This window comes from Triturus cristatus, chromosome 7 (assembly GCF_964204655.1).
Source record: "Triturus cristatus chromosome 7, aTriCri1.1, whole genome shotgun sequence".
Taxonomy (NCBI): domain Eukaryota; kingdom Metazoa; phylum Chordata; class Amphibia; order Caudata; family Salamandridae; genus Triturus; species Triturus cristatus.
The window spans coordinates 33,690,404-33,762,492 of NC_140590.1; positions in this window are offsets into that span (position 1 = coordinate 33,690,404).

Below are 72,089 nucleotides of genomic sequence, written 5' to 3' on the forward strand. Positions count from 1 at the left end.
TATAAACAACATAGCACGCAAAACATACCTTTTAAAACAGTACTGTTCTGTGCAGGAGCTCACCGTGCCCTGAGCCTCTCTAGAGTGCAGCATGTACAGCCACGCGTGCACAGACTCTAAAGCGGCACGAGAACAACACATGGGCTAATGATGATGCGAGCCAACAGGTACGACAGAGTGAAAACCAGCTTTGACCCTATCAGGTAGGGGAGTGGCCAAGAAGCTGAAGACAGGCCTGCCTGGTGGCAGCAGGGGGCTGCCATGTTGAAACAGGGCTTCTTGGGTAATTTTACAGTAAGGCGGAGAGGAAGTAGTGCATAAAGAGGTGGGAGGACTGCAATAGAATTGCTCGGATTGGATGATAAACTTTCTCTGATCATTGGCTGGTGCAACGGATACATCTGGTACCTCAACCACCACCTCCTCAGACCACTCCTCGACTTGGGAAGATGTTATCTGAAGAAGAAGGTCCAGCTGGAAGAAGAGTCCTGACTTCTGACTCCTGACACCTACTGGAGCAAGATGACTCACACAAGGACACAAGGACCCCTAAATCATACTGGCATCCAGGGACTGGACCTACCCTCCAAGGGCCAAGTGTTTGGCCATCTGTTTACCTGCCTTGGGGACATAAAATGCAGAAGGACGTCGGACTTCAAGATGGCCCAGCTGACTAGAGAAGACTTGTCCCTGCTGGAGACCTGGCTGGAGTGACAGAGAGAGAGAGAGAGAACATACTAGCACACAAACTGACATGGGGAGGGGTGATACTAGGGAGGAGAGATACACACACAGAGTGACAGAGAGAGAGAGGAGTTTGAGCACATGTAATGACACAGAGAGAGGAAACACGAGTACACAAAATGACACACCGGTATCTGAAGTGGTTCAGAGAACACATGAGTACATGGATCGACAGTGACAAGAGACAAGAGACACAAGAACACTAAGTAACCTACAGAGGGAAAACATGAGTTTGCGCACTTTGCATGTTCTCCACCCAGGTTTCAATACAGCCTGAGTGGAGAACTTGCCCAGGGTTCCATTCCCTGGCTGAGCGCCCAACCACGGCGCTCAGACCAATCACAATGCTGCATTAGCTCAGGGGAGCCTAGGTGCATTCTGCTTCCACAGAGGCCAGGAAGAGGACGGCGAGGGCGGAGGAGAGTGTAGTGTAGTTCCTATTTCCCTTATAGGCTCTGAGCATTGGAATAATATACACAATAGTTCTGTGCATAGGACTGAGGTCAGTATGCTCCTATAGAGTATATTAAACTTAATTACTTGTGTGCCAGCTAACTCAGAGGTCACTAGAAACTTCTCGAATGAACAATAAGGGATTAGTTTCTGACAACCGCATAAACATGACAACTTTGTTTCCATTCAGAATCGGAGCGTGTCTCAGAATCGTGGAAACAATAGATAACAGTTTCACTGAGTCAATCGTGCATTTTTAGTTTCTTCGCAGTTACACAGAAAATAGGAAGACGGGCGTTTTCAATAAAAAAGGATTTATTGAACAGTCTTAGTTCCTGTGTAAGAGATATGAGCTGTCACGATCATTAGACAGAAAGCAAGATATAATATGCACAGGGTCAGCAGTAAGAAGAAGTAAAACTGCAACAGCATTGTCTTTTAGCTGTGACGTATATCTATATACATACACATAAATACACAGGCTAAAAGTGGATACTCATCTGGTGCTTCTAAATAATTCTACCCCAGTGTACCTAACTTGAATGTAGTGCGAGGTAGGAAGTAGGTGCTGATTTAAGCTATAGTTGGTATGAACTTAAGTTAGTATATTATATGAGATACCAAAAATGTCCTTAGGTTTTAGTCAGCTCCATACCTTAGAATGAGAGAGGTGGGAATCTCTTTCCAGATCTCGAACTCCAACACACCGCTAGGGGAGTTGGAACACTGGAAGCTGGAAGCTCTGCGTGCAGGGAGGACAGCGTCTGTTCAGTGCGTCAGGCGGGGACTCAAACTCCTTCAGGACTTGCCGTGGCGAGCCGTATAGCCGAGCTGTGCCGTGCCGCGATTTGCCAGGGCAAGTGAAGGTATATTTATACCTGGAAGGTGTCTAGGAATGCTAGCATTGACGGAAAGTCGGGCAGAGGAAGACGTCATGAATGAACCCCTAAGGAATAGTAGCTCATGCATAATAGATGAGTTCTTGGAGAAATCAATAATCCAAGAAGGGAAAATCCCAACGGCTTGAGGGTCTGGTTTCTAAGAACTCGTTGTGACGTGGGATGGACGGATGTAGGTGACCATGCCTGTATTTGGATCCGCATGGCCAATGCCTAAATAAGGACTGGAATATTATGCCTAAATAAGGACAAGTCGAATTGTGCCTATATAAGGACATGATTCAATAGACCTATATATGGGTATCTAAAGCGACACACAACACCCACTCAACTTTCGATAAAATGACATTACTAAATGATAAATAAATAAATATGTAAAATAGAGTATCACATGATTTACTAAAAACATATCTAAAAGCATAAAAACCATCTCTAAAAACAGTGGCTATGCATTAAAATGCAATAGTGTTGTACATAATTAAAGCAAGTCTCATTCTAAGCAAAACATATTACATCGATCGCTAAATGAATGAGCACAAATATATACAAATATACATACAATGAAATGGTTCAATGGTACAGAAAGGAAAAACAAACCATTTCATGTCATGATTACATTGGTGTTAAAGAAATATAGGATGACAACGTGTCCCTGGAAGTGTTCAAGGAAATCTACTCTCTATAATTAGTTCTACTATTAGCAGAATCCATGAGCCAAAAAAGAACAACAATAAAGCGAAAAAATGAAAAGTTCCAAGCTTTGTCTTTTGTTTTTTGAAAAATGAAGGCCAAATTCAGTGATTGTCTGGTACAATGTGAGCCAAATCAAAAGTCAGTGGAAGGTGTCGGAGAGGACATGTAATCCTCCAATCATGTAGACAAGAAGACGTCCACCAATATTGGTGGCAGGTGAAATACCTCGTTTAGAAGATTAACTGCATATAGATGTGAAATATCGTCAGTAGCAGTATTTGATGTTACCTGTGCGCCTGTTGATCCGTCTTGTACCTCAGCAAAAGCATGTCGCATCTGTGAGTTCACAATGAATGCTGTCATCAGGATTGGTAGCCGCTGGGGACAACACAGAGCATGGGCCGTTATAGGGTCCAGCAGAGTATCGATATCCGTAGGCATGACTGATGGAAGTGTCAGACATATGTCTAGCACGCATTCTTTTTTCTTTTTTTTTGAAAACTGTTTTTATTATTTTCATGTTCAAGGCATAGACGTTTCTAATACATTTAAGCAGCAGAGTATCGATATCCGTAGGCATGACTGATGGAAGTGTCAGACATATGTCTAGCACGCATTCTTTTTTTTTTTTTTTTTTGAAAACTGTTTTTATTATTTTCATGTTCAAGGCATAGACATTTCTAATACATTTAAGCAAATACATATAATCATTACCTTTGCATTGTTGAACATTATGGCACTTGGTGTTATAAAATCATAAACATTTCCGTAAATTGAGAACTGTCTTCACATTACATTTCCATCACCCCTCCGTTTTCAGTATCTGAGTTCTCCTCTACTCTGATGTCGGGGGGTTCACAAATGTATCCCCTGTACTTATTCCAGGCCCCCCATATCTTGTTCCATTTCCCCGGGCAGCCACGATTTACAAACACTGCTTTCTCTGCCACCATGGCCAAATCGAGATCCCCACACCAGTCGACAAGTGACGGTGTCTCTTTCGCACCCCGCTTTTGTGCGATGTTGCGTTTTGCCACCGTTGTTACCCATTCCTGTGCTGGGCGCATAAGATCATTCGGTTCCCATACATCTAAAATGCATCTTCTGGGCTCGGGCGCCAGCGATATCTCCAACACTTGTGATATGGTCCTCATCACTTTTACCCAGTATTCCATTATCTTGGGACATTCCCACAAGGTATGAAGGAAAGTACCCTCCTCCCCGCAGCGTCTCAGGCAGTACGGATGTGGTGCTGACCCTATTGTGTGCAGGATATATCTAGTGTAATAAGTTCTATGTAGGATTTTTAGTTGCACAAGTTTAAGTCTAGACGGTATCCCCACCTCCCGTGGTGAGGCTAGCGCCTCTCGCCATTCATAGTCGTCGAAATCGCCCACATCTCGTGACCATTTTCCCCTGAGTGCCCCGTGAGGGTCCGAGAGATTGTTCACTAGCTTTCTATATGTGAAAGAGATGGCCTCAGGGACCTCTGTGCCGGGTGGTAGGGCCGCCTGTAGCGCATGTCTGATCTGCAGGTATCTAAAGCGTTCAGAGGGCGCCAGATCGTATTGCGCCCGGAGATGCTCGAACGTGGCTATTCCTCCCTTATGCCACATATCACCCACTGTTGATATTCCAATTGCATCCCATTTGTCAAAGCCCTTGCATTGTCTCATGACGCCCAGCCGCTGTGTCATCCATAGAGGGGTGAGTTGTGTTATCTTTCCTGCCCATCCCATTTTAGCATGGGCTACATGCCAGATGTCAATCGTCTGCCTAGTGGGTCCGAGTAGAATCGGCGTGCGCTTTCTGTTGTAAAGTGCAAACATCATGCCTTCAGCTCCAAGCCCATATCTATCTGCCTTATAGGCAGGATTCGCCTGTGGAGCATGCACCCATTAATTAATGACTTTCAAATGCGCTGCCCAATAATATAGCTGGACGTCCGGCAGTGCAATGCTCCCATCATACCACCCTTTGTTGAGCTTGCGTTGTGCGATGCGTGCAGGTTTGTTCCCCCACATTAGCTAGCACGCATTCTTCACCGCAAAGCAGGCAGCGCAGAACAGGTAAGATGTAATCCTGCCATATTGGTCTGAATGACAGAAACCATGTGGCGTTCAGTTCTCGTAGACGAGGTAAATCCGGTAGTTGTACTATGCGCTCACGACACCTCCTCTATAGGAGCACTTTCTCCAAATTGCTGGGAGTGACACTGGTGGATTGGCTTGTGATAGCGTAGCAGGAGGAACAAAAATAGGATTTCCTGCAATGAGTGCTAAAAGAAGCGGCAGACCAACAAACACCGTGTGCATAAAGTTTGGAATGATTCCGAGGACTGCTTGAAAAGGTGTTAACAGTCATGAACATATGGTCTTAAATACATGCACAATACCGCTCGTATCAGACATGTTTAAGATACGTCCCAACATTTCCGTGAAATGTGTAGGGCAGTTGGTACGTAAAAGAGCCTGTATCTCAGCCAAAGTCCTTGCAATTTGTACATCATAGGTTTCTTTAGCAGAGGTCAAAGGCACAGTTTTCTGCAAAGAATGGCTTTCATTCTGCTTAGAGGATCAAGAGATGTTCAGTGAAGGCCATAAAGGCGACTCCCTGACTGTGTCTATTTGGGGAAACAAGACTTGCATACAGTAAGTGACCCTGGAAGTAACTGTTACTAGATATGGGATACCTGGCAACATGCCACAACAGCTCTGATCATTCAACATGAGGTAACTCCCATTTGAAAGTTGTCCAAACGTTGGATTAATCACAGCGGCTGGTGAACCTTGAAGGTGGCAGGATAAATTTGAAATGAAACCGCTACAGGCCACGTGTAAACTAATTTTCCGACATATGAGTGAACCGCTCAGTGCATTTTCACAGTGTGTACCGCTAATAAACACTTCACGCCCCCCACTCCAACATCTGTGTGTGTAAGGTAAATCCCAGGATGTCTTGATGTATTCGTTACCCTACCTTTCATATTTGCCCGCTGGTATGTATTTGAGGCAATACTGAAAATGGAAAGTTGTAACAGGCAGAGTTATTTTGCCATGTATGATTCATTCAGTGGCTGTTTTTTCTGCTGCCGTGAATGGCATTTTTTCCAGTTTTTCAATGCTCAGCATTGTATACTTAGCTCCCCTTTGTGCCAGTTTGATCTGTTTATCAGTGAGATTGTATTCTGAGAACAGAGAAGACGTGTTGATGAAACACTAAGGCACATAGCCTGCATGCAAGTTTTGTAGCATACAGCCAAATGACAGGATAGAACGTAAGTGAGACTGGCCTTGTCGCAACTGGACCAAATCTTGTTCCACAATGTCTATTGCTGAGGATACAATGTTGCCCAATGAATATATCCTGGATGACAGAGTCGTTAACCCATTGTCGAGTACCGCAAGAGTTTTCTCTTGGGATCCAGACAGGCCTTGCTGGGACGGCTTTTTTTTCCCCAGTGGTGGTTGGCGTCAGGGAGACGTTGTTTTGTTTTGTTCTTAATTCATTTAAGTCCTGTAAAACAGCCAAACGATCTTTGATATCAAAAGGTTTACTTTCCACAACTGTGCCTGCACATTCTGGATCTGAGACCCACATTCTTGTCCCAAATAGGACCTCATATGGAGTGATTCCCCCTAGAGAACTTCTTGGCAAATTGTTTAAAGAGCATTGGACCCCATAAAGATGTTTGACCCACCCGTCACCCGTACCTAATACTCTGGCTGTTATAGACCGCTTTATGTCCCGGTTTTTTCTTTCCACAACAGAATTTCCCTCAGGATGGAATGGAGAAGAGTACCGCAATGCAACGCCCAAACTGGCCATGGCTTCTTTGTAAGCTCGAGAGCTAAACGCAGGGCCCTGGTCAGAGTGTAGCGTGCCAATTGCGTATGTGCCTATAAAGACTCACAAATCTTTTATAACAGTTCGAGCGTCAGCCGAGCACTGAGGCCACATCCATAGGAACCTTGAGCACGAATCCACTGCAACCATGATATATTTATAGTTACCATCCCTTTGCAAGGCACTGCAGTGATCCAGGTAAACACAAACTCATGGTTTCTCTAAAATTAACAGGGGCGTCTGCGCAGGACTTTTCACTGTAGAGACTTTCATCTTCTGGCATATTTCACATTCCAAAAACATAGTTTTTGGTCTATTTCCTAATGCCAGGCCACCAGTATCTCTGTTTTAATAACAATGCTGTGGCAGAAACACCTGCATGGACAGAGGCTATCCCTTCATGTGCTGCTAGGATTAGTCCTAATCTACGTTGCATGTTTGGAATTACCCTATCCCCCACTCCAGGGATTCGAGCAAATGGAACATTGTTCGCATCAATTATGTATGAGTATTTGAGTGGATACTTTTTAGGTATGGCTGCGCCACTGCCTTTGCTTAAAGCATTGACAGGCAACAATATCTCACTGTCTATTTTCGTTTTTGAACGAGTGATCGCAGCTCCGGAAGCCGTCTGCACAGCCCCCTTCGCGGCTTCGTCAGCCAATTAATTCCCTGCAATGTGAACGCCATCACGTTAATGACTCAGCGTGTGTATCACGTGAGTGTTTTGTAGTCCGTCTCTCAACTGAACTACTACTAATGCTTGATTGTGCCACCTTTTGCATCTTTGAAACCATTTTGAAGCCAATTCTGTAAATATTCATTATATGTTTGTACACAGTAAAAGGAATTGCACACTATTAGGGTGGGGAATTCGCGATCCGTATTTTCAAGTGCCAATTTGAAAGCTTGTAGTTCAACTCGCTGAGCTGTACAGTCTCCTAGAGACTGTGTTTTTGTAACCATTGGTCGGAATTTATCATAGCGCATATGACCTTTAACAATCGCGCATGCTGCACTGTAAGCTTGCTTACTCCCAGTAGCGGGTTGAGCTGAACCGTCAGTAGAAATTATAAATTCGTACTGGTCTAGAGGGAGAATCTCAATAGGCAGAGGGCATTCATGTTCATATTGCAGGAATACTTGAGTTTTCAAATAAGGATCAAAAACATATTCAACATCTGTTGCAGCAAGAGAATTAACCCATTGTATCAATCTTGGATGTAAAGCTTTTGCATTCGGAATGCTCGCTTTTGTAACCGCCTCTAAGGCTGGTACCGGAGTCACGACAATAATGCGTTTCCCCTGGGCTAGAGCTCTTTCTTTTGCTACAGCGGTTTGAACTGCTGTCAGAATTTTTTCTGTTAAAGTGAAGCGCATTTCCGCTTGTGTGTACAAATGGACTTTGTATGCAATCGGTACTTTTTCACCTTGATTAAACGTTAAGTAGGTGAATCCGCATTGACCCGGTATTATTCGGATCACTAAGTTACGTGTATTCACACGTGTTTGTAAGTGGTTTGTTGCTAACATGTCAGCTTGTATTGAACGCAGGATGTTTGTGTGTTCCTGTGTCCAATCTTTTTGTTTGAAATCTTGTTTGAGTAATTCTTAGAGAGGTTTAACCCTTTCTGCGTAATTTAGAATGTTAGGGAAGATTCACAGAACTAACTTAAGACAAAATCCTAAACTTACTACTTTTGGTATTCACAGAAGTTAGGGGCCCGATTCACAGAACTAACTTAAGACAAAATCCTAAACTTACTACCATTTTGGTATTCACAGAAGGCACTTACTCATTTCGGTATTCACAGAAGTTAGGAGTCTTAACTTTAGGACTCCTAAATGCCTTCTGTGAATACCGAAAGTCTTAAAATTAGGATTTTTCTCAGTTTAGTAGTAGTATAGTTAGGACTCCTAACTTTAGGACTCCTAAATGCCTTCTGTGAATACCGAATGTCTTAAAATTAGGATTTTTCTCAATTTAGTAGTAGTAAAGTTAGGACTCCTAACTTTAGGACTCCTAAATGCCTTCTGTGAATACCGAAAGCCGTAAAATTAGGATTTTTCTCAGTTTAGTAGTAGTAAAGTTAGGAGTCCTAATTGTAAGACTTTCGGTATTCACAGAAGGCTTTTAGGAGTCCTAAAGTTAGGACTCCTAACTTCTGTGAATACCGAAGTGAGTAAGTGTCTTCTGTGAATACCAAAATGAGTAAGTGCCTTCTGTGAATACGAAAATGGTAGTAAGTTTAGGATTTTGTCTCAAGCTAGTTCTGTGAATCAGGCCCTAGGATTTTGTCTTAAGTTTGTCTTAAGACAAACTTAAGACAGACTTAAAACAGACTTAAGACAGACTTAAGACAAACTTAAGACAGACTTAAGACAGACTTAAGACAGACTTAAGTTAGGATTTTGTCTTAAGTTTGTCTTAAGTCTGTCTTAAGTCTGTCTTAAGTCCATCTTAAGTCTGTCTTAAGTTTGTCTTAAGTCTGTCTTAAGTCTGTCTTAAGTCTGTCTTAAGTTTGTCTTAAGACAAAATCCTAACTTCCGTGAATACCAAAAGTAGTAAGTGTAGGATTTTGTCTTAAGTTAGTTCTGTGAATCGGCCCCTAAGTTCTTCCAAAATTCAGGAAACCTAGAACCGACTGTAAGTTTTTCTGCATTTTTGGAGGTTGGAGTAGCACACATTTCTCTAAAAAGTTTGCTGCCACGCTTTTGCCTTCACTTGAAAGTTCATATCCTAGAAAAAGGACATTGAGATGGGTAATTCTTGATTTTTTAAATTGAATTTGTAGCCCTCAGAGGCAAATCCTAATATTATGGTGTTTACCCTATTCAAGTGACTATCCATGTCATCGTCTGTTGAGTATATGTCATCGACATATGACAATGCCTCATCATCATAAATTTGTAGTAGCTCTGTTACTCTTGCTGAGAATAACCCCGGGCTGTTCTTGAACCCTTGTGGGAGTCGACAAAAGGGATGATGGGTCCCCTTTATTGAGAAAGCTGTCAAGTATCTACTTTCAGGTGCTATATTTTGACAAAAGAAACCATTTGAAATATCCAATGTGGTTTTATATTTTTTACGCACAATATTATTCATTAATGCTGTACTGTGTGCATTTTGCACTGCAAATGTTTTAGAACAAGTGTTCAGGTGTCTGTAATCCAAAACTATATGATATGTGTTGTCTGGTTTTAAACAGGAAACAAAGGATTGTTTATTGATGAGGTGCATGATTCAATCACCCCTTGCTTTTCAAGTTGATCTAAGATCTCCCTGACCTGTTTTTTAGCTTCTTGCTTAATAGGGTACTGCCTTTGTGCATTTGGTTGAGTTTTTAATTGGATTTTATGGTGAGGTGAGTCCTCATCCCATCCAACAGGATTTTTATATAATGCTGGAGCTTGGGCAACTGCCCATTTCCTGGCATAAGCATTTTTTAGATGTACTGGAACATGGTTGGAGAAGGCTGGCGTAATGATGTCTTTGCCATGTGGGCACTCCATGACAAATTGTGGTGGCCAGCTATCTTGGCTGAAGAGGGGTGAAACCCCGAAACCGGTCCTAGGATACTTGTTTCCGGTCCAGGAGGGTCCCGGCTTGGCAGTTCGGGCTGGACTGTTCCCATGAGGCACAGGGTAAAGACTGATTTGCATTTAGCCAGATCTAAACTGGGGTGGCATGGTGAGCAAAAGAATGATGGATGTAACCCAGATCTCTTGACTGGGGGTGAATGTTTTGATTTGTTCTGCTTTCCGTTCATCAATTGTGTGTCTTTTGCTTTCTCGCCCTAAGTGCGCCAGGTATGCTCAGACGTGAGTCCTGGGCTCACTGTGCCACTGGAATCAAGTTATCCTGGCTGAACAGGGGTGAAACCCCGAAACCGGTCCTAGGATGCTTGTTTCTGGTCCAGGAAGGACCTGGCTTGGCAGTTCGGGCTGGACTGTTCCCATGAGGCACAGGGTCAAGACTGATTTGCATATAGCCAGGTATAAACTGGGGTGGCATGGTGAGCAAAAGAATAATGGATTTAACCCAGATCTCTTAACTGGGGGTGAATGTTTTGATTTGTTCTGCATTCCGTCCATCAATTGTGTGTCTTGTGTATAGATGGCAGCAAAGACAGTGCCCCAAGTGGTGCAGTCTTTCAGATGTGGTGTGATACCCAATGGTAAACAGATTGTTAGAATTCTGTGTTTTTCATGAGGACTAGTATTAGGAAATACTGCTTCATTTCGAGTAATTTTTGAGCTATCCAGAATGGAAGTTGTTCACGTTTTGTGGGCAGTTTACCCATTACTACGTGTAAAGTCTGTGGAGTAATTTTTAGTGTATTCCCCTGGTGGGGGGTTTGAGTTGGAATGGTTAATGGTGGTTGGACTGTGAAAGTCCACATAACATATTGGACTAATTGTCTGTAAATGTTTATTAGCTCTTTGAGTTGAATGAGTAATTCCTCGTCTGACATCTCTTCGATGTCAGGATGAGGTGTGTAGCTGGCTAAAATCGGCCATGTTGCTCATGCTCTACCTAGTGGACCAAGCCTGGTTATTTGATTGTAATGTTTTAGGGCGCCTTTAAACCAGAGCTGATGCTCCTGGTATGTGAGTGGAATTTCAATATCCTCGAAGGGAATATATTCCTCAGGTGGTTCATCTTCTTTGAGAAAGTGAAACACGTGTGTTACTGGATTTGATTCTGGGATTGTAATACATGAATAGAATACCTCTGTCTGAAAAGTTTCATGTGCCACTATTACAAAACTGCTCTACCATGTCTTGGTGTTAGGCCATGTTTTATAAGTTTTAGAGTGATGGCTCTCCTTAAATTTGGATGGATGTTTATGACACCCTCATCAGTTTCATTTAAACCTGTAGTATTAAAGGCTGCTACGACTTGGTCAGCCGCAGCCTCTGTATTATCCCCGTTCTGGGACATTGTTTTTTGAAAAATGCAGAACAAGTTTCAAGGAAACAAAGATAAGGTGCACAATATTTTGGAACACTGTATCCTTCAAAGTTGAACAAACCAAACAGCTAATACATAGGATTTTCGTCCTACTCAGCTATGGCGGATATTATCCCTACCCACTCCAGACGTTTTATGGAGTATTATGAGTAGGGGTCTCTGAGAAATGCACGACTGAGTTACTTCAGTATCTAGCATTAAACTAGTGCCTTACCAAACCGTTGGGCGCCATGCAGGGTAGTTCCTATTTCCCTTATAGGCTCTGCGCATTGGAATAATATACACTATAGTTCTGTGCATAGGACTGAGGTCAGTATGCTCCTATCGAGTATATTAAACGTAATTACTTGTGTGCCAGCTAACTCAGAGCTGTCACGATCATTAGACCGTAAGCAAGATATAATATGCACAGCGTCAGCAGTAAGAAGAAGTAAAACTGCACCAGCATTGTCTTTTAGCTATGACCTATATCTATATACATACACATAAATACACAGGCTAAAAGTGGATACTCATCTGGTGCTTCTAAATAGTTCTACCCCAGTGTACCTAACTTGTAGTGCGAGGTAGGAAGTAGGTGCTGATTTAAGCTATAGTTGGTATGAACTTAAGTTAGTGTTTTATATGAGATGCCAAGAATTTCCTTAGGTTCTAGTCAGCTCTATACCTTAGAATCAGAGAGGTGGGAATCTCTTTCCAGATTTATTTATTTTATTCTAGTGTTTTATAGAGCGCGAACTTGACCCGCGAGGGTATCAGAGCGCTTTACAGGATATACAGAGGTGTACAAACAAAGTCTAAGGTGCAGAAATATACAGTACTATACAAAAGGATGGCAAGGGGCAGGGGTGTAGGGAACATAGGGGTTAATGGGGATACAAAAGTAAGATTGCAATCATAGATAAAGAAAATAAAGGCCCCATAAATTCTCTGCGGGGAGAGTTGGTGATCTGGGGAAGAGGCGATAGTCTTAGAATCATCAGACTTGTGGTCAGGCATGGCAGGCATTAGATGAGGAATTTACTCATGAGGAAAGTTTTGGCCTCCTTCTTGAAACGTGCTAGAGAAGGGATTCTTCTGATGGCGGGTGGGAAAGAGTTCCAGATTCTTGGTGCTGCCCCAGTGAAGGCCCCATTGTAGGTTCTTTTTTTCTGAAAAGAGGCGGGTTGGAGTAAGAGGTTTCTGGTGGACCGGGAGTTCCGGCTTCCTCCAGATACCACTTGTTTTTTGTGCCAGATAAGCAGGAGAGTTTGAGTAAATAGCGTTGTGTGTGATGCATGCCAGTTTCAGCTGAATTCTGGCCTCTAGAGGGAGCCAGTTTAGAGCTTTCATATGCGGAGAGATGTGGTCGAATTTCCTGGTGCCGGTGAGTAGTCTGGTGGCCGTGTTGAGGGAAGCTTTTAAGGGTACTAGGGAGTTCTTGGGTAGACCAGTGAGGGTGGAGCAACCATATTCCAGTCTAAAGATGACTAGTGCTTGAAATACCATTTTTAAGTCAGGAGCATTAATGAAAGGTTTCAGCTTCCAAAGGTAGCTCAGGTGGAATCTAGCTGCCTTAGCCATTGAGTTGATGTGGTCCTGCATGTTCAGGTTATAGTCTAGGTTTATGCCCAGGGATTTGGCAGAGTCCACAATGGTCGGCGGGCAGTTTAGGGCTGTGATGGCCTTGATCCACATCTGAATCTCAGGGTTGGCTTTAGAAGGGGAGATTAGGAGAAATTCGGTTTTTTTTGCGTTGAGTTTTAGTTGGTTAGCACCTAGCCATTGGACAGTCATTTTCAGGGTCTCGTTCAGGGAGAGGATCTCCTTGAGCGAAGAGATATTGATGTATATTTGGGTATCGTCCACGTACATATGATAGGAAATGTTGGCGGTACGAAGAACTTCGGTGAGTGGCTCTAAGTAAAGATTAAAGAGGGTGGGGGACAGGGTTGAGCCTTGGGGGACTTCAACCGTGACCGGGCTGGGAGCTGATAGGTTACCGTTGATGAGGAATCTCTGGGATCGATTATGGAGGAAGGACCTGAACCAATCTAGGACCACACCATCCAGACCCATCCTGAGATTGAGGCGTTCGAGAAGTTTATCATGGTTGACCGTGTCGAAGGCGGAGAATAGATCTAAGAGGATTAGAAGGCAGGTTTTGCCTTGGTCTAGGGCTTGGAGGGCATCGACCACGATGTGGAGCATAGTAGTTTCAGTGCTATGCCCTGGTCTGAATCCAGATTGGAAGTCATCAAGTAGGTGGAAGTTATTGATGTGTTGACTTAGTTGTTGTTGTACACATTTCTCGAGTACTTTGGCTAGTAGCAGGATATTGGATATAGGTCTGAAATTGTCGGGGGAGGTTGGATCCAGTGATGGTTTTTTTTAAATAGGGAGGACTTGGCCGGCTTTCAAGGGGTCCGGAATCGAGCCCTGTTGGAGAGAGGCGTTTATTATTGCAGTCCAGCAAGGAACAATGGATTGGGATGCAGCAGCAAGGCAGTTGGATGGAAGCGGGTCATTAAAGTGATTGTTAGGGTTAAGGGTAGAGAGGATTTTGGAGATGGAGTCTTCGTCGTAATATTCGAAGTCTGTCCAACGGGCTTGGTTTTTAGGAGAGGCCGGAGGGGGTGGAGTGGAGAAAGGGGGCAGGTCCAGAAGGGGTTGAGAGTAGGAGGCGGTACTGAGTTTGATTTCTAAAGCTGTGGTTTTATCAGCGAAGAAAGAGGAGAATTCCTCTGACGATATTAGAGATTTGGGGGATTCTTTCGGTGTTTTAGCCAGTTTGTTGGATTGGTGTTTGACCAGTTCAAAGAGTTTACGGGGTCTATTCTTGGCATTTCCCAGTTCAGATCTGAAATATTCTTTTTTTTAATTGATGATGTGCTTGTTTTAGGAGTTTCTGCAGAGAAGTTTAAGATGCGTTTCATATTGCCGTAGGGATCTCCTCTCCAAGTTGAGGGAACCAGTGAACCAGGGGTTCCTGTCTTTGACTTGCGTTCTTTTCAGCTTTAGAGGGGTAAGGTCGTCCAGAATGATTGATATAGTTGACGAGAATGCTCATTTAGGTCGTTGACCGAGGTTATGTGCAGGGGGGGGGGGGAGGTCAGATTTGCAGCGTGCCTCTAGTTCCATAAGGTTGAGGTTCTTAGTGTCTCTGGTCCGGCGTTTGGGAATCACCGGTTGCGGTGTTTTAGTCTTGCGGGTCCCAGGTAAGATGAAGGAGATGGAGTGGTGGTCAGACCAGTCACATGGGTCTATGGAGATGAGCTTGACTGAGGATTCCTTAGAAATGATCCAGTCAAGGATGGCCCCTTTTGAGTGAGTTGGCTGAGAGCAGGCTTGAGTCAGGGCTTGGTCAGTTAGGAGGTCTTTGATAGCGTTGACGTGGGGATCTTTAGTGTCATTCCAGTGCAGATTGAAATCACCCAGGAAAATCTCTTTGGCATTGGAGGAAGTCTTAGTTGTGATGATTTCCAAGAGTTGATCGTTAAAAGAGTCGTTGGAGCCTGGAGGGTGGTAGAAAATATGTAAGTTGCAGAGATGTAGTGAGTTGCTGCAAATGGAGAGTGCGAGGTATTCGCAGGAGTCAGTGGTGTCCGCCAAGAGTTCAGTGACAAGGAGTGAGGATCAATAGATGCAGGCAATGCCTCCTCCTTTCTTGTTGGAATGTCTTTCCAGTCTGGTGATATTGTAGTTGGGAGGGACTAATAAGTCCAGGCAAGGGGAGGAGTATTCACTGAGCCAAGATTCTGTTAGCTAGGTCTAAGTTTTTGTTAAGGATGAGGTCAGCAATATCAGCTGCATGCTTGACTGCTGAAAGGCAATTGATTAAGAGACCAGATACGGGGGTCTGGGATGGTGTCCGGGGTCTGGACGGACAGGACTACTGGCGCAAGGTTGCTTTTCATCACACTTCTGCTATGGAGGGTACGTGGCCTGTTGAGGTTAATGGTGACCGTGCTGATAGAGTGACCAGGATTCACGTCTAGTGGACAAGCGATGGCTTGGGAAGAGTTGTGGTCTCGGAGGATGGCTAGGATTTCGTTTCCTGTTAGATCTAGAGGGTTAGAAATGGTGGTGGTATAGGTGTAGGAGAGTGCGAGAGCTCGGGATTCCTCCTCTGAGAGGTGGCAAGGTTGTTTGCACGGGCGAAGATGTCTCAGAGGTAGCGGAAGTGGATGCTTGGGAGGCTCGGTGATCAGTGGGGGGAGGTATGAGGTGATTTGAGGTTATCAAGGGAGATATCGGCCAAGTGAAGGAGGTTCATAAGGTCCTGAATGAAGCTATGGATGCTCTGGGTTAGTTTAGTCACTCTGGAGTGCAGAGTTTCGAGATCAATATGAGTAGGGGGTGCTAGCGGGCAAGGGGGCAAAGGTTCAGGAGTAGTCTGGGAGGCATGTAAGGGTGGTAGGGGACATAGGTTGGTTTGAGCAGATTCCAGGGTCTTTGGAGTACCTAGCTCGCGAATTTGGTGGATGGCTGGAGGGAGGAGGTTGGAGGTCTGGGTGCGGCTCTGCTGAAGTTGCCAGCGGGCAAGTTATAACGGTGAGGGTGATCAGTGTTGGGAGCCATAGGGGGGTTAGTTTGGACTGCGTCCGGGGTCAGTGGGAGCGTACTAGTTTCCCTGTGGGTGGGGGGTGCTGGGAGGGCGGCAATCAGGGGTGCCGGGGAGCATCCGTGGTCGAGGTCAGTAGGCATGCTGGGGGGGATGGAAGGAACTGCAGTGGAAACCCTTGGGGGGGTGTGCGAGAGGTCAGGCTCGGTAGGCTGGCAGGACAGTGGGTTACTGGTGCAGGTGTTAGTCACCCTATTTGTGTCGTGCACATGGTTTCTGAGGTGGATGAAAAGGTCTGCGAATTTATTAAGGTTATTGGTAGAGGCTTGGATCAGAATTATGCCATTTTTGTAGATGGTGATGGTGTGGTCCGCTCGTAGTGTAGAAGAGGGAGCAGTTGTGAGTTTGGTGCCGTAAGGGATGTTTCTGGTAGAGCGAACGTTAAGAAGGTGTGCCAAGGTTTTGCGCCAGGCGGCTGTCCTTCTGGAAAAGAAGATAAGGTCATTTATGCAAATGTCATTGTCCGCGTTGAAGCGCAGGTCGGATATCAGCGTCTCAGGGTGGCTTTTTAGGGTGGCGCTCTTGAAGGATTTAGCGGCGGTTTTGGAGAGGTTGGGGGGGTAGACCAGTGCGTAGGAGTTTTCCCCTGTCCACGTCAGGACAGGACGTGCCATGATCATTAGGGAGTGACACTAATGTGAGTAGTGGGGTAAAGTCCTGAAGTGCCCTGGTGTAGTTGGGCTCAGTTGAAGTGGTGACCTACACTTTAAAGATTAGGTAAGGTTGGCAAGTGAAGGTATATTTATACCTGGAGGGTGTCTAGGAATGCTAGCATTGACGTAAAGTTGCGCAGAGGAAGACGTCATGAATGAACCCCTAAGGAATAGTAGTTCATGCATAATTGATAAGTTATTTTTTAGAAATCAATAATCCAAGCAGGGAAAATCCCAACAGCTTAAGGGTTTGGTTTCTAAGACCTCATTGTGACGTGGGATGGACGGATGTAGGTGACCATGCCTGTATTTGGATCTGCATGACCAATGCCTAAATAAGGACTGGAATATTATGCCTAAATAAGGACAAGTCAAATTGTGCCTATATAAGGACATGATTCAATAGACCGATATTAGGGTATCTAAAGCGACACACAACAAGAGGCGGTAGCCGGCCACATTCAGGTAAGTTTTATTTGTATTCCCTTCTTCCTCCGCTTCCCCAACCCCTGTCCATGCCTGTGCAGTAGCAGCCACTACTGCTCTCTTGCTCTTAGTAAATGCCTGCTGAAGAAAAATAAGTGCTGCGTCCCAAAAATGAGTGCTGGTGGGCACACCCAGCAACCACTGGCTCAAATTAAATACTGTATGGAAGACACATGTCGACAGAGCCTAACTTAGACAGGAGAGAGACATTACATTAAAAAGAATTCCATCCACAGGGGAGACAGACCCAGGAGATACAGCCCTGTGAGGAGTGACAGACCCAGGAGCTACAGCCCTGTGAGGAGTGACAGACCAAGGAGATACAACCCTGCGAGGAGTGACAGACCCAGGAGATACAGCACTGTGGAGAGTGACACACAGGGAACATAGTGCTGTCAGGAGTGACAGACCCAGGAATTACAGCACTGCGGAAAGTGACAGACCCAGGACCTCGGGAGATAAAGCCCTGTGAGGAGGGACAAACCCAGGAGATACAGCCCTGCGAGAAGTGACAGACCAAGGAGATACAGCCCTGCGAGAAGTGACAGACCCAGGAGATTCAGCACAGTAGGAAGTGACAACCGGGTGAAACGGCAGTGTGGGGAATGACAGACCCAGGAGATACAGCACTGTGGGGAGTGACAGACCCAGGAGATATGGCACTGTGGAGAGTGACACACAGGGAACACAGTGCTGTCAGGAGTGACAGACCCAGGAAATACAGCACTGTGGGAAGTGACAGACCCAGGACCTCAGGAGATACAGCACTCTGGGGAGTTACAGACCCAGGAGAGACAGCCCTGTGGGGAGTGACAGACACAGGAGAGACAGCCCTATGAGGAGTGATGCCCAGGGGACACAGCAGTGCGCAGAGTGAGAGACCCAGGAGAAACAGCCCTGTGGGAATTGACAGACCCAGGAGATACAGCATTGTGGACAATGACACCCAGGGGACACAGCACTGTCAGGAGTGATATACCAGGAGATACAGCACTGTGAGTAGTGACGCCCACGGGACACAGCACTGTCAAGAGTGACATACCAGGAGATACAGCACTGTGGGGAGTGACGCCCAGGGGACATAGCACTGTCAAGAGTGACAGACCCAGGAGATACAGCACTGTGGGGAGTGAAATATCCAGGAGGTACTACACTGTGTAGAGTGACACATAGGGGACACAGTGCTGTCAGGAGTGACAGACCCAGAAAATACAGCACTGTGGGGAGTGCCAGACCCAGGAGAAACAGCACCGTGGGGAGTGACAGACCCAGGAGATGCGGCACTGTGGAGACTGACACACAGGGAGCACAGTGCTGTCAGGAGTGACAGACCCAGGGAATACAGCACTGTGGGAAGTGACAGACCCAGGACCTCAGGAGATACAGCACTGTGGAGAGTGACAGACCCAGCAAAGACAGCCCTGTGGGGAGTGACAGACACAGGAGAGACAGCTCTGTGAGAAGAGACACACAGGGGACACAGCACTGTGGGGAGTGACAGATACAGGAGGTACTGCATTGTGTAGAGTGACACATAGGAGACACAAACAGCACTGTCAGGAGTGACATACAAGGTGATACAGCACTGTGGGAAGCGACGCCCAGGGGACATAGCACTGTCAGGAGTGACAGACCCAGAAGATACTGCACTGTGGAGAGTGACACCCAAGGGACACAGCACTGTCAGGAGTGACAGACCTAGGTGATACAGCACTGTGGCGGGTGACACCCAGGGGACACAGCACTGTCAGGAGTGATGCAATGGGATACAGCGCTGTCAGTAGTGATAGACCCAGGAGATTCAACACTGTGAAAAGTGACAGACCCAAAAGATACAGCACTGTGGGGAGTGACAGACCCAGGAGCGACAGCACTGTGGGGAGTGACAGACCCAGGAGATGCGGCACTGTGGAGACTGACACACAGGGAGCACAGTGCTGTCAAGAGTGACAGACCCAGGAAATACAGCACTGTGGGAAGTGACAGACTCAGGACCTCAGGAGATACAGCACTGTGGAGAGTGACAGACCCAGGAAAGACAGCCCTTCGGGGAGTGACAGACACAGGAGAGACCGCTCTGTGAGAAGTGACACACAGGGGAGACAGCACTGTGGGGAGTGACAGATCCAGGAGGTATTGCACTGTATAGAGTGACACATAGGGGACACAGCACTGTCAGGAGTGACATACAAGGCGATACAGCACTGTGGGAAGTGACGCCCAGGGGACATAGCACTGTCAGGAGTGACAGACCCAGAAGATACTGCATTGTGGAGAGTGACACCCAGGGGACACAGCACTGTCAGGAGTGACAGACCCAGGTGATACAGCACTGTGGCGGGTGACACCCAGGGGACACAGCACTGTCAGGAGCGACAGACCCAGGTGATACAGCACTGTGGAGAGTGACAGACCCAGGAGATACTGCACTGTGGAGAGTGGCACCCAGGGGACACAGCACTGTCAGGAGTGACAGACCCAGGTGATACAGCACTGTGGAGAGTGACATACAGGGGACACAGCACTGTTAGGCATGACAGACACAGGAGATACCGCACCGTGGGGAGTGACAGACCCAGGAAATACAGCACTGTGGAGAGTGACACCCAGGGGACACAAAGCTGTCAGGAGTGACATACCCAGGAGATACAGCACTGCTGGGAGTGACAGACCCAGGAGATAAATACCTGGGGGTACAGACCAAGGAGATACAGCGCTGTGGAGAGTGACTGACCCAGGAGACACAGCACAGTAGGAAGTGACATCCAGGTGAAACAGCACTGTGGAGAGTGGCTGTGGGAATTTGGGAGAGATTGCTGTGAGCATGAGCTGAAGCCATTTTGTTTTTGGCAGCCATCTTGACTGACCATGTGCTCGCCATGTACTCCTTCCATCTTCGCTGTTGCCTACCCTTGTACTTTGCTAGAGGACTGTCTATAGTTAGCTCCTGCAACACTGCACATGCTCAGAATAAGTCTGTAGCTGCCCATGCACCTGCCCTAGTCTGTAACTGTCAGGCTGTTTTAACTGATGTCAGCAACTCATTGCTCCTCCTACTTTGTTGACTGAGCATTTTCTGTATGACCATCTATGTGTGTAACTCTTCCTATGTGTACTTGTACCACCAGTTTTAAGCTCTTGTGTGGGTATAAAAGACCCACAGTTCTTCTACTCTTTGTGCTACCTCATACACTGCCTGAGGGTTTTGTATAGATGTAGTTCCACTCATGAGGTTTAATAAACTGTTCTCTTGATATTCCAGCTTTCATGCCAATCTCTACTTATTGGTTTGAGGACTAGTGCGCATAGAATGGTGAACCCCTAGCACCGGTAGGCCTTGCTGAGGTCTACTTCTACAAATTGGTGCCCATTACGTGGGGCTCATCGGCGACTTGGATGCCTGAAGGAGTGGTCTTGACGGAGGATTGGAATCTCGCTACGGATGATCACTGCATGAGGAGACCTGTGTCTTAGCAGCCGAGGTGTCTTTCCCATTTTCCCAATCTGACCCTCCAGGTGGTGCCGGTCCTCGACTGAGATTTCTTCTGGCGTTCGTCGTGCAGAGACCATTTTATCGATTCAGAACTTGGCAGTGGGAGGCCTTGAGACTTTTGCTTGGTAAGGTCGTCGACATTTGTTTGCTTGTTTGGCCAAAATTGTGACTTCTTTGGGAATATATGAATTGCAATTTATATAGGCAGGTAAGGAGAAACTTTGAAAACTTGAACGGCACACTTTAGGTTAAGTGCTACTTTGCGTATAATATTGTATATGCTACAAGATTCTTGGCATGCCTATTTCAAGGGCAATTCGTAAAATGTGTTGCTTTCTTGGAGGTACCAATATGGATCTTGAACAAACTCAGCCGGCTCCCCCCGAGGGGACACCAAATAGGGATATGTACATTAAACATGGTATTTCTTCTATAATGTATAGTGCACTATGGAAGAAATATACTTGCAAGGATCCTGAGTTGCGATGGCCTATAAATGGGTCATTCGATCTTAGCAAAATTCAGTATGTGGAACAATGTGTGTTTAAGCGCAAAAGTAGACAAGATATGTTTGACTGTGTACGAATGTGGGAAAAAGAAGCATGTAAATGAGTGAGATGAGAGCAAGCTTTAGCAGAAAAAGAACAGCGCAAAAATATCTATGCGAAAGCGCTGGAGATGAAACTTAAAGATGCGAAGGAAACAAAAGAGAGGGAGGCTAGGGAGCATCACTTACAGGTAAATGGCCAATACCCTGGACGGAGTCCCCTTTACCCTATACTTAATAAACCACAGGACGATTCACTTTTATTAGATCGTTCTCCGCCTCATTATACTTTTCCCTCTTGTAGGAAGGTGGAACCTGACTATATGGTTGCCCCCACTTTTTTCCTGGTGTTTTGCTGGTTTATGACTTAGTTGGACTGGGTTCCTGCTATTCAGGGCCCCAGTCTATCTGCTTTCTCTGTAAAATGGTTTCCATGTACATTAGGTACATTTATAATTGGATTCTGGAGTGCCTTATAAGCCCCTAGTATATGGTATACTATGTACCTAGGGCATAGGTACCTCGGAGGCCTACCAGGGGCTGAACCATGTATTATGCCACCCCGGGGAAGCACTCCAAAATGACACCACCGGTCTGCTACTGCAGCCTGGGTAAGGTGGTGCCTGAACCCCTTACTCTGGTATAGGCTACCTATATCACTACCATTGCACACACATATAAAACCTATAAGTCACTCCTATGGCAGGCCTTAACAATCCTGAAGGCAGAGTGCATGGTTTGTATGTGAGAGGGTGCCCCTGCATGAGCAGAGCCCCTCTGCAGTGTTCGGAGTACCTCCTCTGATGCTGTTTGTGGTGCAGCCTAACCATATACTCTTAAGTCCATTATAACCTCACTGTAAATACTAACTGTGGACTGGCTGCACAGAAACATGTCGTGTTTGGTGTCAAACGCTTTGGGATACTGCCCCCCACCAGTTCTGGTGGCGGGGGTAGCATTCCACCCTTCTAGAGGGAGAGACATGTTCACACTGGTCTACCCGGTAAAGACTTTCTACAGCCCTGGCATCACAAAATGGATGCCACTGCCACAGACAGGGGTCTGGCCTCCTGCTGCTGACCGAAACTCTGGCAGGGGAGGCCTGGACAATTGGTTTCCTGTCCCAGGGAGGTAGAACCACCTCCCCAGACAGGCAGATGTGTTTTGGGGCTGGGCGGGAGCACTCTCTGGTGCTTTGAAGTCCTGCACTGGGGGCACACTTGGTGTCCCTGTGCATAGTCCAGTTCAAACCGGTTGCAGGGGACACCTGCACCTGCTCTGGTGTGAAACTGGACAAAGGAAATGGGTGTAACCACCCCTCTTTCCAAACCCTCCCATGGGTGGGTCCCTAGAGTATGTCCAACCCCCAAACTTTGTATAAGTATGGGAACCCAGTCCTTGCGACTTTGGATTACCCTGGACGAAACTCTGCAACATATATCCTGGACCTTCGATGTTCTACTTTAACTAGAAGACTGAAGAAATCTCCCTTGGGGTCAAGGAGTGACTCCCCTGCTTAGCAGGCACCAAAGAAGCAACTGTCTGGTCTGCAATTCTGAAGCTCCCGCCGGACGCTGAAGTCTCTGCATCCCCTGAGGTGGATTTCCAGACTTCCCCGAGGCTACCCTGAGTCCACAGCAAAGCTGAGGCCCGTGGCTATTGTGGGTGACGTGGAACCGTGACCCCTGGACACCGTGATCTTTTGCTGATCCATCATCTTCCTGGTCTTCCTCGAAGTTTTGCTTTAGGCTCAAAGTAGCCCTAGCCTTGAGCACCTCCTGCACCGAAGATTTCTGGCCTCCACTCCATGAGTGACCCATGGGCCAGTTTCTAGTGCGACTGCTTGAGGCTCCTTCGCGATAGCTAGCCCGTTGGCTAGTAGGTCCCCACAAAGGAAACTCCTCTGCAGATTAGGCTTTCCTGGTTGCACCTGACGTGCCCCAACTTACCCTCACTGGTTGAGTCCCCCAGACCTTGCTGGTCTGCACCAACGTCCTTTTTAGGTCTCGCCTGGCGTAGGCTGCGTAGACATGCGCAGTCTCGCTGGCGGGATTTAATGATTTAGAGTAACTTCTGTAAAGGGCTTTAAGCCCCGCCCCTCTTTTCCATTGGCTGGCGTCACCGTTTATGCTAAACGGTGGCCAGCCATTGGAAAAGAGCTTCCAGTGACGTACACTTTTCTCTATTAGAACCATCCCCGTTGGACTGACTGCCCCGACTTACTGCTGGTGTAAAATGTTTTTTATCTTTATGGGGCCAAACACATGGCCCCATAAAGATAAGAAACCTTTTAGCACAAAAGGAAGTCAGGCGATCCAGTCCAACTGGGACGGCTCTAAAAGAGAAAAGTGTACGAACGAAAAACGAGTTTGTTATTTCGTCTGGTACTTATGATGAGTGGGCACAGAATATGGTCCTGGGGCGGGCTGGTAATCACTGCCTCCACCACCCCTTTATAATCGCAGCACCTTCTGAATCACACTAAAATTCGAGGGCGGTGAAAACGCACCAGCACCCTGCTGCGTCACATTACCGCTCCTACTTAATTGTAGTTCTTGATTCTTAATGCCACGAGGACTGCCCAGAAACGTCCCTCCCATAATTCCGCCAGTCATAGCCTTTCCCAGAGTTGCTGCAGACATAGAACAGTTTTCTTCCGCCTTGTAAACTGTTTCCGGCAGAAGAGTGCCCTTTTCCGGTTCCGGGACACAGCGTGGTGTTCTTGATGTGAGCACACTGCTCCTGTAATGATGGGAGAAGTGAAAAAGGTTGTGCCGGAGGGTCCGCTGTTGTCGCTGGAGCCGGGGCGCCAGAAGGAATTCCAGCAGCGCGTGCAGGATGTGAAGCAGCATAGCGAGGTGAGAACACGGAAACATAAGATGCAGCCCTGAAGGACGGGGACTGCAGAGATCTAGGATCATGACCTCTCGGAGCAGGGTATACGTCCAGGGCAGTAGGGAAAGTGTGGATGTCGTGTCCCCCCCATCTCTCCTCCCGGCGTCTTTTCAATTAGTTTCGGCTGCGCGTGTTTGCTCCTCCCCTTAACTTAACCCGCTTAACTTGCTGATTTTGCCAGTGCTTGTTCACTACTGGAATCTGGCACTACTAGGCTTTAAGAGTTCCTATAGCAGTGTGTTCACCCCCTGAGCTACCAACAGAGATTGCAGAAGGAGCGCTTTGTTTCTCGCGTACCCTCGGGACATTCACTGGGCGGGTGAATACTCTATTAATATTGCATGTGTGTAAGGAGGGTCCCATGACGTATCTGATGACAAACAGCACAACAGCCCGGCGCTCTTTTCACAGAGTTCACAAACCGAAGAGTGTATTTGGTGCTCTGTCCTTTGAAAATAAACTTTAAAGACAACAGCATACTCTCTGGTAAGTTAGTGCACTTTTATGTTTTTAAATATGTGTTCTATTCACGTCCTAGTTCAGCACGGATCTCAGGGCCAGCATCACGAAGAGTGTATTTGAAACTGGTTATTCACTGCTGTGACGTAGCAACAGTGAGAAACAAAATGACCTGATTGCTCCACAGAGCAAAGCTTAGGGAGAGGAGGAGGGGGGGCACAATGGGGGGTAAGGGAGGGTAGCAAGAGGCTGGATTTGTTTTTTTACATTTAGATCAGGGTGGAGAGGCCATGTTATGTATGGCTCACTCTATTATTCCTCTGTCCTGGAGGATCAGTTAAAAACAAAGGCCGATGACTTTGAGGGGCCATACATAACATAACAAGCATTAAAAATGTAATAGGTCTCGCCTTTTATTAAGTTAAAGCCATTTGCTTTGCTACACAATACCATTCGCAAAGCAAATGGCTTTAACTTAATCAAAGGCGAGACCTATTGCATTTTCAATGCTTGTTCTATTTCCAAGTGACTTGCCGTTGCCAAGGCTTGTTGGGTCCAATCTGGTCGCCGACACCACAGCACTCAACAGACTTTGTGGGACAGCTCGAATCCAGCTCCTGGTTGTCGTCGACACCTCCTGGACCTCGTGGCTGAAGAATCAAGACACCTGTCAACTCACCTGAAGCACCCGACATCTGTGGGCATTGGACTATCGTGCCCCTGGTCACTGGTAAGTGACCCAGACTCTGTCCTTTCTGATTTCAGGTTCCTTCCATCCTCGATCCGGCCTTGGATCATTTCGGATACTTCTCCTCTTCACGGCAGCAGCACTTCCTGAGCAGCTTCCATTGAGAACAGCGACGCGACCTGACACCATTTGACACCTATGCACCCGGCTTCCCTGGGTGAGGTAACTCGAGTACTCCAGTGCTCCCGTGGGTGTTTGCCCTAGACACCTCTAAGTCCAAAAGGGTTCACTCGTAGTCATCCTCTAAGTGTCCTTAAACTCTAAATTTCCAACCACGGCTTTCCTCATAGAAGAGAATAGCGATTTGCGGCTGTGTTCTCACACTGCACGCGTCCCCCGTGGGTCCCCTGTGTCAATACCTTGGGTGGTTCCTTGTGGTCCAAGCACTTCTACAGGCTCTAGGCCTTGTGTCTAGTTCAGTCGTGGTTCTTATACCACTTTAATGGTGTATGGTTTGGTACGCCCCTAGGGCCCAAACATGTATTTGTGCTAATATTGTTGAATACTGACTTGTAACTTAAGTACTTCGAACTCCAGCCTCATAAAGAGACTAGAGGGGTGGGTTTTATCTTAAATACATATATTTTAAATATATACCTGGTGTGGTTGTCTTTTCATTTGATCATTCAAGAGAGTATAGACTGGTAAAATAAGCTGCTTTACATTCCTTCAAGACTTAGCCTGAAGGCTGCTCTCCATAGCTACCACTAGGACAGCTTTCAATAAAGGTTGTTTTTAACCTATCACCATAAGGGGTTGTTTGGACTGATACAAGGTTCCCACTAGAACTAGTGGACAGCGTATATCAGGCCAACTTCTCACACCTCTGCCCCCATGGTTGATTCTGATGATGACATCTCTCTCTCTCAGATCAGGACAAATTAGGATCGGTCACTGAACGACAGACTCGCTCTTTTCTGACGGGTGACCGTGCGGCCACTCTTAGATCTTTTGCTCGGAATGCGGCCCGTGGTGATATTTCTGCTCCAGATCTTCTAGCGGAAATTCAGCAATGGCTGGAGAAAGAGCAGTTATATTTTACAGAGTTGTTTACTGGAGAAGTAATTGAAAGATTCAGAAAACATTCCACTGAATTAGAGCCTGTTGATATAAAAAATGATCATAAACAGTTGAGTAACGGTCTTTTTCTCCCTTCCCAGGTGGCTGACCTAATTAGACGCGTGGTTAAGCTACGAGCTGATGCATTCTGTTTGCGAGAGGAGAAAAAGGCAGCTGCTGCAGCTGAACACACAATTCGGACCTGCGTGTCGCAGGATGACGATCCGTGGACAGATAAGGCTATTGTGGTTCATGGGAAACCAATGCGTGAAGCCGCGCTTTTGTATGTCCCTCCTAAGGGTGCGGGAACGGATGACGATAAAACTTCCACTGATGCGAAGGGATATTTTATCAATAATTGGGTCTATACTCCTTGGAGTAGAGCGGATGTTATGGCTCTTAAAGCTGCTCTGCCAGATCCGCGGAAGAATCCTGCTGCTTTTTATGAAGAAGTTGAAGGAGCTATTAGTTCTTGTACCATGACTTTGTCTGATATTGATCTGTGTTTTGGGCTTATTCTACCCCCTGATATGTGGAGGTCTATTCGTAAAGTTGATGATCATGCAGTTTTTGGAGATACTTGGAAGGTAGTAGAGAAGATAGATTTAGAAAGGGAACCAGTACAGAAACCGCAGCAAGAAATGTTAGACCTTCCAAAGGCTTTTATAGTTAAATTGAAAACTGTTATTCCACCTAGAAAGATAGTCTGGACTATGTTAGCATCCTGTAAGCAAAAGGCAGTTGAATTGGTCTCTGACTTCTTTACACGTTTTGAGGAGACATTCCACGACTTTAGTGGCCAGTCATTGACAGATGACACGGGCAGGCATCTGTTTGTCGATAAATTTGTCGCGAACATGTTGCCAGGAATAGCTAGTCGCCTAAAGGCCAGCTAGAGTTCATGGACTACGGCTTCCCCAGTCTCTCCTCTGACTATGGCTCAGTATTATGAAAGTCAGGAATTGGAAGCTAAGGGCAACGAGGATAAAAAGGTTAAAGATTTGAAAATGAAGGTTATGCTAGTCCAGGTTTATGGCCCACCTTATAGAGGTGGCGGCAGGGGAGGACAAGCAATGTATCGCCCTGGTGCACCCTCTTTCCCCCGAGTTACTTTGTCTTCTGACCAGTGTGCTTATTGTAAGGAAATTGGACATTGGGCTGCTGACTGTCCGCAATTGCGTACTCAGCAGTATCAGCGTGGTCAAGGACACTTGAGAAGCCGCCCAGGGAATTCAGGATATAGGGGAGGTATGGATGATCGCAAAAGGTTTGAGGCTGTTGAGCATACTCAGAATTCTTTTAATACTTTTGATAGACGCAACCAATATCAAATGTCTGATTATCCGACCGCTGATTTGAAGGATTCTTCTTATGCATTGGAATGCCTAGGATGGGGTAAGGAATCAGTTGCAGTCCCAGTAGATCAGAAGGGTCATTATGTTAATGCACGTGTTTTGGGTTCCACTGATCAGTTTTTGGTTGATACAGGAGCTACTCGTAGTGCCCTGTCTAAACAATTGGTTCCAAGGGCTCCCCTGTCTGGCTTAACCATCACATCGATAGGTTTCGATGGGACACCTTCCCTTAGCCCACTGTCACAACCGCTTGCATTTCATGTTGATAAATTCTCTGCTCCATGTCTATTTTTGCTTTCCCCTAACACGCCTGACAATATTGTGGGTCTCGACATGCTCAAGCATTTCAGGGCTACGATACGTTGTTCCCCAGAAGGGGCGCGTGTTATTCTGAATGACAACTATCCCTTGGTTGAGAAGTTTTATCTTGTTAGATTATATATTGCATTGGCTTCACTCCCTATTACTTTGTGGGCTACGTCAGATACAGATGTAGGACAAATGGTTATTCCACCAGTTCATATTCAAGTGAAGGAAGGCGCTTCATTACCTCGATTGCCTCAATACAAAATTTCTCGAGAAGGTGAAAAGGCACTCATACGTATTGTCCACGATTTGATTGAAGGGAGAGTTGTGGAAGAAGTCCCTTACAATATTTGCAATAGTCCTATCCTTCCCATTTTGAAGAAAGACACTGATACTAAAATCTACAGGTTTAACATTGACTTGCGAGAGGTTGATAAGATTGTAGTGCCCCAATACCGGTTGGCTGGTCTGGAATGTGCTTTGTGTCCTTTTTATTACCACCTGTGTTTCTGGCACCTGCATCATATCATAAAGACTATAAATTGTTCGATGACATTTCCAAAAACAGATTTAAGAGGAATACAAATCATGATGAGGTGGATCAGACTGATACCGCGCTCCAGCAATATGTTGATTTCAATTTGAGGCTGTTTTTCTTTGTTGGTGCTGCCTAGAACAGCAGAAAGATCATGCGTTGTACACGTGTCGTAGAGGCTCTGACCAACCAGACAGCTATGGTTCTTGGGAATATCACTGAAGAACTGCAGATTGCAAGGATTGTGGCCCTACAAAACTGTATGGTCCTAGACATTGTTCTGGCCGATCGAGGTGGTGCATGTCGCATCATCTGGAGGAGTTGTTGTGTATTCATCCCTGATCACACCCCTTCAGGTTTTGATGCGATCTCTAAATTGCATAACATTGCTGCTGAGATTCACCCTTATACTGGAACATGGACTTTGGCCAGCTGGCTATGGACGTTGTTTACTACCTGGGGCTGGAAACTGTTGACGATATTATGTATATTGTTTGCAATTCTGATGACCTGCTGCCTATCTATACAATGTGGACCGATGCTTTTCTCCCTCTGTATCACTGCTTGTACACCTGCCAGACGTGATGTTAAACAAATTAATGCCCAATGTGTATTAGATAAAGAAGCTGATGAAATGATGCAAATAGATGTACATGATGTATTCTTGGACTTTTCTAGATTATAGATGTCTTCAACTAATGCTAAAAGGTCTAGTGTATGTCGATTGTATGTATGGATGGATAGGCCAAGAATGTTTGATGAATGAATGTAGTTCAAAACCTCTATATAGGGGATCAATACTATTGTTTTGTGCTGTTCAGTGTATTTGCATTTATATTTTTATGTATTTTGTAAAATGTAAATGCGCAATGAATAATTGTTGAGCGCACAAATGAGAAAAATGAGAAATAAACAATAAATGTTTTTCTGAGTAAAAGGCAATTCTTAAAGCCCTCCTTTCACGTTTTACCTCTCATGATAGGAGCTATAAAAGGGATTGTGTTTAGTGATTCTCAGTATGGACAATATAGATCCAGAAGAAACAGCACTGTGGGGAGTGACAGACCCAGGAAACACTGCACTGTGCAGAGTGGCACTCAGGTGACACAGCACTGTCAGGAGTGACAAGCCAAAGAGATACAATACTGTGGAGAGTGACAGACCCAAGAGATACAGCACTGTGAGGAGTCACAGACCCAGGAGATACAGCACCATGGTTAGCGAGAGACCCAGGAGATACGGCACTGGGGATACTGACACACAGGGAGCACAGTGCTGTCAAGAGTGACAGACCCAGGAAATACAGCACCGTGGGACGTGACAGACCCAAGACCTCAGGAGATACAGCACTGTGGAGAGTGACAGACCCAGGAGAGACAACCCTGTGGGGAGTGACAGACACAGGAGAGACAGATCTGTCAGAAGTGACGCACAGGGGACACAGCACTGTGGGGAGTGACAGATCCAGGAGGTACTGCACTGTGTAGAGTGACACATAGGGGACACAGCACTGTCAGGGGTAACATAAAAGTGATACAGCACTGTGGGGAGTAATGCCCAGGGGACATAGCAATGTCAGGAGTGATAGACCCAGGAGATACTGGACTGTGGAGAGTGACACCCAGGGGACACAGCACTGTCAGGAGTGACAGACCCAGGTAATACAGTACTGTGGAGAGTGACACCCAGGAGACACAGCACTGTCAAGTGTAATGCAATGGGATACAGCACTGTCAGGAGTGATAGACCCAGGAGATACAACACTGTGGGAAGTGACAGACCCAGGTGATACAGCACTGTGGAGAGTGACATACAGGGGACACAGCACTGTCAGGCATGACAGACCCAGGAGATACTGCACGGTGGGGAGTGACAGACCCAGGAAATACAGCACTGCGGAGAATGACACCCAGGACCTCAGGAGATACAGCACTGTGGAGAGTGACAGACCCAGGAGATACTGCACCATGGGGAGTGACAGACCCAGGAAATACAGCACTGTGGAGAGTGACACCCAGGGGACACAGAGCTGTCAGGAGTGACATACCCAGGAGATACAGCATTGCTAGGATTGACAGACCCCGGAGATACATACCTGGGGGTACAGACCAAGGAGATACAGCGCTGTGGAGAGTGACTGACCCCAGCGATACAGCACAATCAGAAGTGACATCCATTTGAAACAGCACTGTGGGGAGTGGCAGACCCACACGATACAGCCACATGGGGAATGGCAGGCCTAGGAGACACTGCACTGTGCAGAGTGACACCCAGGGGACACAGCACTGTCAGGAGTGACAGATCCAGAAGAAACAGCACTGTGGGGAGTGACAGACCCAGGAGACAATGCACTGTGCAGAGTGGCACCCAGGTGACACAGCACTGTCAGGAGTGACAGACAAAGGAGATACAGCACTCTGGAGAGTGACAGACCCAGGCAATACAGCACTGTGAGGAGTGACAGACCCAGGAGATACAGCACCGTGGTTAGCGACAGACCTAGGAGATACAGCACTGTGGAGTGTGACACCCAGGGGCACAGCACTGTCATGAGTGACAGACCAAGGTAGAACAACACTGTGGGGATTGACAGACCCAGGAAATCCAGAGATTCAGCACTGGGGAGAGCGATACCCAGGGGCCACATCACTGTCAGGACTGACAGACCCAGGAGATACTGCAATGTGGCAAGTGACATACAGGGGACACAGCACTGTCAGGCATGACAGACCCAGTAGATACAGCACTGTGGAGAGTGGCACCCAGGGGACACAGAGATGTCAGGAGTGACAGACCCAGGAGATACAGCACTGCTAGGAGAGTGACAGACCCAGGAGATACAGCAGTGCTGGGAGTGACAGACCCGGGAGATACATACCTGGGGAAGTGACAGACCAAGGAGATACAGCACTGTAGAGAGGGACTGACCCAGGAGATACAGTACAGTAGGAAGTGACATCCAGGTGAAACAGCACTGTGGGGAGTGGTAGACCCATACACTACAGCCATGTGGAGGTTTACAGGCCCAGGAGACACTGCACTGTGCAGAGTGACACCCAGGGGGCACAGCACTGTCAGGAGTAACAAATCCAGAAGAAACAGCACTGTGGGGAGTGACAGACCCAGGAGACACTGCACTGTGCCGAGTGGCACCCATGTGACACAACACTGTCAGGAGTGACAGGCCAAGGAGATACAGCACTGTGGAGAGTGACAGACCCAGGAGATACATCACTGTGAAGAGTGACAGACCCAGGAGATACATCACTGGGAGGGGTGAGATATGCCAGAGATACCACTCTGCAGGGACATGCAGCTCTTGGAGGCATTGTTGAGTGGGGAGTGATAGCACCAAATAGTTTACAGCACTGTAGGAAGTGACATCCAGGTAAAACAGCACAGTGGGGAGTGACAGACCCCGAGATACTGCACAGTGATGAGTGGCAGACCCAGGAGATACAGCACTGTGATGAGTGACAGACCCTGGAGATACTGCACAAATAATGAGTGCCAGACCCAGGAGATACAGCACTGTGATGAGTGACAGACCCAGGAGAGACAGGACTATGGGGACTAATACACCCAGGGGATACAATCCTCTGGGGAGTGACCGTTCTCGGAGACACAACCCTGTTGGGAGTGACTGATCCAGGAGATAAAACAGTTTGACGAGTGACAGCAGTGGCGTAGCCAGGCCGTTTGCTGCATGTGGCACTTAGAGACTTAGAGATGTGAGACTTTACTGCCCTGCGACTGCCATAAAAGCAGGGGATGGGTGCTGGTGAACAAATCCTGTGTGTTGGAAATGGCCCTTTTTGCAGGCTCATCCCTAAGCTTTTTGCCTTCCTCCTGGATTTTTCCTAACCTGTTTTTGTTGGCTTTATGACTCTGGGCACTTTACCACTGCTGATCAGTGCTAAAGTGCATATGCTCTCCCTGTGTAAATATGACATGTGAATTGGTATATCCATGATTGGCTTATTTGGTTTACCTGTTAGTCCCTAGTAGCGTGGCCTGTGTGTGCCCAGGGCTGGTAAACCAAATGCTGCTGGTGGGCCTGCAGCGCTGGTTTGCGCCACCCACAGAAGCAGCTTGTAAAGTGTGTCTCAGACCTGCCACTGCAGTGTCTGTGTGCAGTCTAGAACTGCCATGTTGGCTGTGAAGTGCACCCACTTCCCAGCCCCTGAACCTTCCCTTGGCATCATGTAAGTCACCCCTATGGTAGGGTGCATTGTATGTGTAAGGTAGGACATGCCTCGGTGTGTGTAGCATGTCCTGGTAGTGAATTACACCCAATTTCGTTTTTCACTACTGTAAGGCTACCTGTTCTCCATAGGCCAGAATGGGCAGTTTGACTATTACAGTATATAGTCCTAACTGACCCAAAGAACATGGTAGAAAAACGAATTTAGGATGCCTGAGCTCAGAAAATTAAAATACATCTTTTAGTGAAGTTAATTTTTATATTCTGTGTTAGAAAATACCACTTTTAGAAAGTAGGTATTTTCTTGCCTAAGCCTTCCAGTGTGCTCTGCTGTTATGTGTATTGGCTTTCTGGTTTTGGAGTGACAGGGCTGGGAAATTCCAGGAGACAGGGTGAGGTGTCCCAGTGGTGAATAGAGAGATCTGCATCTAGATGGGTGGGAGGAGTTGCACCTGGGACCTAAATAGGGCTGTGCCTGGCAAGGTGAATGCTGGCTCCACCTCCCACTGTGCATCTGATGGCGGACCCCCTCTTTCTGAAAGGAAGGATGCAGCCTGGTAAACAAAGTGCTCCAGGGCTGGGCAGAACTGGTTCTGGCTGGGTTCAGTGACTTGTAGCTTCTCAGAAGAAAGACTTTTGGGGTATAAATATCTGTGCTGAAACTGCTACAATTTGTATTGCTCCTGGACTACAAGAAGAACCTCTGTCCGTGTAACTGAAGGAATCTGCAGGAGAAGGACTATCCTTGTGCTTGTGTGCTGTTTCTTGGACTGGCCTGCAGTGGTTACTACTGGACTTGGAAGAAGAGGAAAAGGACTTCGAAGGGACTTTTTATTTTTGCTACAGCAATCACCCAAGGGCTAGAAGAGAGCTAGCCTCCTGCAGGAGTCTCAGGCACATCAGACTCCACCACCAGCCTCCTGTTTCCTCCCAGCGAGTATTTCTATCTGCAGGTGAGGCTCCTGTGAGTTCCAGGGCCTCTAGTTCTACTGTGGAGAAGAGAGTGCTGAAAATCGTCACTAACACCCGTTAGCGAGCCGCCGCAGCTGAAGAGCGTAAGGAAAATCATCGCGCTGCTGCCGCTGAGTGTTCGCTACCAGAGATCATCGCATCACCTGTCTGTGGGCTGCCAAATGCTCGCTAACCCGAAGATTAACGCATTGCATGTTTGCGGGCCTCAAAGCGATCGCTAACCAAAGATCATCGCATCGAGTTCATCACTTCACGACATCGCAGCGCGGACGCCGAGCGTTCGCCATTTTCATCGCATCGCATTTGGATCGCCGCTCCCTCGCGGAGCGCCATTTTCTTTCATCGCAACAAGATTACACACACAACAGGCTCGGCGCATCATCCTCCCTTCGCGGCAAGGGTTTTATCGCATCGCCGGCTTAGCGTGCAGAAGTTTGTCGCTTTGTGCTGCACAGATATCAGCGCATCATCCTTCCTTGCGGCAAGGATTCAACGCATCGCTGGTTAGCGTGAGGAAAATCATCGCTACAACTCCTTAGCGACATTTTTGTTGCTTTGCTACAGAACCCAGGTATCTTGTGAGTAAAAGGGTCGCATAGACCACTGCCTTGAACTGAACTCCTCTTTGCACACCTTGAACTATTTTTGCAGTATGTTAAGAGTAACCCTATTTTTCTAGTATTGTGGATTTTTACTGTTATTGGTCTAGTGTTAAGTCTATATATAAAGATACTTATTTTTTATAACTACTTGTGTGGTGTCCCTTTGTAGTGTTCTTCACTGTGTTACTGTGTATGGCCATAAATGCTTCACACACTGCCTCTGAGATAAGCCTAGCTGCTCGTGCTACGTCACCACAGGGTTGAGCAGGGGTTATCAAAGGGTGTAGTCTGCTTACTCTGACTTAGGAAGATGGGTTCCTACTTGGACAGTGGCCAGCCATTGCCAACTAGAGACCCCTATTTCTAACACTGTGTTTGCCGCCCTTCGCAGCCACAGGTAAGAGCGGGGGTGGACTTGACGCTGCTCCCTAAATTTGTGCCACCCGGGGCCGACCGCCCCCTTTCCCCTCTTGCTACGCCACTGAGTGATAGACCACTGGGACACAGACCTGTGGGGAGTGACAGACCAAGGGGGCACAGCTGTGCTGAGTGACAGACTCAGGGAACAAAGCCCTGTGGGGAGTAACAGACCCAGGTGATACACCACTGTGGGTAGTGACAGATCCATGTGACATAGGCCTTTGGGGAGTGACACACTCAGGAGAAACAGTCCTGTGAAGAGTGATATACCCATTGGAATCCTGCTCTGTAGGGAGTGACAGACCCAGAAGAAACAGCACTACAGCAAGTGACACACCCAGGAAATACTGCACTGCGAGGAGTGACAGACACAGGAGATACTGCACTGCAGGGATCACAGTCCCAGGAGATACGGCATTGTGGGGAGTATCAGACCGATGGTACACAGCCTTGTGGGGAGTTCAGACCCTAGGGGCACAATCTTGTGGGCAGTGACAGACCCGGGATATACAGCACCAGGAGTGACAGACCAAGGAGGCATAGACCTGTGGGGAGTGAGAGACCCATGGGAACCATGCACTGTAGGGAGTAACAGACACAGGAGATACAGCACTGTGAGGAATGACAGACCCAGAGATACATCACTGTCAGGTGTGACAGGGCGAGGGGACACAGCTCTGCGAAGAGTGAAAGATCAGAGGATAAGGTATTGTAGGGAGTGACAGAATTAAACCCCTTATTGTGGAGACTGACTGACCGAGAACATACAGCACTGTGAGGAATGACAGAGCAAGAGAACACAGCCCTGTGGGGAGTGACAGACCCAGGGGACACATCCCTGTGGAGAGTGACAGACCCAGGAGATACAGCACTGTGGTAAGTGACAGACGTAGGAGATACAGCAATGTGCAGAGTGACACTCAGAGGACACAGCCTTGTGAAAAGTGAAAGATCAGAGGACAAGGCATTGTAGGTATTGACAGAATTAAAAGCAATTTATTGTGGAGACTAACAGACCCAGAAGATACAGCACTGTGAGGAATGACAGACCCAGTGGACACAGCCCTGTGGAGAGTGACAGACCTAGGAGATACAGCACTGTGCAGAGTGACACCCAGAGGACACAGCGCAGTCAGGTGTGACAGACCCTGGGGACACAACCCTGTGATGAGTGAAAGATCAGGGGATAAAGCACTTGGAGAGAGACAAAAATAAAGATACTTTATTGTAGTCTGACAGACCCAGAAGATACAGCACTGTGAGGAGTGACAGACCCAGAGGACACAGCTCTGTCAGTAGTAAAAGACCCAGGGGACATAGCCCTGTGGGATGTGACAGACAGTCCCAGGGGACATAGCTCTGTCAGTAGTGACAGACCCAAAGAAACAGACCCAGGGGACACAGCTCTGACAGTAGGAAAAGACCCAGGGGACATAGCCCTGTGGGGAGTGACAGACAGTCTCAGGGGACATAGCTCTGTCAGTAGTGACAGACCCAAAGAGACAGACCCAGGGGACACTGCTCTGTCAGTTGTGACAGACCCAGGGACACAGCCCTGTGGGGAGTGACAGACCCAGGGGACACAGCTCTATCAGTAGTGACAGACCCAGGGGACACAGCCCTATGGGGAGTGACAGAGCAAAGGGACACAGCCCCCATAGCTGCTCCCATAACGAGTGACAGACCCAGAGGACATAGCCCTGTAGTAAGTGACAGACCCAGGTGACACAGTCCTGTGGGTAGTGAAAGACTAGGGGATAAACCATTTTGAAGAGTGACAGACCCAGATGATAAAGCACTGTGAATAGTGAAAGATTAGGGGATAAGGCACTGTAGGGAGAGACAGAATTAAAGACACTTTAATGTGGAGACTGACAGATCCAGAAGATACAGCACTGTGAGAGTGACAGAGCATTAGAACAAAGCCCTGTGGGGACTGACACACCCAGGAAAATAAGCATTGTGGGAAGTGACAGATCCATGGGACATAGCCCTGTGAGGAGTGACAGTCCCTGGAGATACAGCACTGTGGAGAGTGACAAACCCAGACAATACAGTACTGTGGGGAGTGACAGACCCAGGGACACAGTCCTGTGAAGAGGGAAAGATCAGGAGATAAAGCACTGTGGAGAGTGACATAAATATACTTTATTGCGGAGACTGACAGACCCAGAGATACAGCACTGTGAGGAGTGACAGTCCCAGGGGAACCAGCTCAGTCAGTAGGGACAGATGCAGGGGACACAGTCCTGTGGGGAGTGACAGAGCAAAGGTACACAGCCCCCATAGCTGCTCCTACAAGGAGTGACAGACTCAAGGGACATAACCCTGTGAGGAGTGACAGACCCAGGGGACACAGCCCTGTTGTGAGTGAAAGGTCAGGAGATATAGCACTGTGAGGAGTGACAGAACCAGGGGATACAACCCTGGGAGGAGTGACAGACCCAGGAGATAAAGATCTGTGAGGAGTGACAGACCCAGGAGATACAGCCCTGTGAGGAGTGACAGGACCCATGGGACACTGCACTGTGAGGAGTGACAGGCCCTTGGGACTCTGCACTGTGAGGCGTGACAGACCCAGAGGATACAGCCATGTGAGGAGTGACAGACTCAGGGAACACAGCACTGTGAGGAGTGACAGACCAATGGGACACTGCACTGTGAGGAGTGACAGATCCATGGAATACAGGCATGTGAGGAGCGACACACCCATGGGACCCTGCACTGTGAGGAGTGACACACCCAGGAGATACTGCACTGTGCAGAGTGACTGACCCATGGGAGCCTGCACTGTGAGGAGTGACAGACCCAGGGTATACAGCCCTGTGAGGAGTGACAGACCCATGGGGCACTGCACTGTGAGCAGTGACAGACCTAGGGGATACAGCCCTGTGAGGAGTGACAGACCCATGGGACCCTGCACTGTGAGGAGTGACAGACTCAAGGGATACAGCCCTGTGAGGAGTGACAGACCCAGGGGATACAGTCCTATGAGGAGTGACAGACCCATGGGACACTGTGAGGAGTGAAAGACCCTTGGGACACTGCACTGTGAGGAGTGACAGACCCATGGGAGCCTGCACTGTGAGGAGTGACAAACCCCTGGGACAGAGTCCTGAGAGGAGTGACAGACCCATAGGACCCTGCACTGTGAGGAGTGACAGACCCATGGGAGCATGCACTGTGAGGAGTGACAGATCCAGGGGATACAGCCCTATGAGGAGTGACAGACCCATGGGACACTGCACTGTGAGGCGGGACAGACCCATGGGACTCTGCACTGTGGGGAGTGACAGACCCTGGGGATACAGCCCTGTGAGGAGTGACAGACCCATGGGACCCTGCACTGTGAGGAGTGACAGACCCCTGGGACAGAGTCCTGAGAGGAGTGACAAACCCATGGGACCCTGCACTGTGAGGAGTGACAGACCCAGGGGATACTGCACTGTGCAGAGTGACTGACCCATGGGAGCCTGCACTGTGAGGAGTGACAGACCCTGGGGATACAGCCCTGTGAGGAGTGACAGACCTATGGGACACTGCACTGTGAGGAGTGACAGGCCCAGGGGATACAGCCCTATGAGGAGTGACAGACCTATGGGACACTGCACTGTGAGGAGTGACAGGCCCTTGGGATACTGCACTGTGAGGAGTGACAGACCCATGGGAGCCTGCACTGTGAGGAGTGACAGACCCCTGAGACACAGTCCTGTGAGCAGTGACAGACCCATGGGACCCTGCACTGTGAGGATTGACAGACCCAGGAGATACTGCACTGTGCAGAGTGACAGACCCAGGGGATACAGCCCTGTGAGGAGTGACAGACCCAGGAGATGCAGCCCTGTGAGGAGTGACAGACCCACTGGACACTGCACTGTGAGGAGAGACAGAACCGTGGGACTCTGCACTGTGAGGCGTGACAGACCCCTAGGACACAGTCCTGTGAGGAGTGACAGACCAATGGGACCCTGCACTGTGAGGAGTGACAGACCCAGGAGATACTGCACTGTGCAGAGTGACAGACCCATGGGAGCCTGCATTGTGAGGAGTGACAGACCCAGGGGATACAGCCCAGTGAGGAGTGACAGACCCACGGGACACTGCACTGTGAGGAGAGACAGACCCTTGGGACACTCCACTGTGAGGAGTGACAGAACCATGGGACTCTGCACTGTGAGGAGTGACAGACCCCTAGGACTCAGTCCTGTGAGGAGTGACAGACCCATGGGACACTGCACTGTGAGGAGTGACAGACCCTGGGGATACAGTCCTGTGAGGAGTGACAGACCCATGGGACACTGCACTGTGAGGAGTGACAGACCCAGGGGATACAGCCCTGTGAGGAGTGACAGACCCAGGGGACCCTGCCCTGTGAGGTGCGACAGACAAAGGTTTTGTCATCCACAGAGAGCAGTACTTAAGTGGCTGAGACCGCTGCTGCTTGGAGGTAACATTCCCGAGCTGTGGAGTCATACATCAGGATCAGAGGCCCTGTGTGCGGGGAGTCTGAGGGCAACCTCGAATTGGCAAGGCGGGCAATCGGGCATGGGCCGATGGGCCTCTTGCTCAGGCCAGTTGTTGGGTCGGTTTTTTTTCCATTAAGGGCTTCACCTCTAGTGCACATCGTGAAAGGCTGTTGTTGCAGCCTTAACAAGCATGACCCCATGCACGTGAGGTCAGGCAAGTGACCCGGTTTCAAAGCAGAATGACATTGGGCTGCCCTCTGACTGTCACAGCATGAGGTGTGCCTGCCTCCCTCCAGGAGTGACAGAGTCTGCAGGGAGCTGCTGATGGGGCCTGCAGCAGGGGAGTGCCCTGGAGCCTCGGGTGGTGGGTTGGTGAGGCCAGTGAGGGAGTGCCTCTGTTTATTTGTGTCCTCCTCCACTCCATGCAAGCAGTGGAATTAAATCTCGTTTGTCTGCCAGGTAACAATTGCAACAGTCAACAGGGGCAGGGTGTGGCCTTAGTTGACTTTGAACCTGGGAAACCAGGCTCAAGTCCCAGCAACAGTTCGACACCCTGTGATCCTCGGCTAATCATTCAATCTACATGACCCCCCCCTAGAAATAAAATATGACCCTCTGTAATGCTATCTGGTGCTCACATAAAGCTCTCCAATGCCTCTGGGCCTAGTTCATGCTACATAAAAATGCATGGAATGTAATATTTTTTATTCTTTTTGCATTTACACACAAGCATCATTCCCTTTCTCAGAAGGCTCTCATGAAGCCAGCCACAACTAAACCAAAAAACACAGATGCAGCTGCCACCAGTCTCTGAACATTGCAGGGCCTCTCTTAATTACTGAAAAATAATATTATAAAATCCCATGGCGAGTGTAAAAAGCAGTTTAGGACTCTGCAATATCATGATAAAGTCAAAACATCCTCTGCAAATGTAAGGATAAAAAACACAATTAAAAGAGAGTTCCGAGTATTTTTGATAATTCTGAGCTTCTTAAGTATATTTTTTCTCCTTATAATGTTAATTTCCTATTTAATTACTGACCCTATCAGCTTCAAATTACTTTTATTACCACAAATGTTTGTCATCTTTTAGCTCCCTTATCCTAACTGAAGGTTGACATCTGCGACTGTGGGACACTTTTTATGGCTGCCCGGGCCGAACTGTGACCCCAATGCAACCCTGTCTGAGGGCCTGGGGGGATGGGCACGCCTGTGACACCACTCCACCCCCCATCACCCTCATGATGATGTGCCCCTTCTGGTCTCTGAAGATAAGCCCATGCCACCAGCACACACCGCATGAGGGCTCAGCCAGAGGCCGCCTCACCACCGCCGCACCCCGCGCCCTCAAGGAGGGCTGGTGATGTATGTCAATGAACGAGGCGCATCACAAGGGCCCTCTCTGGGCCCCGCCCTGCCCCCCTCCCTTACCATCTCCAAACCCCTACGCTCTCGCGTTCACCTACAACTCTCTACTTCTACTCTGCTATGATTCCAAACAGCCACCCTCTCCCCCACCCCTACCACCCCTGCTTCTCCCAACCCTCTGTGACTGACTCCAAACACCCACCCTCTAGCCTTCAGCTACCTACCTCTACTTCTACCGACCCTCTGACTCCAAACACCCACCCTCTTCACCTCCTCTACCACCCCCTTCTAATACTAACCTTCTGACTCCAAACACTCACCCCCCCTCCCCTACCACCCCCTGCTTCCACCCACCCTCTGACTCCAAACACTCACCCTCCGTCCTTCCCTGGCTGCCCAGTCCTTTTAATACCATTTACTAAGTCCGACCTGTGAGACGTTTCAAAGACATGAAAAGGCGGTGAGAGGGTGGGGGGGGGGGGGCAGTGCAGAGGCGGGAAGAGGTCTGAGGTGGAGAGAGGATGGAAGAAGGGGTGAGCTTCGGAGACCCAAAAGCCAGCCCTGGACCAGGGGTGTAATTCTTATGGGAAGAGTGTAGCGCTTGCTAAGTTGAACGGGAAACAAATGTAACAGGCGCCCATGCAGAGTGCCTTGAGGCAGCCGCCCCAGCGCTATCTCTCAACCCCAGGCGTTTCCGGAGTGACGCCGAGCTTCCCTTTCTTCGATGCCACTTCAGTACACTATCGTGTGAGCACTTCTAGGTCTGCTACCACCATCCTTTGAGATGCTCTCCCAAACCACCCCCTCCCACACACACAGCCTACAAGTTCGTCGCCACCCTTCTTTTCATTGAACTAATCTTGAGCGCTCTCCGCCTGCGGCCTCGAGCTGCCCTCCATCACCCCACCCTCGAAGCTATTCTCAACCGCCCACTAACGAAAATTGAGGGGGCCCCTCCAGGCTCAATCAGGAGCTCTATGGCAAGAGTGCAGAGCCGATGGGGCCCCCTGGAGCTTGGGGCCCTCGCACCGCGGGTGCTGCAGGGGGCCAGTGTTACGCCCCTGCAACCGCACTCATCCACTAAACTCTTCTTCATCTCTCTCCAGCACCAGCTTTGCGCTGCCCTCCAGATATTCCCGCCCTCGCCCCCCTCCCCACCGCCCTCATCCACTAACCTCTTCCTCAGCCCTCTCCACCAGGGTTGGGGTCACAGTTCGGCCCGGGCAGCCACAAAAAGTGTCCCACAGAGATCAACCTTCAGTTGGGATAATGGAGCTAAAACGATGACAAACATTTGTGGTAATAAAAGTAATTTGAAGCTGATAGGGTCAGTAATTAGATAGGAAATTAACATTATAAGGAGAAGAAATATACTTAAGAAGCTCAGAATTATCAAAAATACTCGGAACTCTCTTTTAATTGTGTTTTTTATCCTTACATTTGCTGAGGATGTTTTGACTTTATCATGATATTGCAGAGTCCTAAACTGCTTTTTACACTCGCCATGGGATTTTATTATATTATTTTTCAGTAATTAAGAGAGGCCCTGCAATGTTCAGAGACTGGTGGCAGCTGCAGCTGTGTTTTTTGTTTTACTTGTGGCTGGCTTCATGAGAGCTTTCTGAGAAAGGGAATGATGCTTGTGTGTAAATGCAAAAAGAATCAAAAATATTGCATTCCATGCATTTTTATGTAGCATGAACTAGGCCCAGAGGCATTGGAGTGCTTTATGTGAGCACCAGATAGCATTACAGAGGGTCATATTTTATTTCTAGGGGGGGTCATGTAGATTGAATGATTAGCCGAGAATCACAGGGTGTCGAACTGACGCTGGGACTTGAGCCTGGTTTCCCAGGTTCAAAGTCAACTAAGGCCACAACCTGCCCCTGTTGACTGTTGCAATTGTTATTTTTTATTTATTTATTTATGCCATAGTTTTATAGAGCGCAAACCAGACACGTGAGGGTATCAGAGCGCTTTACAGGATTGAGGGGGGGGGCGGAAATAAAGCATAAGGATGGGAGGGATCAGATTGGGAGAGATAGAGATACAGAAGGAGCACGCAGTTTAAAGTCCAAGCTACATGAGGGAGAAAATTGAAGCATGCAGATAAAAAAATACAAAAAGGTTTCCATATCCACGAGGTGCACCACAGCTGAGGTCGAAGCTACATGTGCGATAAAAAATTAGAGCGGGTAGTTATAATATACAAGAAAGTGCTCAGTCTCAGCTCATGGGGGGATGCCCAGGAGTCCAGAAAGATGTGTCATCCGTGGAGACGGTGGATAATGCCGAGGTGGAGGGTGGAACAAGTCTATGAGGTGATTGTAAAGTATTCATTAGATGAGGTATTTTCCCATTAAGAAAGTTTTGGTCTCCTTCTTAAAGTGTGCCAAGGATGGAAGTCTTCTGATGGAGGGTGGGAGAGAGTTCCAGATTCTTGGAGCGGCCCCAGAGAAGGCTCGATTGTAGGTTTTTTTCTTCCGGAAGCATGCTGGCTGCAGCAGCAGGTTTTTGGCAGATCGGGAGTTTCTGGCCTGTCCGGATATCACAAGTTTCTGTGCAAGAAATGTAGGTGAATTCGCGTACAGAGATTTGTGAGTTATGCATGCCAGTTTAAATTGTATTCTGACCTCCAGGGGAAGCCAGTCCAGAGCTTTGAGATGGGGAGAGATGTGGTCAAATTTTTTGAGCCCGTTATGAGTCTGGCGGCGGTGTTGAGGCAGGCTTTCAATGGGGCCAGAGAGTTCTTGTGTAGTCCTGCGAGAGTAGAGCATCCATATTCAAGTCTGGAAATGACTAGGGCCTGGGTTGCCATATTAAGGTCGGACACATCGAGGAAGGGTTTTAGGTTTCTTAGGTAGCTCAGGTGGAATCTAGCCGTTTTGGCCATCGCGTCTATATGGCCGTGCATATTCAAGCTGCCGTCAAGGGTTATTCCCAGGAATTTCGCCGAGTCAACAATGGTAGGAGGGCAGTTCAGTGCAGTGATGGTCTTGATCCAATTCCTGGATGTCTGGATTTGGTTTGGGTGGGGAGATCAGAAGGAATTTGGTTTTGTTTGCGTTGAGTTTAAGCTGGTTGGCGGTGAGCCAGTGGACTGTCAGCTTCAGTGCCTCTATTAGGGAGAAAATGTCCTCAGGGGAAGAGATTTTTATGTAGGCCTGTGTATCGTCGGCGTACATAAGGTAGGACATGTTGGCGGCACGAAGCACCTCGGTGAGAGGTTCAAGGAAAAGGTTGAAAAGGGTAGGGGAGAGGGTTGATCCTCGGGGGACTTCAACAGAAACTGTAGAGGGGGCGGATAGATCACCGTTGATGATGACTCTCTGTGAACGGTTTTAGAGGAAGGATCTAAACCATTAAAGGACAATGCCATCCAACCCCATCCTGAGTTTGAGGCGTTCAAGGAGAATTTCGTGGTTAACCGTATCAAAGGCGGAAGAAAGGTCTAGAAGGATGAGGAGACAGGTTTTGCCTAGGTCTAGGGCTTGGAGAGCGTCATCAACAATGTGGAGGGGGGTGGTGTCCGTGCTGTGTCCGGGTCTGAAACCTGATTGAAAGTCATCTAGCAGGTGAAAGTTGTGGATGTGTAGGCTTAGCTGCTGTTGCACACATTTTTCCAGAACTTTGGAAAGGACTGGGATGTTGGAGATGGGTCTATAGTTCTCAGCGGAGGCAGGGTCCAGCGGAGGTATTTTTAGGATGCGGACAACTTGGCCCGCCTTGAGCGAATCAGGAATTGAGCCCTGTAGGAGAGAGGCGTTGATTATTGAGGTCAAGGGATGATGGCCTTGGAGGCGGCAGCTAGGCAGTTAGAGGGGAGAGGATCCTTAAAGTGATTGTTCGGTTTTAAGGAGGTTAAGAATTCTCGAGAATTTTAAGGAGGCAAGAATTCTCGTTATCTGGCAGACAAACGAGATTTATTTCCACTGCTTGCATGGAGTGGAGGAGGACAAAAATAAACAGAGGCGCTCCCTCACTGGCCTCACCAACCCCACCACTCGATGCTCCAGTGCACTCCCCTGCTGCAGGCCCCTGAAAAGTAGGTGCTAATATATTCCCATCAGCAGCTCCCTACAGACTCTGTCACACCTGGAGGGAGGCAGGCACACCTCATGCTCTGACACTCAGAGAGCAGCCCAATGTCATTCTGCTTTGAAACTGGGCCACTTGCCTGACTTCACGTGCATGGGGTCATGCTTGTTAAGGCTTCAACAACAGCCTTTCACGCTGTGCACTAGAGGTGAAGTCCTTAATGGAAAAAAAAAGGCCCAACAACTGGCCTAAGCAAGAGGCCCATCGGCCGATGCGCGATTGCCCGCCTTGGCAATCCGAGGCTGCTCTCCACCACCTGCCTTGAGCTGCGACCCATCCTCCCCACCCTCCAAGCTCTCCTCAACCGCCCTTGTCCACTAACCTCTTCATAACCCTCTCCACCCCCGGCCACAAGCTGCCCTCCAGCCCCCACCCTCCAATCTCTTCTCAACCGCCCTCATCCACTAACCGCTTTTTCAACCCTCTCCACCACCGGCCTTGAGCTGTCCTCCATTCTCCCCACCCTGAAGCTCTTCCCAACTCCCTCATCCACTAACCTCTTCTTCATCCCTCTCAACCACAGCCCTTAAGCTGCCCTCCAGGTCTTCCTACCATCCAAGCCCTTCTCAGCTCCTTCATCCAATAACCCCTTCAGCCCTTTCCAACACTCTGTGAGCTGTCCTCCAGATCCTCCATTCTGCAAGCTCTTGCAAACCCCCCTCCACTGACCTCTTCTCAGTCCTTTCCTCCACCCTTTGAGCTGTTCTCCAGATCCACCATTCTCCAAGTTTTTCTCAATCCTCCTTTTACGCTTCTCTTCAGCCTACTCAAGCTGCGAGCCTTAAGCTGTCCTTCGGGGATCTTCCCACCCTCCAGGCTCTTCTCATCTCTCTTCCACTGACCTCTTCCTCAGTCCTTTACACCACTCTTGAGCTGCCCTCTAGATCCCCCACTCTCCAAGCTCTTGTAAACTCCCATCCACTGACCTCTTATTCAGCCCTCTTTACCATTCTTTGAGCTGACCTACAAATCCCGCCATCCTCAAAGCTTTTCTCCACCCTCCTTTTCATTACGCTCTTCTTTAGCCCTCTCAAGCTGCCCTTTAGATCTTACCACCCACCAGGCTCTTCTCAGTCTTCATCCACTGACCTCTTCTTCAGTCCTTTCCACCACCCATGAGCTGTCCTCCAGGTCCCCAGCCTCCAAGCGCTCCTCTGCCCCTTCCTCTGATTCTTTCTTGAGCCCTTTCCACCATCGGTCTTGAGCTGCCCTCCAGATTTCCCCAGCCTCCAAGAGCTCCACCACACCTTAATCTGATCACTTCTTGAACCATTTCCACCGCCCTTTGAGCTGCCTTCCAGATCTCCCCAGCCTTCAAGTGCTACTCCAACCCCCTTCCTCTGATCTTTTCTTGAGTCCTTTCCACCACCCTTTGAGCTACCCTCCAGATCCCCCCTTCCTCCAAGTGCTCTTCCACTCTTTCCTCCGATCATTTCTTGAGCCCTTTCCACCATCGGTCTTGAGCTGCCCTCTAGATCTCCACAGTCTCCAAGCACTTCTCTGCACCTTCCTATGAGCTTTTCTTGAGCCCTTCCCACCATCGACCTTCAGCTGCCCTCCAGATCTCCCTCTCCTCCAAGCAAGCTTTTCTCAACCTGCCTCCACTAACATCTTTTTCAGCCCTCTCCTCTATCCTTTGAGCTGCCCTCCAGATCTCCCCTTCCTCCAAGTGCTCCACCACCCCTTCCTCTGAGCTCCTCTTGAGCCCTTTCCACCACCCTTTGAGCTGTCCTCCAGATCTCCCCATCCTCCAAATGCTCCTCCACCCCTTCCTCTGATCGTTTCCTGAGCCCTTTCCACCACCCTTTGAGTTGCCCCTCCAGATCTCCCCATACTCGAAGTGCTCTTCCACCCCTTCCGCTGATCTTTTCTTGAGCCCTTTCCACCATCAGTCTTGAGCTGCCCTTCAGATTTTCCCCATCCTCCAAGTGCTCCACCACCCCTTCTTCTGATCGTTTCTTGAGCCCTTTCCACTGTCGACCTTGAGCTGCCCTCCAGATCTCCCCTTCCTCTAAGTGTTCCAGTACCCCTTCCTCTGAGCTTTTCTTGAGCCCTTTCCACCACCCTTTGAGTTTCCCTCCAGATCTCCCCTTCCTCCAAGTGCTCCTCAACCCCTTCCTCTGATCATTTTATGAGCCCTTTCCACCACCCTTTGAGTTGCTCCTCCAGATCTCCCCAGCCTCCAAGTGCTACTCCAATCCCCCTCCTCTGATCGTTTCTTGAGCCCATTCCACCATCGACCTTGAGCTGCCCTCCAGATTTCCCCAGCCTCCAAGTGCTCCACCACCCCTTCCTCTGATCGCTTCTTGAATCCTTTCCACCACCCTTTGAGCTGCTCTCCAGATCTCCCCAGCCTCCAAGTGCTACTCCAACCCCCTTCCTCTGATCCTTTCTTGAGCCCTTTCCACCATCGGTTTACAGCTGTCCTCCAGATCTCCCTATCTTGCAAGCTCCTCTGCAGCCTTTTCCACCAACCTTTGAGCTGCCCTCAAGACCTCTCCTTCCTCCAAGCCCTTAACAACCCCATCCCTGAGGTCTACTCCAGGCCACACCTCCATCAGCCTTGAGGTGCCCTCCATATCAATCAGCCCCCATCCTCCTTCACCACCCTTCTATTCACTGCAGTCTTACTTAACGCTCTCCACCACTGGCCTCGAGTTGTCTTCTACATTTCCCTATCCTCCAAGCTTTTCTCGATCCCTCTATACCCTGAGCCTCTCTTCAGTACTCTCCACCACCAGCCTTGAGCTGCCCTCCAGATTTCCCCTTCCCCAAATACTTCTCCCCTCACAGTACACTGAACTCTTCTTCACTCTTTGAGCTGACCTCCTGCTCCCCCATCCTCCAAGTGCTTGACTACCCCATCCTCTGAGCTCTTCGTGATGCCTCTCCACCACCCGCATTGAGCTGCGCTCCACCTCGCCCCATCCTCCAAGCTCTTGTCTACCACTTTATCCTCTGAGCCCTTCTTCAGCCATCTCTACCACTCTTTAAGGTGCTCTCTACATCACACTGTCTGCTAGGATCTTCTTCAGTCCTCCTGTACCACCCTGTATGCCATCCACTGAGCTCCTATTCAGCCCGCAGGCTTCCTTTATTCACCGTCCAGCTCACCCCCACCTCTGAGCCCCCTTGAGCTGCCCCTAGGTCACGGCCAGCTCTGAACTCCCTTATGCTGACAGCCAGGTCACCCCAAGCTGTGAGTTCCCTTGTGCTGTCCTCCAGTTCACCTCCACCCTGAACTACCTTGTGCTGCTCTCCAGTTCACCATTTCCCGTGAGCTCTCTTGAGCTCCCATTAGGTCACACCCACCTCTAAGATTCTTTGAGCTGCCCTTCAGGTTGACCCCTTACCTCTGAGCTCCAGGTCACCCCCACCTCTGAGCTCCCATGTGCTATGCTCCAGGACACCCCTTCTCCGGGTTCCCTTGAGCTGTGCTCCCGGTCGCCCCCACATCTGATGTGATTGGGCCGCACTGTAGGTCACCTCACCTTTAAGACCTTCTTCACTTCCCATCTTCCCCTGAGCTGAGTTTTCCCCACTTCAGATCTCTCATCCCGTCCACTCCTCCTCACCCTTAACTTCTCTTCTGAGCCTGCCCACCTCAGAGCTCTTGTCTAGTCTATTCCTCCTCACCCTCGACCTCTTGCCCAAGCCTGCCCACCTCAGAGCTGTTGTGCAGTCTATTCCTCCTCACTCTTGACCTCTCGTACAAGCCTGCCTACCTCAGAGCTTTTGTCTTATCTCCTCCTCCTCACCCTTGACCTCTCTTCCGAGCCTTCCCACCAGAGTACTTTTGTACCATGTACTCCTCCTTATCCTTGACCTCTCTATCGTGCTGGCGACAACATCCAGCACAACACCCAGCTGATTCTCTTCCTCACCAACAAACCCACAATTGACAGAACCAACTTCCACAGCAGAATGAAGGCCGTCGCTGCCTGGATGAACGACAGCTGCCTCAAGCTCAACTCCACCAAACTCAAGTACTCATCCTGGGTCCCACTCCTTCAGCCTCGGATGACCCCTGGAGGCCATCTGCTCTAGGATCCCTTTTCACCCCCAGGTACCATGCACGCAACCATGGCATCATACTGGATTCATCGCTCACAATGGACTGCCAAATCAGCGTGGTTTCCTCAGCCTGCTTCTACACACTCTGCCTGGTTCAAAAGTCCTTCAGATGGATCCCCACAGAATCCAAAAGACTGTCACCCACGCACTCATCACCAGCAGACTCGACTACGGGAACGCACTCTATGCCGATGTCACACAGAAACAGATACAAAAAACTACAGAACGTTCAAAACACCTCTGCCAGACTGGTCCACGACATCCCCCACCGCATCACGCAACACCTCCGACAACTCCACTGGTTCCCGGTCAACAAGAGAATCACCTTCAAGCTCCTCCCACATGCTTACAAAGCTCTCCACAACATAGGACCAGCATAACTGCACCACGCCTCGCATTTCACATACCTGCCAGACAACTACGTTCTACCCAACCCACCTTTGCCTCCATCCCCAGGATCCACAAGAACAGAACTGGAGGAAGTTCATTCTCCTACCTCGCCGCCAAGACCTCTCTGCTCCTCCACCTCAGGCAGTCTACGTTGCTGAACCAATTTAAGAAGGACCTCATGACCTGGCTCTTCAAATGATCCTCCACACCCAGAGGGACCAGCAGCCCCCCCCTCAGCACCTTGAGACACTCATGTGTGAGTAGTCACGATTTATAAACCCCTGATAATTGATTGAGCCCGCCCACCTCCGAGCTCTTGTTCAGTCTACTCCTCCTGACCCTTGATCTCTCTTCTTAGTCCACCTACCCCAAAGCTCTTGTCCCATCTACTGAGTGACAGAATTAAACCCCTTATTGTGGAGACTGACTGACCCAGAACATACAGCACTGTGAGGAATGACAGAGCAAGAGAACACAGCCCTGTGGGGAGTGACAGACCCAGGGGACACATCCCTGTGGAGAGTGACAGACCCAGGAGATACAGCACTGTGGTAAGTGACAGACGTAGGAGATACAGCAATGTGCAGAGTGACACTCAGAGGACACAGCCTTGTGAAAAGTGAAAGATCAGAGGACAAGGCATTGTAGGTATTGACAGAATTAAAAGCAATTTATTGTGGAGACTAACAGACCCAGAAGATACAGCACTGTGAGGAATGACAGACCCAGTGGACACAGCCCTGTGGAGAGTGACAGACCTAGGAGATACAGCACTGTGCAGAGTGACACCCAGAGGACACAGCGCAGTCAGGTGTGACAGACCCTGGGGACACAACCCTGTGATGAGTGAAAGATCAGGAGATAAAGCACTTGGAGAGAGACAAAAATAAAGATACTTTATTGTAGTCTGACAGACCCAGAAGATACAGCACTGTGAGGAGTGACAGACCCAGAGGACACAGCTCTGTCAGTAGTAAAAGACCCAGGGGACATAGCCCTGTGGGATGTGACAGACAGTCCCAGGGGACATAGCTCTGTCAGTAGTGACAGACCCAAAGAAACAGACCCAGGGGACACAGCTCTGACAGTAGGAAAAGACCCAGGGGACATAGCCCTGTGGGGAGTGACAGACAGTCTCAGGGGACATAGCTCTGTCAGTAGTGACAGACCCAAAGAGACAGACCCAGGGGACACTGCTCTGTCAGTTGTGACAGACCCAGGGACACAGCCCTGTGGGGAGTGACAGACCCAGGGGACACAGCTCTATCAGTAGTGACAGACCCAGGGGACACAGCCCTATGGGGAGTGACAGAGCAAAGGGACACAGCCCCCATAGCTGCTCCCATAATGAGTGACAGACCCAGAGGACATAGCCCTGTAGTAAGTGACAGACCCAGGTGACACAGTCCTGTGGGTAGTGAAAGACTAGGGGATAAACCATTTTGAAGAGTGACAGACCCAGATGATAAAGCACTGTGAATAGTGAAAGATTAGGGGATAAGGCACTGTAGGGAGAGACAGAATTAAAGACACTTTAATGTGGAGACTGACAGATCCAGAAGATACAGCACTGTGAGAGTGACAGAGCATTAGAACAAAGCCCTGTGGGGACTGACACACCCAGGAAAATAAGCATTGTGGGAAGTGACAGATCCATGGGACATAGCCCTGTGAGGAGTGACAGTCCCTGGAGATACAGCACTGTGGAGAGTGACAAACCCAGACAATACAGTACTGTGGGGAGTGACAGACCCAGGGACACAGTCCTGTGAAGAGGGAAAGATCAGGAGATAAAGCACTGTGGAAAGTGACATAAATATACTTTATTGCGGAGACTGACAGACCCAGAGATACAGCACTGTGAGGAGTGACAGTCCCAGGGGAACCAGCTCAGTCAGTAGGGACAGATGCAGGGGACACAGTCCTGTGGGGAGTGACAGAGCAAAGGTACACAGCCCCCATAGCTGCTCCTACAAGGAGTGACAGACTCAAGGGACATAACCCTGTGAGGAGTGACAGACCCAGGGGACACAGCCCTGTTGTGAGTGAAAGGTCAGGAGATATAGCACTGTGAGGAGTGACAGAACCAGGGGATACAACCCTGGGAGGAGTGACAGACCCAGGAGATAAAGATCTGTGAGGAGTGACAGACCCAGGAGATACAGCCCTGTGAGGAGTGACAGGACCCATGGGACACTGCACTGTGAGGAGTGACAGGCCCTTGGGACTCTGCACTGTGAGGCGTGACAGACCCAGAGGATACAGCCATGTGAGGAGTGACAGACTCAGGGAACACAGCACTGTGAGGAGTGACAGACCAATGGGACACTGCACTGTGAGGAGTGACAGATCCATGGAATACAGTCATGTGAGGAGCGACACACCCATGGGACCCTGCACTGTGAGGAGTGACACACCCAGGAGATACTGCACTGTGCAGAGTGACTGACCCATGGGAGCCTGCACTGTGAGGAGTGACAGACCCAGGGTATACAGCCCTGTGAGAAGTGACAGACCAATGGGACACTGCACTGTGAGCAGTGACAGACCTAGGGGATACAGCCCTGTGAGGAGTGACAGACCCATGGGACCCTGCACTGTGAGGAGTGACAGACTCAAGGGATACAGCCCTGTGAGGAGTGACAGACCCAGGGGATACAGTCCTATGAGGAGTGACAGACCCATGGGACACTGTGAGGAGTGAAAGACCCTTGGGACACTGCACTGTGAGGAGTGACAGACCCATGGGAGCCTGCACTGTGAGGAGTGACAGACCCCTGGGACAGAGTCCTGAGAAGAGTGACAGACCCATGGGACCCTGCACTGTGAGGAGTGACAGACCCATGGGAGCATGCACTGTGAGGAGTGACAGATCCAGGGGATACAGCCCTATGAGGAGTGACAGACCCATGGGACACTGCACTGTGAGGCGGGACAGACCCATGGGACTCTGCACTGTGGGGAGTGACAGACCCTGGGGATACAGCCCTGTGAGGAGTGACAGACCCATGGGACCCTGCACTGTGAGGAGTGACAGACCCCTGGGACAGAGTCCTGAGAGGAGTGACAAACCCATGGGACCCTGCACTGTGAGGAGTGACAGACCCAGGGGATACTGCACTGTGCAGAGTGACTGACCCATGGGAGCCTGCACTGTGAGGAGTGACAGACCCTGGGGATACAGCCCTGTGAGGAGTGACAGACCTATGGGACACTGCACTGTGAGGAGTGACAGGCCCAGGGGATACAGCCCTATGAGGAGTGACAGACCTATGGGACACTGCACTGTGAGGAGTGACAGGCCCTTGGGATACTGCACTGTGAGGAGTGACAGACCCATGGGAGCCTGCACTGTGAGGAGTGACAGACCCCTGAGACACAGTCCTGTGAGCAGTGACAGACCCATGGGACCCTGCACTGTGAGGATTGACAGACCCAGGAGATACTGCACTGTGCAGAGTGACAGACCCAGGGGATACAGCCCTGTGAGGAGTGACAGACCCAGGAGATGCAGCCCTGGGAGGAGTGACAGACCCACTGGACACTGCACTGTGAGGAGAGACAGACCCGTGGGACTCTGCACTGTGAGGCGTGACAGACCCCTAGGACACAGTCCTGTGAGGAGTGACAGACCAATGGGACCCTGCACTGTGAGGAGTGACAGACCCAGGAGATACTGCACTGTGCAGAGTGACAGACCCATGGGAGCCTGCATTGTGAGGAGTGACAGACCCAGGGGATACAGCCCAGTGAGGAGTGACAGACCCACGGGACACTGCACTGTGAGGAGAGACAGACCCTTGGGACACTCCACTGTGAGGAGTGACAGAACCATGGGACTCTGCACTGTGAGGAGTGACAGACCCCTAGGACACAGTCCTGTGAGGAGTGACAGACCCATGGGACACTGCACTGTGAGGAGTGACAGACCCTGGGGATACAGTCCTGTGAGGAGTGACAGACCCATGGGACACTGCACTGTGAGGAGTGACAGACCCAGGGGATACAGCCCTGTGAGGAGTGACAGACCCAGGGGACCCTGCCCTGTGAGGTGCGACAGACAAAGGTTTTGTCATCCACAGAGAGCAGTACTTAAGTGGCTGAGACCGCTGCTGCTTGGAGGTAACATTCCTGAGCTGTGGAGTCATACATCAGGATCATAGGCCCTGTGTGCGAGGAGTCTGAGGGCAACCTCGAATTGGCAAGGCGGGCAATCGGGCATGGGCCGATGGGCCTCTTGCTCAGGCCAGTTGTTGGGTCGGTTTTTTTTCCATTAAGGGCTTCACCTCTAGTGCACATCGTGAAAGGCTGTTGTTGCAGCCTTAACAAGCATGACCCCATACACAACAAGTCAGGCCAGTGGCCCAGTTTCAGAGCAGAATGACATTGGGCTGCTCTCTGACTGTCAGAGCATGAGGTGTGCCTGCCTCCCTCCAGGTGTGACAGTCTGCAGGGAGCTGCTGATGGGGCCTGCAGCAGGGGAGTGCACTGGAGCCTCGGGTGGTGGGTTGGTGAGGCCAGTGAGGGAGCGCCTCTGTTTATTTGTGTCCTCCTCCACTCCATGCAAGCAGTGGAATTAAATCTCGTTTGTCTGCCAGGTAACAATTGCAACAGTCAACAGGGGCAGGGTGTGGCCTTAGTTGACTTTGAACCTGGGAAACCAGGCTCAAGTCCCAGCAACAGTTCGACACCCTGTGATCCTCGGCTAATCATTCAATCTACATGACCCCCCCCCTAGAAATAAAATATGACCCTCTGTAATGCTATCTGGTGCTCACATAAAGCTCTCCAATGCCTCTGGGCCTAGTTCATGCTACATAAAAATGCATGGAATGTAATATTTTTTATTCTTTTTGCATTTACACACAAGCATCATTCCCTTCTCAGAAAGCTCTCATGAAGCCAGCCACAACTAAACCAAAAAACACAGATGCAGCTGCCACCAGTCTCTGAACATTGCAGGGCCTCTCTTAAGTACTGAAAAATAAAAATAATATCATAAAATCCCATGGCGAATGTATAAAGAAGTTTAGGTCTCTGCAATATCATGGAAATGTCAAAACATCCTCACCACATGTAAGGATAAAAAAACACAATTAAAAGAGAGTTCCGAGTATTTTTGATAATTCTGAGCTTCTTAAGTATATTTTTTCTCCTTATAATGTTAATTTCCTATTTAATTACTGACCCTATCAGCTTCAAATTACTTTTATTACCACAAATGTTTGTCATCTTTTAGCTCCATTATCCTAACTGAAGGTTGACATCTGCGACTGTGGGACACTTTTTATGGCTGCCCGGGCCGAACTGTGACCCCAATGCAACCCTGTCTGAGGGCCTGGGGGGATGGGCACGCCTGTGACACCACTCCACCCCCCATCACCCTCATGATGATGTGCCCCTTCTGGTCTCTGAAGATAAGCCCATGCCACCAGCACACACCGCATGAGGGCTCAGCCAGAGGCCGCCTCACCACCGCCGCACCCCGCGCCCTCAAGGAGGGCTGGTGATGTATGTCAATGAACGAGGCGCATCACAAGGGCCCTCTCTGGGCCCCGCCCTGCCCCCCTCCCTTACCATCTCCAAACCCCTACGCTCTCGCGTTCACCTACAACTCCCTACTTCTACTCTGCTATGATTCCAAACAGCCACCCTCTCCCCCACCCCTACCACCCCTGCTTCTCCCAACCCTCTGTGACTGACTCCAAACACCCACCCTCTAGCCTTCAGCTACCTACCTCTACTTCTACCGACCCTCTGACTCCAAACACCCACCCTCTTCACCTCCTCTACCACCCCCTTCTAATACTAACCTTCTGACTCCAAACACTCACCCCCCCTCCCCTACCACCCCCTGCTTCCACCGACCCTCTGACTCCAAACACTCACCCTCCGTCCTCCCCTGGCTGCCCAGTCCTTTTAATACCATTTACTAAGTCCGACCTGTGAGACGTTTCAAAGACATGAAAAGGCGGTGAGAGGGTGGGGGGGGGGGGGGGTTGCTGAGGCGGGAAGAGGTCTGAGGTGGAGAGAGGATGGAAGGAGGGTGAGCCTCGGAGACCCAAAAGCCAGCCCTGGACCAGGGGTGTAATTCTTATGGGAAGAGTGTAGCGCTTGCTAAGTGGAACTGGAACGGAAAACAAAATGTAACAGGCGCCCATGCAGCGTGCCTTGAGGCAGCCGCCCCAGCGCTATCTCTCAACCCCATGCGTTTCCGGAGTGACGCCGAGCTTCCCTTTCTTCGATGCCTCTTCACCACGCTATCTTGTGAGCGCTTCTAGGTCTGCTACAGCCTACCACCATCCTTTGAGATGCTCTCCCAAACCACCCCCTCCCACACACACCCTACAAGTTCGTCGCCACCCTTCTTTTCATTGAGCTAATCTTGAGCGCTCTCCACCAGCGGCCTCGAGCTGCCTTCCATCTCCCCACCCGCGAAGCTCTTTCAACCGCCCACTGGCGTAACGAAAATTGAGGGGGGCCCTCCAGGCTCAATCAGGAGCTCTATGGCAAGAGTGCAGAGCCGATGGGGCCCCCTGGAGCTTGGGGCCCCCGCACCGCGGGTGCTGCAGGGGGCCAGTGTTACGCCCCTGCAACCGCACTCATCCACTAAACTCTTCTTCATCTCTCTCCAGCACCAGCTTTGCGCTGCCCTCCAGATATTCCCGCCCTCGCCACTCTTCTCCACCGCCCTCACCCACTAACCTCTTCCTCAGCCCTCTCCACCAGGGTTGGGGTCACAGTTCGGCCCGGGCAGCCAAAAAAAGTGTCCCACAGAGATCAACCTTCAGTTGGGATAATGGAGCTAAAAGATGACAAACATTTGTGGTAATAAAAGTAATTTGAAGCTGATAGGGTCAGTAATTAGATAGGAAATTAACATTATAAGGAGAAGAAATATACTTAAGAAGCTCAGAATTATCAAAAATACTCGGAACTCACTTTTAATTGTGTTTTTTTATCCATACATTTGCCGAGAATGTTTTGACATTATCATGATATTGCAGAGGCCTAAGCTGATTTTTACACTCACCATGGGATTTTATGATATTATTTTTCAGTACTTAAGAGAGGCCCTCAAATGTTCAGAGACTGGTGGCAGCTGCATCTGTGGTTTTTGGTTTTACTTGTGGCTGGCTTCATGAGAGCTTTCTGAGAAAGGGAATGATGCTTGTGTGTAAATGCAAAAAGAATCAAACATATTGCATTCCATGCATTTTTATGTCGCATGAACTAGGCCCAGAGGCATTGGAGAGCTTTATGTGAGCACCAGATAGCATTTTGGGAAGGGGGGGGGGGGGGGGGGTTCATGTAGATTAAATGATTAGCCGAGAATCACAGGGTGTCGAACTGACGCTGGGACTTGAGCCTGGTTTCCCAGGTTCAAAGTCAACTAAGGCCACACCCTCAGACATGCCAACCCCCCCCCCCCCCCCCCCCCTCCCCCGATTCAGGCGGGAGACTACCGATTTCAAGGCTGGTCTCCCGCCTCCCGATTCCTGCAAGCAAAACCCCGATTCCTCGAGGTTTCAGCAGACAGGGCTTGGTATTGTGTAACGTGCTAATTCTTCCAGCAATACTCAGAGTGGCGACGCAGGGGCTCTGGAAGGGGTGAAAAACCAACAAATCTCCATTAACAAGCGAATGGTCTTTTAAAGACCTGTGAAGTACTCGGGGACGGCTCGGGAAGCTGTTTCAGCCCGGGCTGCCACAGGGGGGGGGGGGGGGTTATGCACTGCCAGGCCAGTGGACAACACTTGCATCCCCCTCTCTCTGCCACTGCGCTCCATGCTTCTGAAAGGTAAGAAAAAAACGTGCATTTGCGTTTCAAATGTCCGATCCTGCAGCAGCGCACTTCCAAGGCCCCATACATGACAGTAACCCGATTCAAGGCCCCATTCTCCCGATTTGTTTCCAAAAATCTCCCACTTTGCTCTTCTGAAATGTTGGCATGTATACACCTGCCCCTGTTGACTGTTGCAATTGTTATTTTTTTGAGGGGGGGGGGGGTGGAAATAAAGCATAAGGATGGGAGGGATCAGATTGGGAGAGATAGAGATACAGAAGGAGCACACAGTTTAAAGCCCAAGCTACATGAGGGAGAAATTCGAAGCATGCAGATAAAAAAATACAAAAAGGTTTCCATATCCACGAGGTGCACCACAGCTGAGGTCGAAGCTACATGTGGGATAAAAAATTAGAGCGGGTAGTTATAATATACAAGAAAGTGCTCAGTCTCAGCTCATGGGGGGATGCCCAGGAGTCCAGAAAGATGTGTCATCCGTGGAGGCCGTGGATAATGCCGAGGTGGAGGGTGGAACAAGTCTATGAGGTGATTGTAAAGTATTCATTAGATGAGGGATTTTCCCATTAAGAAAGTTTTGGTCTCCTTCTTAAAGTGTGCCAAGGACGGGAGTCTTCTGATGGAGGGTGGGAGAGAGTTCCAGATTCTTGGAGCGGTCCCAGAGAAGGCTCGATTGTAGGTTTTTTCTTCCGGAAGCGTGCAGGCTGCAGCAGCAGGTTTTTGGCAGATCAGGAGTTTCTGGCCTGTCCAGATATCACAAGTTTCTGTGCAAGAAATGTAGGTGAATTCGCATACAGAGCTTTGTGAGTTATGCATGCCAGTTTAAATTGTATTCTGGCCTCCAGGGGAAGCCAGTTCAGAGATTTGAGGTGGGGAGAGATGTGGTCAAATTTTTTGAGCCCGTTATGAGCCTGGTGGCGGTGTGGAGGCAGGCTTTCAGTGGGGCCAGAGAGTTCTTGGGTAGCCCTGCGAGAGTAGAGCATCCACATTCAAGTCTGGAAATGACTACGGCCTGGGTTGCCATATTAAGGTCGGACACATCGAGGAAGGGTTTTAGGTTTCTTAGGTAGCTCAGGTGGAATCTAGCCGTTTTGGCCATCGCGTCTATATGGCCGTGCATATTCAAGCTGCCGTCAAGGGTTATTCCCAGGGATTTCGCCGAGTCAACAATGGCAGGAGGGCAGTTCAGTGCAGTGATGGTCTTGATCCAATTCCTGGATGTCTGGATTTGGTTTGGGTGGGGAGATCAGAAGGAATTTGGTTTTGTTCGCGTTGAGTTTAAGCTGGTTGGCGGTGAGCCAGTGGACTGTCAGCTTCAGTGCCTCGTTTAGGGAGAAAATGTCCTCAGGGGAAGAGATTTTTATGTAGACCTGTGTATCGTCGGCGTACATAAGGTAGGAGATGTTGGCGGCACGAAGCACCTCGGTGAGAGGTTCAAGGTAAAGGTTGAAAAGGGTAGGGGAGAGGGTTGATCCTTGGGGGACTCCCACAGAAACTGGAGAGGGTCGGGTAGATCACTGTTGATGAGGACTCTCTGTGAGCAGTTTTGGAGGAAGGATCTAAACCATTAAAGGACAATGCCATCCAACCCCATCCTGAGTTTGAGGCCTTCAAGGAGAATTTCGTGGTTAACCGTATCAAAGGCGGAAGAAAGGTCTAGAAGGATGAGGAGACAGGTTTTGCCTAGGTCTAGGGCTTGGAGAGCGTCATCAACAATGTGGAGGAGGGTGGTTTCTGTGCTGTGTCCCGGTCTGAAGCCTGATTGAAAGTCATCTAGCAGGTGAAAGTTGTTGATGTGCTGGCTTAGCTGCTGTTGCACACATTTTTCCAGAACTTTGGCAAGGACTGGGATGTTGGAGATGGGTCTATAGTTCTCAGCGGAGGCAGGGTCCAGCGTAGGTTTTTTTAGGATGGGGACAACTTGGCCCGCCTTAAGCGAATCAGGAATTGAGCCCTGTAGGAGGGAGGCGTTGATTATTGAGGTCCAGGAAGGGATGATGGCCTTGGAGGCGGCAGCTAGGCAGTTAGAGGGGAGAGGATCATTAAAGTGATTGTTCGGTTTTAAGGAGGCAAGAATTCTCGAGATTTTTAAGGAGGCAAGAATTCTTGTTATCTGGCAGACAAACAAGATTTATTTCCACTGCTTGCATTGAGTGGAGGAGGACAAAAATAAACAGAGGCGCTCCCTCACTGGCCTCACCAACCCCACCATCCGATGCTCCAGTGCACTCCCCTGCTGCAGGCCCCTGTAAAGTAGGTGCTAATGCCTTCCCAACAGCAGCTCCCTGCAGACTCTGTCACACCTGGAGGGAGGCAGGCACCCCTCATGCTGTGACAGTCAGAGAGCAGCCCAATGTCATTCTGCATTGAAACTGGGCCACTTGCCTGACTTCACGTGCATGGGGTCATGCTTGTTAAGGCTGCAACAACTGCCTTTCACGCTGTGCACTATAGACTTCAGACTTCAGACTTCAAAACCACTTTATTCGATTAATTAAAATCATAAAAGTGTACAATACATTCAACAACAATTTAACACTCCATATAATACATGGTTAAAAAGGTATAAAATTCATAAATTAAACCGGTGGTACAATTTAAAAAAACTAATTGATTACCTCTAAAACAGCCATTCTGACCCTCCTTAGCCTAATAGAGGCTACTAAAAAGCTAGCTACATAAAACATAATTGTAGGTGATTCCATTAGTTGTAAAAACATTAGAGCGGGCTTGACCTGGACGAAAGCATTCTTTCTCATAATAGGCAGGATGAACCTTTTCCTAGCATCAAGGTACAGTGGGCAAAAGAACATAAAGTGCATCGTGTCTTGAACTGAAAAATCATCACATCTACAGGGGACCCCATCTTCCGGCCTACACCAACCCTGTGGGACACTTAATATTAGGTGGATCTGGTTGAATCGAAACTTAGTCAGGAGCCATTTATGATAGAAGTTAGAAACAGTTGACAAATATGGGTGCATAGTCATAGTTGAACTAAGCAAGAGGTGAGCCCTAACTGAAGGTTTACTATACTCATGGAATTCATGCTCAACCTCGCAGTGCTTAAGAAAATGTGTCTTGACCCACATTATATCATCTTTACAAAGTCCATCAGGTTTAGAAAAGAGCTCAGGGCGTCCCAGTTCCTTAAAAGTTGATTTAATATAAGACCGCCACTTGATTCCCTTCCAGTTATCTAATTTGCAACAATCTTTCAAAATCTTATGGTTCAGAGTAAAGTCCGGATTCAGCCAGATTCTGATCCATAGCAGAAGTGGGGCTATTTTTATAGTGTCTGAAATATATCCCGTCCCTAATTCAAGATGGATTGAGTGTGTCGCAGTGGATTGTGGAAGGCCCAGAAGTGCACGAAAAAATGTATTCTCTTCTATTTGGATAGGTTCTGGGTTGGTGTACCCCCTTATAGCAGCCCCATACCTAGCTATTGAGACAGTTTTTGCTTGGTAAATTTTTAGAATAGCCTCACAAGGTTTCCCTCCCAAACGTTTTGCAAAGCCCAGTATGGCAGCCGAGGAGCAACGTACCGCTTTCACCTTAGTGGCTACTTGGGATGCCCAAGTGCCCTTTTCGTCAAAGACGACTCCCAAGTAGGTAAAAACATTCACACTGGAGATAACGGCACCGTTGCAATAACAAGTTTTAAAATGATTTTTCCCCTTCCCCAGTGCTATAACATGAGATTTACCGTTGTTAACCACAAGGTCCAAGGAATTCATAAAATTCCCAAAGGAATTCAATAATCTTTGGAGACCGAGCGGAGTCCGGGCCAGCAAAACAGTATCATCTGCATAAAGCAGTACGGGTATAGGGATACCATCAATCCGAGGGGTATCTGGGGAAGCAACTAACAAGCTATCTTCGAGGGAATTTATATACAATGTAAATAGCATAGGGGCAAGGATACAACCCTGCCGAACCCCTCTACCAGACTTGAAACTGGCAGTGCACCTCCCCTCCTGCGACATCCTTATTGAGGATACAAGTTCCAGGAGTTTATACCAGAGCTTAGACCTGTTTACCAGGTCAAAAGCCGTGGACAGGTCCATAAAACCTAAGAAAATCGAACCCCCTATAGCTTTTGTGTACTTTGCGACAATTAAATGTAGATTAAGGCATTGATCCTCAGTGCCCCTCCCATGTCTAAATCCATACTGTGCATTAGAAATCACTCCTTTCTTGGATGCCCAATTATTAATCCTGGCCAGAATAACTTTACCCACAATTTTAAACCGGAATCTAGCAAGGATATGGGCCTATAACAACTAGGATCATCCCTTTGGCCCTTCTTGAACACAGGGATTATGACTGAGTGGGACCAAGACTTTGGGGGGGCAGCTGTCGCCGCCGAATTAAAAACATTTAGCAAAACTTTGGCCCAGTATTTAAGGTTATCCTTGAACTTGTCCGAGGGCACTCCATCAGGGCCTGGCGCCTTACGCCCAGCCGTCCCTTCAATGGCTTTCTCAACTTCTTCAATAGAGAAAATGATGGGAGAAAGGGGAGTGCTAGTGAGTGGGGTCTCTAATACTTCCGTCTCAAGGTTACTCCCATAAATTTTTCCAAAATGACCTAACCAATCATCCTCAGAGATATTCACATCTAGCACAGAGTTCTGGGAACTGGATAGCAAAGGGGAATTAATAATTTCCCAGAATTTACAACTATCTTTCAGGATAGCATTATCAGTTAAAGCTACCCACGCTTCTTGTTTAATTTCCCTCTTCCGTGCCAGTATTGCTTGAGAATACTCTTTCCTTAGTTGTGCCACTTGTCCTTTGTCTCTTGGTTTAGCATTAAGGGCCTTTTTGAGTTGGTTTAAGGCAAAAGTGCAACTATGGTTAAACCAACCACAGGTTAGGTCAGTTTTAACAGTTCTGCCTTTCAAGGTAAGTTCTTTGGCCACTTGTGAACAGATGGCTTCAAAAGCCAATATTACTTCCCTATCATAGGAGGGCGGATCGGAACATGTTTTTAAATAAGGGCCTGCCTTAGTAGTGATTAAATTAAAAAAATCTTCAGGAATTACCTTGCTCCACTTAAGGCGCCTCCCTTGATCTTTGGCGCTCATGGGAACCACCCCAGAAGTCAAGGCACATTTATTCATAAGAGGGAAAACATTAGCCAGAGACAGGACCACCGGATTATGATCACTAAAACAAGACCGCAGGGCATTATAAAAAAGGACATATCTTAAAAGCCCTGCAGATAAAAATATGTAATCAATTATCGATTCACTATCCCTAGCTGCATAAGTGGGGACACGGGTATTCTTATCCTGGAACCCTACTTCAAACAAATCATTGTTTGACAGAAGGGACTCCAAGGCTTCCCCTTTCGAGCTATGTTCAAAATGTTGTGGGGTAGTGAATTGTGGACCATCAATATCTCTAAGGTGGCAATTATGATTGCATAAGTGAACATTAAAATCACCCATCAAAATATAATAGGAAAAAGTGGTTTGATTGTCCTTATACGATTCTAAAAACTTTGTCAACCAGTTAATATGTTCGTTAGGAGACACTTCTTGCTGGGAATTATAGCAGTTGATTAGTACAAACTTAATATTGTTTGGCAAACTAACCTCAAGTATAAGACAGTTGTGGGAGGAACATTCCACCTTCTTCACGCTACCCAAAATATTTATTGAGATAAGGTACATGAGACCTCCCCTATCTCTTCCCGCTATAGAGCTCTGAGCTGGGACAAAGTAGGAGATAAAACCATCCAACCAGAAATCACTGTTCTTGTCCCAGGTTTCTTGAAGGGCTATAATATCATATTGCTTTAGAAAATTAAGCCACCCACTATCACTCCTTTTGGACCGTAGGCCCGCAATATTCCAGCTCAACAGTTTCACTATTTTTCCATTGTCAGATTTGGTATTATCTGCATTTAGTTTTACGCTGCCCGGGTTTGTTGTAATTACCGTAGTATCTCCGGTATCCTCAGTTACCAAACTAACTGTCCCCTGAGCTCCTAAGTCCTTGAGTCAATCGCAGGCCTCCAGACCCGAGAGTGCCCCAAATCTATTGTGGGTTATAACATTGGGTTCATACCTCCCTAAAGTATCCTCGTTTGACCCACAGGGGGCTACAGGTATCCGAAATTCCCTAGATATAAATGGTCTAGGGCTCATGTGGTTCGGAGGTCTACCATGGTGCCTATAAAAATAGCCCAATGGTCGTACCGTGACATTGTTAACATCACAAACCTGGGATGCAGCACGAAGCAGAATAGTATTGACATGGTGGGGATATCTAAAGTTAACTATAATGCAGTCCCCTCTATCACTTTTCCGGGATGAACCGACCCACTTCGTCCTTCTGGTAGATAAGATGTGATCTGCATATACTAAGGGGAACCCGCATTTTCTATTGAGCCAAAACATAGTTTTATTTTTGAGTGACTCATGTGATTCCTCATGGGGCTGTACTTGCTGCTCCTGAAGGGTGGGCACATTTGTCAAAACAACCACGTATGGGGCACACTCTGGTGGAAGATTAGTAAAACTGGTATTAGATCCAAAGCTAGGGAGATATAAGTCATCTTGTCCTGCAGGGGTATATTTAACTGGACCACTAGGTAAAGTAGATTTCGAGGGAGCAATTTGCGATAGAACTAAAGCACGAGGGACTGGCGGGGAAGAATTACCTAAAGTGCCATCGGGAACACCATCAATGCTTACATTAGTAGGCTTTGGGTTCCCACTACCAGCCAAAAGGCTTGCTACAAGAACACCAAGCCTCATCACTTCATCGGTAGCATTTTTTAGTTGGAGCATTAAAGATTGAGTATGCTCAGCTAACTTAGATTCAAATTTAGCCTCAAGGGTAGCTACTAATAGTGCAAAGTGGTCAGGTGCTACAAAAGTACCGGCTGGAGAGATACCTTCCTGGGGTGCGATTCCAGAAACATCACTATGTGTGGCGTCCACGCGTTTTTTAGTATGCTTCCCTCTTTTACTACCTTGTTTTCTACATGTTCTCACAGGTCTTTCATGTCTAGGGCTAGGTGGAGCTTCCTCAAAAACAACAGTAGACCCGTCCTGGGAGACCATAGATGCCTCAGCACAATCCTGGACTTCAGTCGGGGTGGGATTGTCCAATAAACCTGAGTGAGTGCTCCTCCTTGTTAGGCCCTCAAATGAGCCGTCAACCTCAGGATAGAAATTAGCATCACGGGGGGCAAGAAGATCCCCCTTACCCAGGGAAGCTCTACGGTCTTTGTTGATTTTGTTGACCATTTTTACAAGATAGTTGTCCAATGGCCCATTTCCAATTACCAGTTTATCCTGTTTGGCACTAGGCATGGTACAAACAATAATGATAATAATCCAACAACAACAGTGACCTTTAGGGGATCGAAATGTCACCTTATAGTATATTGACTCTCAATTGAACCACAGGGGATTGAAAAATGGTATATTGAGATCTCTTACACACACCCACCACAAAGTCAGGCCTACTCACATCAATGAAGGGCCGATACGATGATCAAGGGTCTGTGGCCCAGCCCAGCCGCGGCCAGCCACGGACGGCCACAGACGGTCCCGCCCTTGTCCCGGGCTTCTCCCGGCGCCACCCGCGCGCTACCCGCGACGCGGGGGTCAGGGTCCGTTAAGTAGCGCCTCCGGGCGCGCTGGCAGCGTGTTTCCGGCCCCAGGGGATCCTGGGAGATGAAGTTCAGGCGTGCACTCCCCCCACACAGCGGCCACCACAGCAAGCAACGGCGGGAGGGAGACGCTGCGGGCACAAAGGACCCGGCTGCACCAAGAGCCGAAGCACACTCCGGTAGGTTTCGGTAGTTTCTCCCCGCCTTCCACCAGATTTCCGGCTTGCACTATAGGTGAAGTCCTTAATGGGGAAAAAAACGGCCCAACAACTGGCCTGAGCAAGAGGCCCATCGGTCGATGCCCGATTACCCGCCTTGCCAATCCGAGGCTGCTCTCCACCACCTGCCTTAAGCTGCGACCCATCCTCCCCACCCTACAAGCTCTTCTCAACCGCCCTTGTCCACTAACCTCTTCATAACCCTCTCCACCCCCGGCCACGAGCTGCCCTCCAGCCCCCCACCCTCCAAGCTCTTCTCAACCGCCCTCATCCACTAACCGCTTTTTCAACCCTCTCCACCACCGGCCTTGAGCTGTCCTCCATTCTCCCCACCCTGAAGCTCTTCTCAACTCCCTCATCCACTAACCTCTTCTTCATCCCTCTCAACCACAGACCTTAAGCTGCCCTCCAGGTCTTCCCACCCTCCAAGTCCTTCTCAGCCCCCTCATCCAATAACCTCTTCAGCCCTTTCCACCACTCTGTGAGCTGTCCTCCAGATCCCCCATTCTGCAAGCTACTGCAAACCCCCCTCCACTGACCTCTTCTCAGTCCGTTCCTCCACCCTTTGAGCTGTTCTCCAGATCCACCATTCTCCAAGTTTCTCAACCCTCCTTTTACGCTCCTCTTCAGCCTACTCAAGCTGCCAGCCTTAAGCTGTCCTCCGGGGATCTTCCCACCCTCCAGGCTCTTCTCATCTCTCTTCCACTGACCTCTTCCTCAGTCCTTTACACCACTCTTGAGCTGCCCTCTAGATCCCACACTCTCCAAGCTCTTGTAAACCCCCATCCACTGACCTCTTATTCGGCCCTCTTTACCATTCTTTGAGCTGACCTACAAATCCCACCATCCTCCAAGCTTTTCTCCACCCTCCTTTTCATTACGCTCTTCTTTAGCCCTCTCAAGCTGCCCTTTAGATCTTCCCACCCACCAGGCTCTTCTCAGTCTTCATCCACTGACCTCTTCTTCAGTCCTTTCCACCACCCATGAGCTGCCCTCCAGGTCCCCAGCCTCCAAGCGCTCCTCTGCCCCTTCCTCTGATCCTTTCTTGATCCCTTTCCACCATCGGTCTTGAGCTGCCTTCCAGATTTCCCCAGCCTCCAAGTGCTCCACCACCCCTTCCTCTGATCACTTCTTGAACCCTTTCCACCACCCTTTGAGCTGCCTTCCAGATCTCCCCAGCCATCAAGTGCTACTCCAACCCCCTTCCTCTGATCTTTTCTTGAGCCTTTTCCACCACCCTTTGAGCTACCCTCCAGATCCCCCCTTCCTCCAAGTGCTCTTCCACTCTTTCCTCTGATCATTTCTTGAGCCCTTTCCACCATCGGTCTTGAGCTTCCCTCTAGATCTCCCCCATCCTCCAAGCGCTCCTCCGCCCCTTCCTCTGATTGTTTCTTGAGCCCTTTCCACCATCGGTCTTGAGCTTCCCTCTAGATCTCCCCCATCCTCCAAGCGCTCCTCCACCCCTTCCTCTGATAATTTCTTGAGCCATTTCCACCATTGGTCTTTGGTCTTGAGCTGCCCTCTAGATCTCCACCATCCTCCAAGTGCTCCACCACCCCTTCCTCTGATCGTTTCTTGAACACTTTTCACCACACTTTGAGCTGCCCTCCAGATCTCCCCCATCCTCCAAGTGCTCCTCCACCCCTTCTTCTGATCATTTCTTGAGCCCTTTCCACCATCGACCTTGAGATGCCCTCCAGATCTCCCCGTTCCTCCATAGGCTCCTCCACCCCTTCCTCTGAGCATTTCATGAGCCCTTTCCACCACCCTTTGAGCTGTCCTGCAGATCTCCCTCTCCTCCAAGCAAGTTTTTCTCAACCTGCCTCCACTAACATCTTTTTCAGCCCTCGCCGCTACCCTTTGAGCTGCCCTCCAGATCTCCCCTTCCTCCAAGAGCTCCACCACCCCTTCCTCTGAGCTTCTCTTGAGCCCTTTCCACCACCCTTTGAGCTGTCCTCCAGATCTCCCCATCCTCCAAATGCTCCTCCACCCCTTCCTCTGATCGTTACCTGAGCCCTTTCCACCACCCTTTGAGTTGCCCCTCCAGATCTCCCCATACTCGAAGTGCTCCACCACCCCTTCCTCTGATCGTTTCTTGAGCCCTTTCCACCATCGGTCTTGAGCTGCCCTCCAGATTTCCCCCATCCTCCAAGTGCTCCACCACCCCTTCCTCTGATCGTTTCTTGAGCCCATTCCACCATCGACCTTAAGCTGCCCTCCAGATTTCCCCAGCCTCCAAGTGCTCCACCACCCCTTCCTCTGATCGCTTCTTGAATCCTTTCCACCACCCTTTGAGCTGCTCTCCAGATCTCCCCAGCCTCCAAGTGCTACTCCAACCCCCTTCCTCTGATCCTTTCTTGAGCCCTTTCCACCATCGATTTACAGCTGTCCTCCAGATCTAACTATCTTGCAAGCTCCTCTGCAGCCTTTTCCACCAACCTTTGAGTTGCCCTCAAGACCTCTCCTTCCTCCAAGCCCTTAACAACCCCATCCCTGAGGTCTACTCCAGGCCACACCTCCATCTTCCTTGAGGTGCCCTCCATATCAATCAGCCCCCATCCTCCTTCACCACCCTTCTATTCACTGCAGTCTTACTTAACTCTCTCCACCACTGGCCTCGAGTTGTCCTCTACATTTCCCTATCCTCCAAGCTTTTGTCGACCCCTCTATACCCTGAGCCCCTCTTCAGTACTCTCCACCACCAGCCTTGCACTGCCCTCCAGATTTCCCTTTCCCCAAATACTTCTCCCATCACAGTACACTGAACTCTTCTTCACTCTTTGAGCTGACCTCCTGCTCCCCCATCCTCCAAGTGCTTGTCTACCCCATCCTCTGAGCTTTTCGTGATACCTCTCCACCACCCGCATTGAGCTGCGCTCTACCTTGCCCCATCCTCCAAGCTCTTGTCTACCACTTTATCCAGTGAGCCCTTCTTCAGCCACTCCACTACCAATCTTTAAGGTGCTCTCTACATCACACTGTCTGCTAGGATCTTCTTCAGTCCTCCTGTACCACCCTGTATGCCATCCACTGAGCTCTTATTCAGCCCTCAGGCTTCCTTTATTCACCGTCCAGCTCACCCCCACCTCTGAGCCCCCTTGAGCTGCCCCTAAGTCACGTCCAGCTCTGAACTCCCTTGTGCTGACAGCCAGGTCACCCCAAGCTGTGAGTTCCCTTGTGCTGTCCTCCAGTTCACCTCCACCCTGAACTACTTTGTGCTGCTCTCCAGGTCACCATTTCCCGTGAGCTCTCTTGAGCTCCCATTAGGTCACACCCACCTCTGAGCTCCTTTGAGCTGCCCTCCAGGTGACCCCTTACCTCTGAGCTCCAGGTCACCCCCACCTCTGAGCTCCCTTGTGCTATGCTCCAGGACACCCCTTCTCCGAGCTCCCTTGAGCTGTGCTCCCGGTCGCCCCCACATCTGATCTCCACTGGCCTGCACTGTAGGTCACCTCACCTTTAAGATCTTCACTTCCCATCTTCCCCTGAGCTTAGTTTTCCCCACTTCAGATCTCTCATCCCGTCCACTCCTCCTCACCCTTAACTTCTCTTCTGAGCCTGCCCACCTCAGAGCTCTTGTCCAGTCTATTCCTCCTCACCCTCGACCTCTTGCCCAAGCCTGCCCACGTCAGAGCTGTTGTGCAGTCTATTCCTCCTCACTCTTGACCTCTCATCCAAGCCTGACCACATCAGAGCTCTTGTCCAGACTATTCCTCCTCACTCTTGACCTCTTATCCTAGCCTGCCCACATCAGAGCTCTTGTCCAGTCTATTCCTCCTCACTCTTGACCTCTCGTACAAGCCTGTCTACCTCAGAGCTTTTGTCTTATCTCCTACTCCTCACCCTTGACCTCTCTTCCGAGCCTGCCCACCAGAGTACTTTTGTACCATGTACTCCTCCTTACCCTTGACCTCTCTTTCGTGCTGGCAGCAACATCCAGCACAACACCCAGCTCATTCTCTTCCTCACCCACAACTGACAGAACCAACTTCCACAGCAGAATGAAGGCCGTCGCTACCTGGATGAACGACAGCTGCCTCAAGCTCAACTCCACCAAGACTCAAGTACTCATCATGGGTCCCACCCCTTCAGCCTCGGATGACTCCTGGATGCCAGCTGCTCTGGGACCCCTTTTCGCCCCCAGGGACCATGCACGCAACCATGACATCATACTGGATTCATCGCTCACAATGGACTGCTAAATCAGCGCGGTTTCCTCAGCCTGCTTCTACACACTCTGCCTGGTTCAAAAGTCCTTCAGATGGATCCCCACAGAATCCAAAAGACTGTCACCCACACACTCATCACCAGCAGACTCGACTACGGCAACGCACTCTACGCCGATGTCACACAGATAAAAAAAACTACAGAACATTCAAAACACCTCTGCCAGACTGGTCCTCGACATCCCCCGCTGCATCATGCAACACCTCCGACAACTCCACTGGTTCCCGGTCAACAAGAGAATCACCTTCAAGCTCCTCACACATGCTTACAAAGCTCTCCACAACATAGGACCAGCATACCTGCACCACCGCTTCGCATTTCACGTACCTGCCAGACAACTACGTTCTATCCAACCCGCCTTTGCCTCCATCCCCAGGATCCACAAGAACAGAACTGGAGGAAGTTAATTCTCCTACCTCGCCGCCAAGACCTCTCTACTCCTCCACCTCAGGCAGTCCACGTTGCTGAACCAATTTAAGAAGGACCTCAAGACCTGGCTCTTCAAATGATCCTCCACACCCAGAGGGACCAGCAGCCCCCCCCTCAGCACCCTGAGACACTCATGGGTGAGAAGTCACGATTTATAAACTCCTGATAATTCATTGAGCACGCCCACCTCAGAGCTCTTGTTCAGTCTACTCCTCCTGACCTTTGATCTCTCGTCTTAGCCCACCTACCCCAAAGCTCTTGTCCCATCTACTCCTTCCCACCCCTGACCCCTCTTCCGAGCCTGCCCACCTCAGAGCTTGTGTGGGGGTGACCTAGCTTTAGGACACCCCCACGCCGCACGGCCACCAGCTGCTGCGTGCGCCCCCCGCCTGCCTCGCTGACCCTGCCTGCCGCCGGCTGACCATGCCCCCTGCCGCCGAGCGGCGTGGTCTCCTGCGGTCGGGGCATCTGTTCCTGTGATCGCAGCTCTGTTGCCTTTTCAGGCTTCTGTGCCCCGTGATTCTCCTGCTGTGTGCCCCATTGTTTCTACTGTTTTAGTGTTTTCTTCGCCTGTCCCCCTGTACTTTCTCCCCTCTGCTGCCCCGGTAACCTCCCGCCCCGCTCCCCGCTTCCCGCCTCCGTTGCTTTGCCACGCCCCCTTTTCTTTCTGTGCCCTCCCGCTCCCGCCTCCCAGCTGCTCCTCCCTCCCTCGCACTTCGCCATAAATGGCGACCGTGCGAACGCGCAGCGGTCACGCGCAGCGGGCGTGCCGATTGCGTGCCGAAGGCGCGCCAAAGGTAAGCCCGTCTGCGCCCGTCCGCGCCTGGACTGCGCCCAGTGCCAGACCCCCTGGCCCTCGCAGTCCCCAGCCCACCCGCCAGACGTACGACGCCGCCACCCTCAACGCACTCAACACCGGCCGACTCCCGGAATGCTACCGAGCCACCCCGAAACGCACCCACGGACCCTTCAGCTGCCGCTCCTGCGAGTTCACCTGCATCCGGACCTGCACTACACCCGCACCCACCAAGACCAAGATGAGCAACAACTGCAGCCACCTGAAGTGCATCCTGCTCAACACCCGCTCCGTCCACAGACACGCCGTCGAGCTCTGGAACCTGCTCGACACCACCTCACCAGACGTCGCCTTCCTCACGGAAACCTGGATGAACGCCTCCTCAGCGCCCGACATCGCCATCGCCATCCCAGACGGCTACAAGATCATCCGAAGGGACTGCATCAACCAGACCGGAGGAGGCATCGCCATCATCCACAGGAACACCATCCGCATCACGACCAACGCCGACGACACCCTGACAACCGCCGAACACCTCCACTTCCATGTCCACATCAACCCCAAGACCACCCTCAGAGGCACCCTCATCTACAGACCCCCGGGGCAACGCACACAATTCAGCGAAGACATCGCCGACTTCATCAGCCCGCACGCCCTCCTCTCCGCTGACTACATCCTCCTCGGGGACCTCAACTTCCACCTGGAGAACAACAACGACCGCAACACCACCACCCTGCTGGACAACCTCGCTAACCTCGGTCTCAAGCAGCTGGTGACCACCCCCACCCACTACGCCGGACACACACTCGACCCCGTCTTCTCATCCAGCAAGGACATCGCCTTCAGCCACGCCACCGGACTCCACTGGACGGACCACAGCTACGTCCATTTCAGCTTCAGAAGGACCACGACCCACCACCACCAACAACAGGCTGCACGCAGAAGCTGGAACAAGATCACAGCCGACCAGCTCGCGACCTCCCTGAGCAAGAACCCACCCACCAGCGCAACGAACCCCAGCCAAGCGGCCACCAACCTCACGAAGTGGATCAGCGACTGCGCTGACGACCTCGCCCCCCTGAGGACCCCGCCCAACAGACCCAGCAGCAAGAAAGCCCCATGGTTCACCGAAGAACTCAAGAGCTCCAAGAAGAACTGCCGAGCCCTCGAGAGAACCTGGCGCAGAGACCCAACACCGGAAAACATGACAGCCCTCAAGCTCGCCACCCGAAAACACCACCAACTCATCCACGCAACCAAGAAAACTGCATTCAAGGAACGACTGGACAACAACGCACACAACAGCAAGGAACTCTTCAACATCGTTAAAGAGCTCTCCAACCCCAATGCCGGATACAACGACATCACCACTTCGCAAGACCTCTGCAACTCCCTCGCCTCCTACTTCCACAACAAGATCGCGGACATACACAACAGCTTCAGCACTCAACCGACGCACGCCACTACCGAACCAGCGCCCCCCACCGCCACCCTCCATGCCTGGACACAGATCAGCACCGAAGACACCGTCCGCACAATGAACTCCATCCACTCCGGATCTCCGACCGACCCGTGCCCTCACCACGTCTTCAACAAGGCCGATGCTGTCATCGCACCCCACCTGCGGGACATCATCA